At 62.5% G+C, this 66,468-nt stretch overlaps 6 protein-coding genes across 8 annotated transcripts; 4 read left to right on the top strand and 2 right to left on the bottom strand.

Annotated features, from left to right (window-relative positions):
- The first annotated feature begins 11,861 nt into the window (after window positions 1-11,861).
- Window positions 11,862-23,277, top strand: LOC144265857 (uncharacterized). Its single transcript, XM_077818904.1, has 5 exons — window positions 11,862-13,292; window positions 13,934-14,105; window positions 14,562-15,169; window positions 16,515-16,585; window positions 20,348-23,277. Exons 1-5 carry the CDS (start codon window positions 12,279-12,281, stop codon window positions 21,084-21,086), a joined length of 2,604 nt encoding a protein of 867 aa, XP_077675030.1. The 5' UTR covers window positions 11,862-12,278; the 3' UTR covers window positions 21,087-23,277.
- Window positions 23,278-29,139: 5,862 nt separating this feature from the next.
- On the top strand, window positions 29,140-36,401 carry ZNF771 (zinc finger protein 771). Of its 2 annotated transcripts, none has more exons than XM_077820458.1 (3): window positions 29,140-29,276; window positions 30,630-30,741; window positions 35,758-36,401. In XM_077820458.1, the coding sequence occupies exons 2-3, from the start codon at window positions 30,663-30,665 to the stop codon at window positions 36,399-36,401; spliced, it is 723 nt and encodes a 240-aa protein (XP_077676584.1). In that variant the 5' UTR covers window positions 29,140-29,276; window positions 30,630-30,662. The 2 variants fall into 2 exon arrangements, with proteins under 2 accessions (XP_077676584.1, XP_077676583.1); XM_077820457.1 differs by having other exon boundaries at window positions 35,755-36,401.
- An 824-nt stretch (window positions 36,402-37,225) lies between these two features.
- Window positions 37,226-43,550, top strand: SEPTIN1 (septin 1). Its single transcript, XM_077820456.1, is given in 12 exon segments — window positions 37,226-37,657; window positions 38,204-38,294; window positions 38,572-38,658; window positions 39,164-39,287; window positions 40,008-40,142; window positions 40,469-40,586; window positions 41,224-41,302; window positions 41,305-41,324; window positions 41,433-41,532; window positions 42,591-42,756; window positions 42,991-43,081; window positions 43,226-43,550. Coding segments are annotated over 12 exon segments (1,524 nt in total). The 3' UTR covers window positions 43,307-43,550.
- Window positions 43,551-43,693: 143 nt separating this feature from the next.
- On the bottom strand, window positions 43,694-48,631 carry DCTPP1 (dCTP pyrophosphatase 1). Of its 2 annotated transcripts, XM_077819760.1 has the most exons (4): window positions 48,595-48,631; window positions 47,042-47,145; window positions 45,653-45,763; window positions 43,697-44,223 (listed from the first exon to the last, which is right to left on the bottom strand). In XM_077819760.1, exons 1-4 carry the CDS (start codon window positions 48,622-48,624, stop codon window positions 43,959-43,961), a joined length of 510 nt encoding a protein of 169 aa, XP_077675886.1. In that variant the 5' UTR covers window positions 48,625-48,631; the 3' UTR covers window positions 43,697-43,958. The 2 variants fall into 2 exon arrangements, with proteins under 2 accessions (XP_077675885.1, XP_077675886.1); XM_077819759.1 differs by lacking the exon at window positions 48,595-48,631 and having other exon boundaries at window positions 43,694-44,223; window positions 47,042-47,394.
- Window positions 48,632-59,111: 10,480 nt separating this feature from the next.
- Window positions 59,112-61,161, top strand: QPRT (quinolinate phosphoribosyltransferase). The gene is made up of 4 exons (XM_077819796.1): window positions 59,112-59,229; window positions 59,890-60,450; window positions 60,673-60,804; window positions 60,888-61,161. The coding sequence occupies exons 2-4, from the start codon at window positions 59,899-59,901 to the stop codon at window positions 61,098-61,100; spliced, it is 897 nt and encodes a 298-aa protein (XP_077675922.1). The 5' UTR covers window positions 59,112-59,229; window positions 59,890-59,898; the 3' UTR covers window positions 61,101-61,161.
- Window positions 61,162-62,183: 1,022 nt separating this feature from the next.
- MYL11 (myosin light chain 11) lies at window positions 62,184-64,796 on the bottom strand. The gene is made up of 6 exons (XM_077819742.1): window positions 64,746-64,796; window positions 63,853-63,928; window positions 63,572-63,676; window positions 62,915-62,993; window positions 62,621-62,669; window positions 62,184-62,407 (listed from the first exon to the last, which is right to left on the bottom strand). Exons 1-6 carry the CDS (start codon window positions 64,779-64,781, stop codon window positions 62,303-62,305), a joined length of 450 nt encoding a protein of 149 aa, XP_077675868.1. The 5' UTR covers window positions 64,782-64,796; the 3' UTR covers window positions 62,184-62,302.
- Window positions 64,797-66,468: the final 1,672 nt, after the last annotated feature.

Raw genomic sequence — 66,468 nt, 5'->3', positions numbered from 1 at the left:
GCCGGGGGGGGGCTGGGAGCCAGGACTCCTGGGTTCTCTCCCCAGCTCTGGGAGGGGAGTGGGGGCTAGTAGGTTCGAGCAGGGGTCCCTTGGAGCCAGGACTCCTGGGTTCTCTCCCCAGCTCTGGGAGGGGAGTGGGGGCTAGTAGGTTCGAGCAGGGGGCCCTTGGAGCCAGGACTCCTGGGTTCTCTCCCTAGATCTGGGAGGGGAGTGGGATCTAGTGGTTAGAGCAGACGGGGCTGGGAGCCAGGACTCCTGGGTTCTATCCCCCGCTCTGGGAGAGGACTGTGGGTTAGAGCAGGGGGTCTGGGAGCCAGGACTCCTGGGTTCTATTCCCGGCTCTGGGAGGGGAGTGGGAGCTGGTGGGCTAGAGCAGGGGGCGCTGGGAGCCAGGACTCCTGGGTTCTGTCCCCAGCTCTGGGAGGGGAGTGGGAGCTGGTGGGCTAGAGCAGGGGGGGCTGGGAGCCAGGACTCCTGGGTTCTGTCCCCAGCTCTGGGAGGGGAGTGGGAGCTGGTGGGCTAGAGCAGGGGGGGCTGTGCATTCAACGAGTCCTTGAGAAGCTGCGATGCCAACAGCTGGGCCCAAGGCCGGTGAAGCCAACCCCAGCAGGGACATTTTGCCCCCTGGTTCTGGGAGCCGGAAGGGTAACGTCCCCCCACCGGGGTGTCGCATGCCAGGCAGTGCCGTGAGGAGGGAGCAGTGGGGGGCTCTTGCGATCGGGTTGCTGTGGGGATCTAACCAGTTACCCCACATGCACATAGAGGAACTGCTGAGAAATAACCAGGATCAAAGTTGGGATCTAACCGTACTAGTCCCAGGGTGTAAAATACCCACAGCCCGTCCCCGTCTCCTCGGGGTCGGGGTGAACCAGGCGCGCCCCTCGGATGGGTGCCACTCCTTTGTCTTCTCGCCGCTGGGCTCCAGGGGTGCGTCCACACGGGGCCGAGTCCCCGAGCCTGGGGGGGGCCGAGTCGGGGCTCCAGACTTGCCCTGTGGCCGTCGGGGCGCGGGTTGGGACCCGGGCTCCGGAGACCCGGTCTACATGGCGGTTCTGCAGCCCTGCGGGCTGAGCCCGGGGTCCTGGCTCGCCGGGTAGCCGGGCCCGGTAAGTTCTCAGCGCACACGGGCCGGGATTGTCGGTCTGAAGGATGCAGGGAGCCACCGCCCTGCCCTGCTCTGACTCCTGGGTCTGACTCCTGGTGGAATTTTGCTGGGGGTCACCGGCCCCCAGTGTCTCAGGTTCACACCAAGTAGCCACATGATAATTCTTCAGGGAATGGGGCGCGGGGCAGGGAGCTGGGAGCCAAACCCGATCTCCTTGAGCCTGGGAGCACCCCAGGACTGAGATCGTGGGAGGGGAGGGGGCACGCTCCCAGGACTCCTGGGTTCTATCCCCAGCTCTGGGAGGGGAGTGGGGTCTAGTGGTTAGAGCAGGGGGGGAAGGAGGGGGCTGGGAGCCAGGACTTTTGGGTTCTCTCCGCAGCTCTGGGAGCAGGAGGGGAGCTGGAATTTGGTGTGGGGGTGGGGCAAGGAGCCCGGCTGCCTCTGGGAAGAGTGCATGGTGGGAGCGGGTTGTGTGGGGGCTTTCGACGATCCCACCCTCACCCCGCCGGCACCGGGAACCGGTTGGGCAACTCCGTCCTGTCGGGCTGGCACCAGAGAGACAGTGCTTAATGAGAGAGTGTGAACAGAGTGGGCCTTGGGGCAGGCGGGGCTGGGAGCCAGGACGCCTGGGTTCTTTCCCTGCCTCTGGGAGGGGAGCGGTGTCTAGTGGGGTGGGGAGCTAGCAGCCAGGACTCCTGGGTTCTTTCCCAGCTCTGAGGGGCTGGATGGGGGTAGGGGGCTGAGGCCAAAAACTGTGGAACGGGGGGTACTGGGTGGGGCCTGTGCTTATTCTGGGGTGTGCTGCTCGCATTTCCACAACCCTCTAATCTCTCCCATCTTTCTCCAGCAGGGTTCCCCAGTTCCTCCTCCAGGGAGCCCCCCACGATCCCCAGGGGCTGGGAGAGACGTTCCCAAGGTGCATGACAAGATGGCTGCCCACGCCGGAGATGCCAGCCCTGGGATAGGCTGGCCCTACCGGCACTTGGGGGCCTGCCCTGGGCAGCCCCACAGCGGGCCCAGCCCGAAGTGAGGGCCCGGTGCTGGGAGGTCCAGTGGCAGAAGGTTCCGCAGGCCCCGGTCGGAGAGACATCGGCCAGGAGACAGCACCAGGGCCCCGTCTGGCTCGCGCCTGCCCGTCCCCCTGCGGGGCGCTTGACGTGACTCACGCCAACCTTGGGCAGCGAGGCCCAGAGCAGCCCAGAGGCCGGACATGACCAGCATCACGGGAAGGCAAGGGCGGCCAGCTCGCGAGAGCCTGAGCGACTTAGCTCCCGCCAACCCACGGTGCGCCAAGGCTGACAGCAGGCTGGCGATGTCGAGGGGTGTGGGGGGCAAAGGCGGCCATATTGCGAGCGGTCAAGGAAGCCATCTTGGGACAGCAGTTGACGCGACTCACGCCAGTCTTCAGCCATGAGTCCAACTTTCTTCTGCTGGGAGTCGGGGTGAGAGGCCGCCTCACCCAGGGGGTTGCAGGTAGGGGCAGACGGGCGGCAGGAGCATCCCATTGGCTTCCCTGGACGTTGGCTCGCACCCGTAATGCATGTGGCCACGGCGCCATCCAGTGGCTAAAACCAAACCATCACTTTCTGCGTTTTGGCGGGAACAAACCTACTTTGTTAATTTCCTTCTCAAAAGTGTTTGTGGAAAGCCCAAGTTTTGTCATTCTTTATAGAAAAAAAAGTGAGGGAGAAATATCCAGGTTTTGTCCTTTCTTTGTAAAGGCCGCAGGAAACAAATTGAATGTGTTCATTTCGCTCTACATTTTCCCCCTAGTTTTTGTCATTTTGTTCGAAAATTTTTGGGGTGAACCCCCCCCCCCCACACACACACACTTTTTGTCCTTTCTTTCGACCCTTTCATAGCAAACACCGAGTTCTTTGGACCAGCTTGAGCAGCAATTCCCCCTTTGCCATGTGTTCCCCCAATAGATAACATTTCTTTTTCTTTCTTTCTTTCTTTCTTTCTTTCTTTCTTTCTTTCTTTCTTTCTTTCTTTCTTTCTTTCTTTCCAATCAGTTGTGACTCTCATGGGCTAAAAACCCCCAGGCCATTTATGCCAGTATCCCACCTCCTCCCTGTCCCCCTGGATCAGACCCATGGGCCCATCTAGCCCAGTATCTGGTTTCCCACAGTAGCCAGTCCCCTCTGCTTCAGAGGAATATACAAGGGCCCCCCCAGTGGACAGCTCTGGTATAACACGCCAGGAAAGAGTGTGTTCCTGACCACCCCCAGCTCGCGGTTTGAAGCATGAGTGTTAAACCACTGCCAGTTATTTGAATCCTTTCTTGTCTAACTCTGGATAGCTTGATTTTTTTGCCTGTGATGCCTATTAAACTCTAAAAAAAGGAGGATTGTGGAACCTTAGAGACTAACCAATTTATTAGAGCATAAGCTTTTGTGAGCTCCAGCTCACTTCATCGGATGCATTATGCTCAAACGGTTAGTCTCTAAGGTGCCACAAGTCCTCCTGTTCTTTTTACGGATACAGACGAACACGGCTGCTGCTCTGAAACCTATTAAACTCTAGTCGTTGGCGATTTCTGTTGGCAATGAGGTCTGCAGGTTTACAACGATGTGCGGGAACCCGACCAATCAGTTTTGTGGACAATTCTGTGATTTGGGAATTTGTTTTCATTCCAAATGGGTAAAAACAAAAAAACATTTTCCATGAAAATCAATCATTTTAGGTCAATCGAACATGTTTCGTTTGCATAAAATCATTTCGTTTCCATTTTAACCGTTTAAAATTTGCCATGATAATTTAATCACACACAGTAAAATAGGTTTCACAGTAAAATCAAAATGTTTCATATGTTCCATTTGTATCGGTGACTGCTGGTAAATGTCAATTTCACCAAACACAGACAAACTGACAAAAAAATATTTCCATCGATAATCATCGAAATGAGCAGCGAGGAAAAATGGTGGGCATGGACGTATTAGAGTTTGAATGAAAGACATTTACTTTGCAAATTTTGACATATGCTGTTGGCAATTTGTTTGAATGGTTTATAAAGCTTTAACGCTTCCAGTCAAACATCTGCTGTCATTAAAGAATGATCATTTCATCCTTCCCCTATAATTCTCTGCAACTGTGAAAATTTAAATTGATAAAAATGGAGGGGGGGGACAACGGGTACACCCCATAATTTTGTGAAAATTTGAATGGGAAAAATTGAAAATAAACCACACATTGATATTTTCCGACATAAAAAATAAAAACCGAGGTCCGCCAAGCCTGTTTATAAAGATGATTGGTGCCATTACCCCCATTGTGCAGATGGGGAAACTGAGGCAGAGAAAGGGACTTGCCTGAGGTCACACATGGAATCTGATACAACCCCGGCATCCTGAGACCCAGTCCAGAGTCTTTACCCACCAGATCATCATTCGCCTAGCTCAGCGTATTGATACAGACCTGCTCGAGGTATCAGAGGAGTCACCTCAGCTGAATGGAAGGGGCTGGGAACCAAAGAAAGCCTGGTGGGTGGACGGAACAGGAAGCCAGGGGCGATCCGTGGCGGGCGGGACGAGATCACACAGCGCCCGGGGTGCTCGCTGCAGGCGGGAAGGCGTTTGCCTGGCTAGCCAGCCCTGGTGCGTGAATCCCCGGGACACAAGAGGAGCAGGGGTGGCGGGTGGTGGCGGCGTTTGAATCCCGGATTGGTCGGTCGGTCGGTCTGTCAGGACTGTTCCCTCGTTCGTAATATTCCGACATTCCGTCTGTCTGGGTTGCGTCCGTCTGTCCATATTGCGTCTGTCCATCAGTCTGTGTTGTGTCTGTCTGTCTCTATTGTGTCTGTCCCGCTGTCTAGGTTGTATCTGCCCATCTGTCTGTGCTGCGTCTGTCTGTCCATATTGCGTCTGTCCATCAGTCTGTGTTGTGTCTGTCTGTCTGTCTGTCTCTGTTGTGACTGTCCCTCTGTCTAGGTTGTATCTGTCCATCTGTCTGTGTTGTGTCTGTCTGTCTAGGGTAGGGGTGGACAAATTTTTTGGCCTGACGGCCACATCGCACTTCCAAAACTGTATGGAGGGCCGGGTAGGGAAGGCTGGGCCTCCTCAAACAGCCTGGCCCCCGCCCCCTATCCCCCCCTTCCCACTTCCCGCCCCCTGACTGCCCCCCTCAGAACCCCCAACCCATCTAACCCTCCCTGCTCCTTGTCCCCTGACCGCCCCCTCCCGGGACCCTCATCTCCTAACAGCCCCCCCCAGGACCCCCACCCCCTAACTGCCCCCCCAGGATCCCACTCCCTATTCAACCCCCCCTGCTCCCTGTCCCCTGACTGCCCTGACCCCTATCCACACCCCCGCCCCCTGACAGGCCCCCTGGGACTCCCACGCCTTTCCAACCCCCCCTGTTCCCTGTCCCCTGACTGCCCCCTGGGACTCCCTACCCTTATCGGACCCCCCCACTCCCCACCCCCTTACCATGCCGCTCAGAGCACCAGGACTGGCAGCCGTGCCGCCGGCCAGAGCCAGCCACGCCGCCGTGCAGTCCAGAGCTCCAGGGCAGGCCGGCAGCTCCAGTAGCCCCGCTGACCGGCTGAAGCTGCGGGGGCCGGGGGACAGCAGGGGGGGGCCGGGGTCTCGCCTCTCCAGCCAGGAGCTCAAGGGCCGGGCAGGAGGGTCCCACGGGACGGATGTGGCCCGTGGGCCGCAGTTTGCCCACCTCTAGTCTAGGTCAAGGCCAGGCACGTTATGGCCCGCAGGCTTCCCCCGCTCCAGCGCTCCGGCCGGGAGGGCCAGGGATGAGGGTCGGGGGCCGCTCCACACGGCTCCCAGAAGCCGTGGCATGGCCCCACTCCGGCTCCTACGCGCTCCCATGGGCCCCTCTGGCGCTCCAACGGAGGGGGGACGTGGCCGCGGCTTCTGGGAACCACTTGAGGTACGTGCCACCCGGAGCCTGCACCCCTGAGCCTCTCCCCACGCCCCGACTGCCTGCCCCAGCCCTGATCCCCCCACCCCGCCCTCCGAACCCCTCAATCCCAGCCCGGAGCACCCTCCTACACCCCAAACTCCTCATCCCCAGCCCCATCCCAGAGCCTGCACCCCCAGCCAGAGTCTGCACCCATCCCTGCACCACAACCCCCTGCCCCAGCCCTGATCCCCCCACCCCGCCCTCCGAACCCCTCAATGCCAGCCCGGAGCACCCTCCTACACCCCAAACTCCTCATCCCCAGCCCCACCCCAGAGCCCGCACCCCCCGCCAGAGCCTGCACCCGTCCCCGCACCCCAACCCCCTGCCCCAGCCCCGATCCCCCCCCGCCCTCCGAACCCCTCGATCCCAGCCTGGAGCACCCTCCTGCACCCCAAATCCCTCATCCCCAGCCAGAGCCCTCACCCCCCACCACACCCCACTCCCCCGCCCCAGGTCGGAGCTCCCTCCCACACCCTGAGCTCCCCATTTCTGGCCCCACCCCGGAGCCTCCACCCCCAACCGGAGCCCTCACCCCCTCCCACACTCCAACCCCAGTTGAGTGAGCAGTCACGGCCCGCCATACAATTTCTATTCCCCGATGCAGCCCTCGGGCCAAAAAGTTTGCCCATCCCCAGATCTGGGTTGTATCTATCCATCTGTCTGTGTTGTGTTTGTGCGTCTGTCTATTTTGTGTCCCGGTGTCTGTCCGTCTGTCTGTGTTGCGTCTGTCCATCTGTCTAGGATGGGTCTGGGTTGCATCTGTCTATATTGTGGTTCTCGAGGTTGTGTGTTGTCCTCCTTATTCTGTCTGTCCGTCTGCGCGGGCTGCGTCCCGCGGTCCGGCTGGATGGTTTCGGTCTGTCCCACGTGCGTCTGTCCCTCATCCGTCGGTCCAGGCTGGATCTGCCTGGCCAGACTGTCCCCGTCCACGTGTCGCCGTGGGGCACCCGGTGTCTCTTCAGTCCATGGGCGCAGGAGGCCAGGCGGTCACGGCCCCATCCCTCCAGATTTCCTCGTCGGCCCCGTCTGCATCATCCGTCAGCCTGTCCTGACTCCGTCCGTCTGTCCCTAGATCAGCCCAGACGGCGCCGGGCCCGTTCTCTCCCTCTCTCTGGCATGTCGGGCTGCCAGCCCTGTGTCGGTCTGTCCGTCCGGCGTCCCCGTCGGTGTAAACTATGCCTTGCCCGTCTGTCTGCCATGGCCTGGCCGTCCGCCCGTCTCCCGTCTCCCCTGTGTGCCCCGGCCCCAGGCTGGGTCTGTCCGTCTCTTTGTGTCTGTCCGTCCCTCTGTCTGCCCCGGGCCAGGTCTGTCCGTCTCTTTGTGCCCGTCCCTCTGTCTGCCCCGGGCCCGGGCCAGGTCTGTCCGTCTCTTTGTGCTCGTCCCCCTGTCTGCCCCGGGCCGGGTCTGTCCGTCTCTTTGTGCTCGTCCCCCTGTCTGCCCCGGGCCGGGTCTGTCCGTCTCTTTGTGCCCGTCCCTCTGTCTGCCCCGGGCCGGGTCTGTCCGTCCCTCTGTCTGCCCCGGGCCGGGTCTGTCCGTCTCTTTGTGCCCGTCCGTCCCCCTGTCTGCCCCGGGCCGGGTCTGTCCGTCTCTTTGTGCTCGTCCCCCTGTCTGCCCCGGGCCGGGTCTGTCCGTCTCTTTGTGCCCGTCCCCCTGTCTGCCCCGGGCCGGGTCTGTCCGTCTCTTTGTGCCCGTCCCTCTGTCTGCCCCGGGCCGGGTCTGTCCGTCTCTTTGTGCCCGTCCCCCTGTCTGCCCCGGGCCGGGTCTGTCCGTCTCTTTGTGCCCGTCCGTCCCTCTGTCTGCCCCGGGCCGGGTCTGTCCGTCTCTTTGTGCCTGTCCGTCCCTCTGTCTGCCCCGGGCCGGGTCTGTCCGTCTCTTTGTGCCCGTCCGTCCCTCTGTCTGCCCCAGGCCGGGTCTGTCCGTCTCTTTGTGCCCGTCCGTCCCTCTGTCTGCCCCAGGCCGGGTCTGTCCGTCTCTTTGTGCCCGTCCGTCCCTCTGTCTGCCCCGGGCCGGGTCTGTCCGTCTCTTTGTGCCCGTCCGTCCCCCTGTCTGCCCCGGGCCGGGTCTGTCCGTCTCTTTGTGCCCGTCCGTCCCTCTGTCTGCCCCAGGCCGGGTCTGTCCGTCTCTTTGTGCCTGTCCGTCCCTCTGTCTGCCCCAGGCTGGGTCTGTCCGTCTCTTTGTGTCTGTCCGTCCCTCTGTCTGCCCCGGGCCGGGTCTGTCCGTCCCTCTGTCTGCCCCGGGCCGGGTCTGTCCGTCTCTTTGTGCCCGTCCGTCCCCCTGTCTGCCCCGGGCCGGGTCTGTTCGTCTCTTTGTGCCCGTCCCTCTGTCTGCCCCGGGCCGGGTCTGTCCGTCTCTTTGTGCCCGTCCGTCCCCCTGTCTGCCCCGGGCCGGGTCTGTCCGTCTCTTTGTGTCTGTCCGTCCCTCTGTCTGCCCCGGGCCGGGTCTGTCCGTCTCTTTGTGCCCGTCCCTCTGTCTGCCCCGGGCTGGGTCTGTCCGTCTCTTTGTGCCTGTCCGTCCCTCTGTCTGCCCCGGGCCGGGTCTGTCCGTCCCTCTGTCTGCCCCAGGCCGGGTCTGTCCGTCTCTTTGTGCCCGTCCCTCTGTCTGCCCCGGGCCGGGTCTGTCCGTCCCTCTGTATGCCCCGGGCCGGGTCTGTCCGTCTCTTTGTGCCCGTCCCTCTGTCTGCCCCGGGCCGGGTCTGTCCGTCTCTTTGTGCCCGTCCGTCCCTCTGTCTGCCCCGGGCCGGGTCTGTCCGTCTCTTTGTGCCTGTCCGTCCCTCTGTCTGCCCCGGGCCGGGTCTGTCCGTCTCTTTTTGCCCGTCCCTCTGTCTGTCCCGGGCTGGGTCTGTCCGTCTCTTTGTGTCCGTCCCTCTGTCTGCCCCGGGCCGGGTCTGTCCGTCTCTTTGTGCCTGTCCGTCCCTCTGTCTGCCCCGGGCCGGGTCTGTCCGTCTCTTTGTGTCTGTCCGTCCCTCTGTCTGCCCCGGGCCGGGTCTGTCCGTCTCTTTGTGCCTGTCCGTCCCTCTGTCTGCCCCGGGCCGGGTCTGTCCGTCTCTTTGTGTCTGTCCGTCCCTCTGTCTGCCCCGGGCTGGGTCTGTCCATCTCTTTGTGCCCGTCCGTCCCTCTGTCTGCCCCGGGCCGGGTCTGTCCGTCTCTTTGTGTCTGTCCGTCCCTCTGTCTGCCCCGGGCTGGGTCTGTCCATCTCTTTGTGTCTGTCCGTCCCTCTGTCTGCCCCGGGCTGGGTCTGTCCGTCTCTTTCTGCCCGTCCCTCTGTCTGCCCCGGGCCGGGTCTGTCCGTCCCTCTGTCTGTCCCGGGCCGGGTCTGTCCGTCTCTTTGTGCCCGTCCGTCCCTCTGTCTGCCCCGGGCCGGGTCTGTCCGTCTCTTTGTGCCCGTCCGTCCCTCTGTCTGCCCCGGGCCGGGTCTGTCCGTCCCTCTGTCTGCCCCAGGCCGGGTCTGTCCGTCTCTTTGTGCCCGTCCCCCTGTCTGCCCTGGGCCGGGTCTGTCCGTCTCTTTGTGCCCGTCCGTCCCCCTGTCTGCCCTGGGCCGGGTCTGTCCGTCTCTTTGTGCCCGTCCGTCCCCCTGTCTGCCCCGGGCCGGGTCTGTCCGTCTCTTTGTGCCCGTCCGTCCCTCTGTCTGCCCCGGGCCGGGTCTGTCCGTCTCTTTGTGCCCGTCCGTCCCCCTGTCTGCCCCGGGCCGGGTCTGTCCGTCTCTTTGTGCCCGTCCGTCCCTCTGTCTGCCCCGGGCCGGGTCTGTCCGTCTCTTTGTGCCCGTCCGTCCCCCTGTCTGCCCCGGGCCGGGTCTGTCCGTCTCTTTGTGCCCGTCCGTCCCTCTGTCTGCCCCGGGCCGGGTCTGTCCGTCTCTTTGTGCCCGTCCCTCTGTCTGGCTGCCCCCCCCCGCCCCCGGGGCCATACACAGCCCGCCCGCAGGCCCCTTCCTCCCCTCCCCGAGCCCCCCTGCGCCCGGGGGAGCCGGAGAGGGGCCGAGGCCGGGGGGCGGGGAGCCCGCCCAGGTCCCTCCCCCCGCCAAGGGCCCCCCCCCCGCCGTGGGGAGGGGACACCAGCGATCCCAGACGCCTTTCCCTTTCCTCCGCCCTGACTGACAGCCGCCCCAGCCAGTCGCCACGGAGCCAGCCGCGGGGACGGACCCGAGCTCCCCCCCCCGGCCCGGGAAGCCCCCCCGCCACCGCCGCCGGGTCCCTGCGGCTCCATCCCCCCGCGGCGCAGGTACGGCGGCCCCCCCGCCCTCGGGGCTGGGGGGGGGCCCGGACGCCTGGGTTCTCCCTCTAGTTCTGGGAGGGGAGGGGGGTCTGGTGGGTTGGAGCAGGGGGCGCTGGGAGCCCGGACTCCTGGGTTCTCTCTCCGGCTCTAGGAGGGGAGGGGGGTCTAATGGGTTAGAGCAGGGGGGGCTGGGAGCCAGGACTCCTGGGTTCTCTCCCCAGTTCTGGGAGGGGAGGGGGGGTCTAGTGGGTTAGAGCTGGGGGCCTGGGAGCCAGGACTCCTGGGTTCTCTCTCCAGCTCTGGGAGGGGAGTGGGGTCTGGTGGGTTGGAGCAGGGGGCGCTGGTGCCCGGACTCCTGGGTTCTCTCCCCAGTTCTGGGAGGGGAGGGGGGTCTAGTGGGTTAGAGCAGGGGGGTCTGGGAGCCAGGACTCCTGGGTTCTCTCCCCGGCTCTGGGAGGGGAGTGGGGTCTAGTGGGTTAGAGCAGGGGGGGCTGGGAGCCAGGACTCCTGGGTTCTCCAGGAAGGACGTGGGGTCTAATGGGTTAGAGCTGCGGGAGGGCTGGGAGTCAGGCACTGCCTTCTTTGTCTGTACAGCACCGGGCACACTTCGGCTCAGGTCCCAGCACACGCTCCCTAGGCCCTGCCACAGCAGAAAGCAGAGTCCTTCTGCGGCATTGGCCCACCCAGCTTGTCCCAAATCATGATTTGGTCCCCACAGAACTGTAGAACTGGCTAAGAAGCCACAATATTATTTAACCAAATAACAACCATTGGGGCTCTTTCTTGGCCTTTGGGGCTCCTGGTTTTCAACCTTTCCTCTGTTTTTCCAAAAACTAGAAACTTATTTATTTTACTTTTGAATGAAACTGGGAGTCTCTCACAGTCCTAGGAATCTGGGAGCTGGAGATACAAGAAAAATACCAATCATGGCAAAACTTTTCCGGAGCTGGGGATAGAACCCACGAGTCCTGGCTCCCAGTCCCAGCCCCTCCCTGCTCTGACCACAAGACCCCACCCCCTTTTCTCCTGTCTGTCTCATTTCTATTCTCATCTCCATTTGTTCCTCCTTTACGATGCAGGAACGAGCTGGCGTGTTCCTCCTAGAGCCCCAAATCATCTTACCTGGCCCAGTTGGTGTCAGCAGTGGGATCACCGGCACAGCAAGTGACCTCAGCACAGGCCCTGTGGGGACACGACCAGTGGCCTGGAGGTTCCCAACTGACCTACCAGGGAGTCACCATTGGGGATCAAGAGTCGGAGTGGAGAGTCAGCTACCGTCTCCCCGCTGAGCTAAGAAAATGGCCGCCACTCAAGAGGTGCCTCCCCCAGCCCTGGGCCTCCATTTCCTGTATCCGCTGGAGGAGACGATGGCGCCACGGGTGAAAATGGAGGAGCCCGAACCAGTAGGCCCAGAGCCGGGCTGGGAGTGGGAGGCGGCCAGCAAGGCACCGTGGCTGGTGCAGGCTGGGACCATCGGGGAGCTGCTGAGGTGGGCGGCTCCTCAGCAGGCCCGGCCTGAGGAGACACCCCAATGCTGGTGGGGGCAACGGTCGCCCCTGGAAGTCCTCCCACCCTGGGAGAGCCCCACCCTGCCGGACAACGGCGCCCTCTTTGGGCAAGGAAACGATGCCTGCCCGTGGCCCCGAGGGGAGCGCTTGGCACGACTCACGCCAACCCTCGGCGGCGAGGCCTTCAGCAGCCCACGGGCCGGGGATGCCAAGGATTATGGGAAGGTGAAGGCGGCCATCTTGGGAGCGGAGAGGGCAGCCATCTTGGGAGAGCAGTTAACGCGACTCACGCCAACCCTCAGCAACGAGGCCTATCGCAGCCTAGAGGCTGGAGATGTCAAGGATTATGGGAAGGCTGCCATTTTGGGGGTGGACAGGGCGGCCATTTTGGGAGTGGACAAGGCAGCCATCTTGGGAGAGCCATTAACGCGACTCACACCAACCCTCAGCAGCGAGGCCTATCGCAGCCTAGACGCTGGAGATGCTAAGGAATATGGAAAGGCAGCCCTTTTGGGGGTGGACAGGGCGGCCATTTTGGGAATGGACAAAGCAGGCATCTTGGGAGAGCAGTTGATGCGACTCACGCCAACCCTTAGCAGTGAGGCCTATCGCAGCCTAGAGGCCGGAGATGCCAAAGATTACGGGAAGGCTGCCATTTTGGGGGTGGATAGGGCTGCCATTTTAGGAGTGGACAAGGTGGCCATGTTGGGAGAGCAGTTGACACGACTCACGCCAACCCTTAGCGGTGAGGCCTACCGCAGCCTGGGGACAGGAGATGCCAAGGATTATGGGAAAGCTTCCATTTTGGGGGCAGATAGGGCAGCCATCTTGGGAGTGGACAAGGAGGCCATCTTGGGAATGGACAAGGCGGCCATCTTAGGAGAGCAGTTGACGCATCTGACTCCAGCGCTCGGTGGTGAGGTTTACCGGAGCCTGGAGGCCAGGGATGCCAAGGGTTATGAGAAGGCCGTCATCATGGGAGAGCAGTTGACACAATTCATGCCAGCCCTCAGCAGCGAGGCCTACCGTAGCCTAGAGGCTGGAGATGCCAAGGATTATGGGAAAGCTGCCATTCTGGGGGCAGACAAGGCAGCCATCTTGGGGGTGGACAAAGCAGCCATGCTGGAAGAGCAACAGACACAATTCACGCCAACCCTCAGTGGCGAGGCCTACCGCAGCCTGGAGGCCGGAGACACCAAAGATTACGGCAAAGCGGCCATCTTGGGTGTTGGCAAAGCGGCCATCTTGGGAGTGGGCAAGGCTGCAGCAGAGAGGTGGCGCCAGGGCTTCCGAGGCTTCAGCTACCAGGAGGCTGGTGGACCACGGGAGGCCTGGGCCCGGCTCCGGGAGCTCTCCCGCCGCTGGCTGGAGCCCCAGCGCCGCACCAAGGAGCAGATCCTGGAGCTGCTGGTCCTGGAGCAGTTCCTGAGCATCCTGCCGGGGGAGATGCAGAGCTGGGTCTGGGAACGGGGCCCCGAGACCTGCGCCGAGGCCGTGGCCCTGGCCGAGGGCTTCCAGCGGGGCCGGCCGGCGGCCGGGATGTGGGAGCAGCAGGTGCAGGGGCGGGGAGGGCGTCTGACCCGTGGCCTGGTTCTTCTCAGGCTGTGATGTGGCACCGTCTGACCACACTGAGCCATCCGGGGCCGCCGCAGACAGCAGCCTGCCCTCCCCGATATGCCCAGGCAGGCCCCTGGGGCACCAAGCCCCGGGGCATCAGAAACACCCCCCCCACATGGTGCTTGGCCGCGGCACTAGGTCTTACTGCCGGTCCTCTCCATGGTGCGACGGGCCCGGGGCTGCCAGGCAGTGGCGATGGGTGGGGCGGGGCTGGCCCTTGGGGCAGGTGGGGCAATGGGGTGGCGGGTGGGAGGTGCGTTGAAAGGGTCGCAGGAGGGGTGCTGTTGTCACCCCAAGTGAAGTCTGGTCTCTTCCCCGGGGGTTTGTGGGTAGGGAGAGCGGGAGGCGGGCCCGGTGCCTCCCCCGGGGCAATGTGGGCAGTGCAATGGCAGAGCCGGGGTATTGTTCTGTGACTCCCATGAGCCTTTGCAGTGCGACCGGGAAATGAGTGATGGTCCATGCTCCCCATGGCTGTGTAACTCTGTGGAGCGCAGGGGTCACCCCTTGTCACCCCCACTCCTTGCCCCAGTTATCGTTCACACCCTGTTTCCGCCATGACAACTTTCCCTCCTTCCCAGGTCACCGTGCGGGTAAAGGTGGAAAAACCCAGCATGGAGGAGACGCCGTGTGCAGGAGCATCATGGGAAACTCCCGCGCCCCCGCTGCCCCGTCCCCAGGAGGGGGCAACACTGAGCCGGCCCGGCCCCGAGCTACCCTGCATCCCCAAGGAGGAGCCCCAGCCACCCCCGGGTATGAAGGGAATGGGGGTGCTGGGGGTAACACCTCCAGGACAAAGCACCACTGGGAGAGGAGGGGTCCCACAGGGGCTGGGGGGACAGAGGGGCACTGTGAGTATGCAGAGGGCGGTGGGAGACATGGGGGGGCATTGGAGCATTGGGAGGGCTGGCTGAGGGGGACAGAGCCACATGAAGGGGGTTAGTGCCAGGCCCAGGGGACTGTGGGTAGGGAGGGCAGGGGATTGTGGGTAAGGATGTCAGGCATCCCAGGGCAGGGGATTGTGGGTAAGGACGGCAGGCATCCCAGAGCAGGGGATTGTGGGTAAGGACGGCAGGCATCCCAGAGCAGGGTATTGTGGGTAAGGACGGCGGGCATCGCGGGGCAGGGGATTGTGGATATGGCAAGGAGGTACCTTCTCGCTATCTCATGTCCCCTCACTCTTGGTCTTTATTCCTCATCCCTCAGCAGCAGCCGTAATGGAGGAGGTGAATCCACAACAGAAAGGTCCAAAGGAGGCCAAAGTGCCCAGCACCTGCCCCCCAAAATCCGATGGGGACAGGAGCCCTGGGAGTCAGGGTAGGGCGGATGTCCCCCAGCCGCCGAGGGAACTCACCCAGCATGCCCATGACCCTGATGCCGTGTCTGGCTCCCACCCAGTCCAGGGGCCTCACCTCTGCCCACAATGTGGCCGGAGCTTCCGCCAGAGCTCTGCCCTCTTGGCTCACCAGCGGACCCACACTGGCGAGAAACCTCACCAGTGCCCGCAGTGCGGGAAGAGCTTCTCCCGGGGCTCCCAGCTTACCCGTCATCTGCGAATCCACGGGGCGGAGAGATCCCACCGCTGCCACCAATGCAGCCGGAGTTTCTACCACAGCTCCGAGCTGGCCAGGCACCGGGCCTCCCACAGCAAGGACCGGCCCTACGGGTGCAGCCAGTGCGGGAAGAAGTTCCGCTGGCGCTCTGACCTGGTGCGCCATCAAATCACCCACACTGGCGAGCGCCCCTACGGCTGCCCGGAGTGCGGCAAGAACTTTGGGCAGAGTTCCCACTTGGTGAGGCACCGCAGGACCCACACAGCCTGAAGGAGGTTGTTATGGAGGGCCACCTAGAGGGGCCCATCTAGCCCAGCCTCAGGGACCACGTCAGCTGGATGACTCCATACCCAATGACTCCCACATCCAGACCATATCTGGTGGTTTAGCTAGAGCACGTCTCTTAGAGGTCCAGTTTTAGGCTGGAGCAGAACCAAGGACCATTGAGCCTAGCCTCCTCTCACCCATGATGGCCAGAACCAAATAGGACATAGGATTGGCCAGACTGGTCCAACATTCTCTCCTCCATCCAACATTCTCTCCTCTCCAACAATGGCCAGAACCAGAATGGGAGATCGGATTGGCCAACCTGGATCAAAACCTTAATGACCCTGGCACAAAAAGTAGGAATACACTAATGAAATATGCTGATGACACACAAATTGGGGGTGCACATCATCCATACGGTGGAGGACGACCTGGAGAGACAGGAGTAATAGAAACGGGATGAAATTTAATAGGACAAAATGCCAGGTCGTAGCCTTAGGGAATAATACCAAGAAAGGCTGCTCTGAACTGGGGGTGAGGGCTCCCCGGTTGGAAATGACATGGGAGGAGAAAGACATGGGTGCGTTTGTCAGTTGCAGGACAATGAGCCACCAGTGGAAGGCAGCCGGGAAAGAGGCCAAAGCAATCCCAGGATGGGTGGGGTGAGATATTTCCAGCTGAGATCAGGAAATATTGATCCCACCTCATCTGGAATCCTGTGTCCAATTTGGGTTCCCCACGTTGAAGAACGAAGGACCAGGTGCAGAGAAGGACCACTGGGAGGATCAGGGGACTGGAGAGTCAGGAGCTTGGCATGTTTAGCCTCAAACGCAGCCTGCGAAGGACACTTATTGCTCATCTTGGGGGGGGGGTGGAGGAGGGAACCACCAGGGAAGTGAAAATAAACGAAATTGAAACAAAAAGTTTCCCTTCTGACCTTTGCCAAATAAAATGTTTCCGGTTTTCAGGTCCATCTTTTTCCTTTCAAAGGTTCCTTGCAGAAACAGCAAGACGCGCTCCAGATTGAATCGAAACATCTTCCCAAGACAAAACGTTTCCATTTTTTGACCCAGAAACAATGGGTGTGATGGTTGCTTTTCTGTTCTTTAAAAACAAAAACAAAAACAAAGGAGGAAAAAAGGGCTGAAAACGGATACGGTTTGGGTTCCGGGGTGATTGTTGTTGACTTGTCGATTCACCAAAAACTATTCAGTTCAACCTGAAACCAAACCCCCTCCTCCCCCGATTTTTCAGATTGGCCGACAAACGGAAAGAATCCATCCTCTGTCCTGCTCTGCGTGTGAGTTTGGGCTTTCCCAGCTACGCCCGCTCTCCTTAACAGGCTAAATCCAGCAGCTTCAGACGAAGGTGTGAGAACCCCGCAGCTCTGGAAAACTTCCCCTTCCGCATTTGGTCTCCTCCTTGCCTTGCCCATCTAGAGCTTGCCTCAAACCATGAAGGTTTAATAGCCCTTCGCAAAATGCGTAGCGCTTTGCTTTCCTCATGAAGATCCCAGCCTTCTTTGAGCCTGACTGGATGCCTTGGAAGAGCTGGGGATAGTACCCAGGAGTCTGCTTGACGCACGAATGTTCGATGATCCAATTTCTTTTCTCCTTTTCGGGAGGCTCAAGTCGCCCCTGAACCTTCTCTCAGTTAGGCTAAACAGATCGAGCTCCTGGAGTCTCTCCCTGTAAGGCAGGTTTTCTAATCCTTCAGTCATTCTCGCGGCTCTTTTCTGACCCCTCTCCAGCTTCTCAGCCTCCTTTGAGAATAGTGGGCACCAGAACTGGACACAGGATCCCACCGGCGGCCAAATGCCGAGGGACAATAACCTCGCGGCTCCTACTCCGTCCAATCTCCGATTATTTGTCTCCGCGCCTACCGCAACCCATGGGACTGAGCAGCGCGGTCTCTAAGCACGGGGCGCGTCCCTGGGGTTAACTGGTGGTCGGGGGCAGGGGAAGATCTAGCGTGGAAAATTATGGCTGCCTCCACGCTCGGAAAAGAAGTATCTTTAACCAGGGGGCAGCTAATACGTCACCGCTTCCTAGCCGGGGCCTGTGCACCGGTGGTTTCCAGGCCTCGGGTTCCCCTGGACCTGCTCCTGCTCGGAGTCTGCCATGAGTTAGCGCCCACGGTTCGGCTCCCCCGCGGTTAATGTCTAGCAAAGGCCGGTTTTTCCGATGCTGTTTCCGAGCCGGGGCCAGCAGACGGGGAATCCGCAGCGGGGCCGAGTGACGCCGGAGACGTCCACTCATCGCATCGGCCCTCCTCACCCCAGCATCGTACGCGGGGCTCGTCTCTAGTTCATTAGCTACTGCACCCCTCCGCGCCCGCCCCCACGGCCCGCAGCTTGCCGGGTCTCCGTTTGCTCAGCTGGGAAATGGGGAGACGGATCCTGCTTTTGACAGGAGGCTCTTCGGGACAGGGACGGGCTCTCACGCTGCGTCTGGGCCACGCCCAGCGTGACAGGGCCCGGGATCTCGGGGGGGGGGGTCTGTGCTGCACCTGCTGCAACAAGGGCCTTGATTGTGGTCAGGGGCAGAGACCTTTGCAGCCCCCAGTGTGACGGGACCCTCATCTCGGCTTGGGGCGGGGGTCTGTCAGCGCCCGGCCCGACGGGGGCACTGATCTCGGTGGGGGGAGGAGGGGAAAGCCGGCCCGACAGGGCCCTGGTCTTGGTCTGTAGCTGTCAATTTAGTACAGATAATAAATAATAAACACCCAAATAAATCTTTTCTTCTTGTGTTTCCCAGAAATATGTCAGTGTCACGATCCCATGTGTGTCAGTTTCCTATGCCAGGCAGCCAGACCCCTTGCATCCATGGGCCTCAGAGGGCCCCAGCTGGTGTAAATCGGTGGGAGCACCATGGGCATCTGGCTCTAACCCCTAAACCCCACTCCCGCCCCCCAGAGCTGGGGAGAGAACCCAGGAGTCCGGGCTCCCAGCCCCCCCTGCTCTAACCCACTAGCCCCCACTCCCTTCCCAGGGCTGGGGAGAGAACCCAGGAGTCCGGGCTCCCAGCCCCCCCTGCTCTAACCCACTAGCTCTCACTCCCTTCCCAGGGCTGGGGAGAGAACCCAGGAGTCCTGGCTCCCAGCCCACCCTGCTCTAGCCCACTAGCCCCCCTCCCCTCCCAGAGCTGGGGAGAGAACCCAGGAGTCCGGGCTCGCTGGGCGATTTCCCGCCGGACACAAAGGGGTTAAAACCATGGAGCTCAGCAGCGTCCTCCCTTTTGGGAGGGGGGTCTGTGACGTCACAAAGAAGGGCCCTTCCCCTCCCGCAGCGGGGGCGAGCCCGGGAGCGGGGGAGTCTCAACCCCCCGCGTCCGGCTTTGCGGGGCGCTCTTAAAGGGCCAGCGGCGCCCCCGCGCAGCGGTGAGTCCGGGCTGGGAGCTGCGGGCGCGGAGGGGGGCCGGGCAGATGTCAGCTCCCCGCCCCTCATCAATCCGGAGTCACCCCTGACTGCAGTGGGAGCACGGCTAGGTTCTGATCTCAGCTCCCCCAGGGTCAATCCAGAGTCACTCCTGATGACCACGGAGGCAGGGCTGGATTCTGATCTCTGCTCCCTGGGGTCAATCCAGAGTCACTCGCTGACTGCAATGGGAGCAGGGCCGGGTTCTGTTTGAGTTTTCCCTGGGGTCAGTCTGGAGTCGTTCTTCATTACAATGAGGGCAGGAGCTGGATTCTGATCTCAGCTCCCCTGGGGTCAATTCGGAGTCACTCCCTGACTACAGTGGGGTCCTGGCTGGGTTTTGATCTCCGCTCCCTGCACCGTGTCACTCCAGAGTCACCCCTGACTGCAACAGGGACAGGGTCGGGTTCTGCTCTCAGTTCCTCCAGGGTCAATGCGGAGTCACTCCTGATTACCATGGGGGCAGGGCTGGATTCTGATCTCTGCTCCTTCTAAGTACCACCTTAGACCGTCAGACTAATTATTTAATTAACGCTACTTAGTCCCTGCACAGACTTCTCCCCCCCCCGCCCCCTGTCTGAGCCCGGCTGCTCAATAAGGGCCCTTTTATCGTTCCAGGCGAAGGGGAGACGCGTGCTGCCGGTGGACGAGGAGCGCAAGGAGATCGACAGGGACGCCATGCCGCAGAATTGCGGAGCCGGTCTGGCCTTGCCTAGGGGCCTGGGACCGGCTCCTGGGACTCTTGGAGAACCGAGAAGGTCTTTAACCCTTTGATGGCCCCACGTTCAGACACTTCCAGCCTGCGAGGGACCCTGGGGACCATCTGCTTCGGCCTCCCGCCTCACCCAGGCCAGACGTCCACCCCCGGGTGATTCCTCCCCCCAGCCCGTATCTGATGGCTGAGCTAGAGCGGGGTTTTCAGACAGACACCCCCACCCCCGGGACAGGCCTCTGAGAGATGGAGAATCCATCATATCCCTGGCTAGGACCTTCCAATGGTATCCCACCGTCCTTCTCTGCCCCACTGACTCCAAAGGAACAAGGGCCCATTGACCCCAGCAGGGGATCTGGCCCCGTTGACTCCACCGTCTCCCCATCTTTCTCTCCAGGCTTCCCCCTCCCAAAGGCCAACGTGAGGTAGATGGAGCAAGGGGAGGAGCCGTGGGGCCCTGATCTCCCCTCCCCCGAGGCTGTGGGGACCCCAGGTGAGACCCACACAGGTGAGGAATGAGGGAGACCCATAAGAGGAAGGTCAGAACTGGGGCCCTTCCAAACCGTGTCCCCTGACACTCGCTGTTACAACCTTTAGCACCAGAGCTCCTGGCCCTTTCCCACTCCTCCTGGCCAGCATCGGGGCCCCAGTGTTTTAGAGCAGGGGGCTGGGGGCCAGGACTCCTGGGTTCTACCCCTGGCTCTGGGAGGGAAGTGGGGTCTAGTGGTTAGAGCAGGGGGGCTGGGAGCCAGGACTCCTGGGTTGTCTCCCTGGCTCTGAGAGGGGAGTGGGGTCTAGGGGTTAGAGCAGGGGGGCTGGGAGCCAGGACTCCTGGGTTGTCTCCCTGGCTCTGAGAGGGGAGTGGGGTCTAGGGATTAGAGCAGGGGGGCTGGGAGCCAGGACTCCTGGGTTCTATCCCTGGCTCTGGGAGGGAAGTGGGGTCTAGGGGTTAGAGCAGGGGGGCTGGGAGCCAGGACTCCTGGGTTGTCTCCCTGGCTCTGAGAGGGGAGTGGGGTCTAGGGGTTAGAGCAGGGGGACTGGGAGCCAGGACTCCTGGATTCTATCCTCGCTTTAAGTTCCAGTCCCGGGGGATCAATTTGCTTGGTTCTCCTCCCGGATCTCCCTCCCATCTCTCTCCAGCAGTTGCCAAGGTGGCCGCACCCCCGACCCCCCGCTGCAAGCCGGCCGGCCGCTCCTACCAGTGCCCAGAGTGCGGGAAATCCTTCCGGCAGAGCTCGCACCTCCTCCAGCACCAGACCACGCACACGGGCGAGGGGCCCTTCCGCTGCCCCGACTGCGGCCGGGCCTTCAGCCAGAGCTCCGACCTGGCGCGGCACCGGCGCGTCCACACGGGCGAGCGCCCCTACCGCTGCGCCCAGTGCGGCAAGGGCTTCGGCCGCAGCTCCCACCTGCTCAACCACCAGGCCACCCACTCCGGCGAGCGGCCCTTCGGCTGCGCCGACTGCGGCAAGCGCTTCGGCCACAGCTCCAGCCTGCACAAACACCGGCGGGTCCACGCCGCCCAGCGGCCCTTCGGCTGCGCCGACTGCGGCGAGCGCTTCCTGCAGAGCTCCGACCTGCTCAAGCACCGGCGGGTCCACGCCGGCGAACGGCCCTTCGGCTGCGCCGACTGCGGCAAGCGCTTCCTCCAGAGCTCCGACCTGCTCAAGCACCGGCATGTCCACACCGGGGAGAAGCCCTACACCTGCGGGGAGTGCGGGCGCGGCTTCAGCCAGCGCTCCCACGTGGTCAAACACCGCCGGGTCCACAGCCGGGGCCAGCCCTGACGGGGGGAAATGGGGACAGATCTTCTTCTTCCGTTTGTGCAGCAAGTATCTGCATCTGCCCTGGGTTATGCGGCTGCGGTTTGGGGTTGCCCATGAACCTGGCGGGAGATCCAGGCCAGCGGCTATTTCATGAGGTGTTTGCGACGTCTTGTGAACGCCCTTCGGCTTTCCACGCTTCATCGGTAGGGCCCGTGTCTTCCGGCACCGAAAACAGCCTAAGTTCAGATTTGCGAAACTTTGTAGTTTGGAAATGTCGGTGATGCATTATTTTAATACAAAAAAATACACGTATCGGCAAACGGGAGCAATGTGTAATCCTTTTACATCTCGAAAATGCGGTAGCCCTATATTACGATGTTGACAGACACTTGGACATTTTTTTCACAACCAAAATGGTCAGTTTTAGAACATAAGAAATGTGTGATGTGATCGTTGCTATAAATACAAAATTCCTGCCACGCAAGACAGTGCAATTAATATGGATTATTGTTTTATGCAATGACCTGGCGGCTCAGGGGAATTTGGAATAAGTACAGTTCTGCTTAAAGGACACGAAGGTGTTGTTGCAAATATCTGTATATCGCCTATATCAGCATACAAATAGTCATTGACACCTGGTTAGGACACATGACAACTCATTTGGGCATCCGTCCTCACGGTTTCCAATGACATCCAGTAACACTGTGGGGTTAGCTCTTGTCCAAGTTTGGCCAAACTGCATTCAGCATCGTCTGCTCGCCAAAAGATCACGAGCAATCTGGCTAAGTCGTGGCAAACCTTCCTCCGAAAACTGGAGAGAGAAATGTCATTAGCACGAGGAAGTTCATCTTCGGTGTTCAGGTAAACGGCCCACTCCCCCCCAGGTACAGATCACGGCAGTGGGATACAGGAACTCCTCACTGAACGTCGGCCTGGTGAATGTTCTTTCGTCGCTGATCAATTCGGGAACAGGCTCGTTGAAAGTTGCGCACTGCTCCCTTAGAACGTGGTTTGGCAGCCGCCTGCTTTGTCCGCTGCTTGCAGGAAGAGCAGCCTGTTGCAGCGAGCTGGGGGGGGCCTTGGAACCAGGGTGGGCTGGCAGCCCCCCCATCAGCTCCCCTACGTTCCCTGTGAGGCAGCTGCCCAGCGGGCTACCAATCGCTGGGCTGTTCAGCTGTCCCTCCCCCATGGCCCTGCGCTGCTCCTGCCCTCTGCCTTGGAGCTGCTCCCCGAGCCTCCTGCTTGCTGTGCGGGGGTGGGGGGGGGGAGAAGAGGGGCGCTAATGTCAGGGTGTCCCCCTCCCGCTCCCCTGCTCCTTTACCCCATCTCCACAGAGGTGGGGCGGGGGGGACAGGACAGGGCTCAGGACAGAGGGAGCTTGCTGGCAGCAGCTGTTCTCTCAACTTGCTGATCTACTTAAAAAGGCAATGTACTTAGAGTAGGGTCAGTGTACTTAAAGGGGCAATGCATTTCTCAGGGTGTGTGTCTCTGTCTCTGTCTGCCATGCTGTCTCCCCTCCCTCCATTGTGCTGCCTTGTAGAGCGTGAGGCTACATTAACAACACTGTGTTAACCCTCGAGGGCTCAGCCAAGTGCTAGTTCATCATTTAGCAGTAAGGCTTCCCCTGGGAAATATCCCACCCTCTGACTTCACCACCTCAACCAAGCTTCACAATTATCATTGCTGTGTACCAGTATTAAATTGTTTGTTTAAAATTTTATATACATCTATAAATAAAAAATATTGTCTTTTGTCTGGCAAAAAAAGTGTCCCTGGAACCTAACCCCCATTTACATTAATTCTTATGGGGAAATTGGATTCACTTAACACTTAAAAGTCGCATTTTTCAGGAACATAACTACAACGTTAAGCAAGTAATTACTGTATTCTGTTCATAGTCACTGACGTTGTGGGAGAGTACACAACCTTGCTTGGAATCAAGGACTCTCACATCACAAAAAAATCTCTATGGTGGCTGTTTGTATGTAAGTACCTCCTACACTTTCTCTGCACAACTTTGGAAAACTTGACACTTGAGATTGTCCAGGGCATTCTGTCCTTTGTACTGAAGTATTGCCAGCAGATCAGATGCACGGTTGTACACTTCTGTTGGGAACATTGACCAGGATTCAAACCCAAGTAGTGTCTGAACGCATGGAGTTGCTTCTGCTTGGATAAAAATTCAATCTGCCGCAAGCGAGTCACTCGGCAATAAAACACTTAGCTCCTCTAAAATGGTAGTCGTGTACATTGATTTCCCGAGCAGCGACCCTCTTATAGTGCTCCACATGATTGTCTATGGCTTTAAGCCAAGTTGTTAATCTTGTTGCATCCGGTTCCGGAGGTAATCTTGGGCTTTCAACCCCCTGGTCGATAAGGTAGTCTCCGAAATGAGAGCATATGAGTGAGGGGTAGCCATTTTCGTTACAGCACACAGACGGTCCACTTCTGTACAGAGACAGCGTCAGCGCTCGTCTAATACAGCTGTAATGCGTCCCCCACAGGTCACATCAATGCAGTTGCTTAAAATGTCACTTAAACTGTCTTTGAATAACTTCCGCATGTCGGTTGCATTACCCGTCACATAAGCCGCTGCTTTTAAAAAATCACTTTTGTGTAGGACAAGAGTCTTTATAAGAGCTTGCACAACTGTGTAGTAATGAACATGTTCAAACTCCACTGTTTCTATGAGCTTGGCAGCAACTGGGCAATCTTCTGAAACCTGCATCCGCTGTATTAGAATATTTGCAACATGCCAGAGTAGGCTGCCTGGAGAGTCATCCACAATTACAGCTATGTGCTAATCCTTCCATTCAGTGCTCCGTTGTGGCTTGTTTAGTTCAAAGACGCAGGGAATATGGACTCGTCATATTTAGGAATTCTCGCATTTTGGGATTATCTGGTTTGCCTAGTGGGATATCTACACTGCCACCAGCCTCCATCTAGTCTAGTACTGTCATTCCCCTGGATTTCTGATTTTCCTTGTGTACACGTGCCAGTAATTGGGTGCTGTGGCTTTGCAGCTGTCATGTCTCCACTCTCTGTCCTTCATTTTCCTTTTTCGGTGCGGGAACATGACGACCTTTCAGGTGGTCACCTGTGCGGCCCTTTTTAACATGGTCAAGAACTTTGGTGCGAATTGTGTACAATAACTTCCCTCCGCCCACATGGAGCACGTCAGGGCTGAATTCTTTAACTCTCTCCTCCGGCGTAACCGGGCTAGGCATTGGTAGGGAACGGCTCGAATGGCCAAAGTACAAGGTGGAAAATCAGAAGGAATGGGTGATTCTGGAAATCAAAAGTAATTTTGGAAGAACTGTGGCAATATCTGGAGAACATTGGCCCTGTTTATCAGGGTCGAAATCACATTGTGGAAGGTTAAGCGCATGGGTCCGAAAGGGTTTGCGTGACTTCAGGTTGTGCTGAGGGACGTTGTTAAGGTCCTGGTGAATGGGGAAATGTTCGTTTCCCTTGATTTGCTGGACTTCCTGGAGGGTTAGAGCAAATGGGTGAGGGAGCAATGTACGACCGCACGGGCAGCCAGGGTGTTGGGGTCGACTTTGCGGGTTCCAGTATGTGACCCCCGGGGTACAACCTGGAACTGTGGGTGCACCATGCCACCTTAACTCTCCAGCCTGGGCTGTCTCACACAGTGCAGTGCCAGTGACATGCAGCAAAGCCCTCCAGGTGCTGCGATCACTCAGCCGTCACCCGGTAGCGCTCCACACCCAGCTGAGTTGCATGAATTCTCCCTGAGCCACTCACGAATCCCACAGAGAGAGGCATCAGCCAAATCCCCCAGCTCCCAGCCTTACACCCCAGAAATATACCGTCTTGCACTGCTCAAGACTCCTTGGACAGTGCAAGCTCATGAATTGGTTCGCCACTCCAACAAAGGGTAGTGGTCATGCAACAACCCTTGTTAACCTGAGCTGGGAGTCTCTAAACATGTCAACCCAAACTGCCCTGTTTTAGATAAAACATAAACCAGATTTATTCACGACACAAAGACAGATTTTAAGTGATTATAAGTGTTAGAATCGCAGTCTAAATTCAATTTCTGACCTCTGTGCCTATTTTTCACTTTAACAGACTAAGCAAGATTTGAATCAAACAACTTTTCTCACCCCACTGAATGTCCAGGCAGCTCACAGTTCTCAAAACACAGGCTGGATTCCCTTCCCAGCCTGGGACCAATCTCCCCAGCTCGCCGTCGTTGTCTTCCAGTTGATCTTCCAGGTGTTGAAATGGGGGGGGGGGTCAGAAGCCAAGTGGTGACGTCATCGACCCTCATTTATACTTTCTCTCCGGGTGCTAGAAAGCTCCTTGCTGTGATGTGAGGGTCAGGCAGCCCCCACTGGGTACATGTCCTCTCTGAGGAGTCTCTGGGAGGGCCACTTGGGAGAGTGCTTTCTCCTTGATGGGCCGTCAACGCCTGTCTGGCCAGTGTAGCTGCTCCTTTGTCCCTATTGAAAGGCCGGCGGTGGGCATCTCTCATCCTCACCACATATTTCTGTAACAAACACAGAGCAAAACTTCATAACTTCACATACAATGGTAACACGCACAATCCAACAGGATAGTCGTGTTCAACAGATCATCACTTCTCAAATGATACCTCACAAGGCATGTATTGTACAAAACATAGGATTACATCACAGTGGTGAATACAGGGGTTCCAGGGTGGTAGTTTGAGGTACAGAGTTCACAGCATATGGGTGCGGGAACAGCGTGTGACAGCACGGGCAGACTGGGGGTTGGGGTTGACTTGAGGGCTCCAGGGATTCACTTCATTGCAGAGTCGGTCCAGTTGGCACCAACAAATCAAACGTGGCTACTTCTGATCCGTGCCCCGTGCGCAGTACTTGGCTACAGAGGACACAAGAGCCATCACTGATGTCCATAGCACTGATGTTGATGCTCCCCAGCTTGTGCCTGCGTTTCTGGACCAGGTTGACCCTTGGCTGTGTCTTGGCAGCCAACTTCTTCAGATGATTGTGGAAGGTTAGCATGCGAGCCAGCTTCACGCCGGGATAGGTCACGTCGCACAGCGTTGCCGCAGAAGGACGCTTTCAGGGTGCACTTAGCATTCATGTTATCAAGATGGGATGCAGTGACTGTTGGTTTGTGTCAGGGTTGGCTTGAGCCTCCATTTCCAGAGATATTCCTCCCTGGTGTTTAGGTCCCCGTTCAAGGTGGACTCAACGTCATGGAAGGTGGCTGCTTGCATCGCCAGGGCGAGGTCATCTGCATCGGCAGATTTGCGTGACTTCGTTGGCGGCATGTCGCTCGTGTAGACGCTGAAGAGCATCGGCGCGAGTTCTGAGCCTTGGGGCTGTCCGTTGTTGAAGAGCCGGGACGAGATGACTCTGTCGCCCAAATGGACATGTAGCCACCTATTGCTCAGCACCGTCCATAGCAGGCATAGTGTTTTGTGGTAGTGGACGATCCTTGCGAGCGTCAGCATCTGGCCTTTAATCCAGACTAAGTCGTAGGCCGATGACAGGAATACAAAGGCTGCACCCGTCTTAGATTTCTTCTGGAATCCAGCCGCCATGTGCATTGCAAGGGACAAAACTTGGTTGCGTTTAGGCCGGAATCCCGCTTGTTCTTCGGGGATCACTGAGCCGACGGGAGGGCTGATTCTCTGGAGGATGATGCGTTCCAGGTGTTTGTAGGTCATGCACAGGAGTGATATCAGCCTCTAGCTTCCCAAGTCATCAGTTGGCTTCCCCGGTTGGAATATGGCATTGACGATTGCCTCCTACCGGGCTTTTGGGATGGTTTTGGTGTAACGTTTCGCCAGCCATGGGAGTCCCTTGGGACCTACTTGATGAAGAAATTCCAGGGGGATACCATCTCCGCCAGCCAGCTTCCCTTTCTACATTGGGGCTAAACCTTCTTTATTTCATCTGTGCTGATGGCGGTGGGGTCGTGTGGAGAGACTGGTCATTGGCCGGTGTAGCTGATGATGGCGTTTCGTCTTTTGGTGCTCTTCACCAATTTGGAGGCTATGGCGTTGGGCCGGACTTTTGAGGTCTGATATTCTGTCCAATTAGCAATGGTGAGATGTCATAGTAAGACCAAGGCATGGCGACTTGAGTGTGTGAAGCCCAGTCCTTGAACTAGCTGAGTCTAGAGACTAGCAGGGCTTTTGTAACCTGTGGGCTGCCCGACTGGCTGTACTGCTGGGCCAGATCCTGGGTCTCTTTTGTCCAGCAGGGAGTGTTTTCTTCCTGGAAGCCCATGGAGATGCTCTTCTTGGCGGCGGTAAGCCGGCCAACAAACCAGTGATAACATGCCGGTGTCACCACGTTTTTGACACATTCCCTATAGCTGTCCCAGTCGGCTTTGGCCAGATTCCACTGTGGGATTTGTTTGGACAGAATCACAGGGATTTCGATGCCGAGATGGGTGGTGATAGGCCTATGTTGGCTGTTGGGGAAGTCGGGAAGTATTTTGTGACATGCGTGCAGCATTGAGATGATGGAGGGGTCCGGGTTTAGTTGCAATGCCAGCGAGCAGCGTGGAAAGGTGCTCGCTGCTTGGGTTCGAAGACCAGTTGCAGATCTTACGCAGACATCCAGTCCAGGGGACGGTCTGTGTGTGTGCGAATACTTGACAGTCCAAAAAATATGAGTTCACCCCCAAACAGAGCAGGGCTTGATCGAAAGTTTGTGGGTTCTGCACAAGACAGTTCAAAATGTAAACCACCCTGGACAAATTCACGGCCCTGCATTGTCCCGGTGACAGGGAAGCCTTCTTTCTTTCATTGTACGCTGCGGTCGGCAGCTGTCCTGTGGCCCCCAAGGAACAAAAGAAGTAACTTGTCCTCTGGAAAGTGAAATACACCGCCCAAGTAGCAGAGCAGTATCCTCACACCACCGGGCCCTTGTGTACCCGTGGTGAATCCCTCACTGATAAAGTCGGTCGTTGTTTGTGGACCCTTTCTGGGAGTACAGTAATGTATTCCTAGTACTTTGTCAGATGCGCTTTGCGATGTTCTTTCAGAAAGTTTGGATTGTTTTTAATGCATTCATTTTTTATTGGGGCCAAAATGTTTTCAGCTTTTGGCCCAGTTTTTAGTGTGTCCTGATGAGGGTTAAATATGGATTAATTAACGAAGCGGATGCCTTTAAAATAGAGTATGTGACATAGACAAAGGAGCACAGACACAAACTTGCCACCCAGGAAAACCCACTCGCTATTTGTCTCACATTATTGAACATCGGTGCATGTGGAAATCTGGTTAAACTCTCTGGGGTGAAAACCTGGACTGTTGGGGGTCGCTGAGACGCAAAGTCCATGTCTTAAGCAATGACCACTGGAAAGTTGTACTCTTTGGGGATCAGGGACGGTCAACCCCTGGCCTCTCTGCTTTCCGTCACCGCTAGGGCCCAACCCTGACTGCCAGGGGAGAGCACCCCCTCCAGGAAGAGGCTGGGGCAGCCGGGAGCTTCCCCCCACAGCCAGCGCCCGCTGCTGGGAGCCAGGACTTCTGGGTTCTGTTGCTGGTCCGCAGGCCCCAGACTCCAGGTGCTGTCTCAGGATAAGGATAGGTCGGGTTCACCACGCTCCCCAACCAGCTGCATTGGAAATGTGTGAAGAAGGGACTTGACTTTACTCTCATGGTGGCTGGTAAAGGGTTAAACCCCATTGCACCCCTACAGCCCCCCCTGCTTGGGATAGAACCCAGGAGTCCGGGCTCCCAGCCCCCCCTGCTCTAACCCACTAGCCCCCACTCCCCCTCCCAGAGCCGGGGAGAGAACCCAGGAGTCCGGGCTCCCAGACCCCCCTGCTCTAACCCACCAGACCCCACTCCCTTCCCAGAGCCGGCGAGAGAACCCAGGAGTCCGGGCTCCCAGCCCCCTGCTCTAACCCACTAGCCCCAGCTCCCCTCCCAGAGCCGGGGAGAGAACCCAGGAGTCCGGGCTCCCAGCCCCCTCTGCTCTAACCCACTAGCCCCCGCTCCCCTCCCAGAGCCGGGGAGAGAACCCAGGAGTCCGGGCTCGCCGGGCGATTTCCCGCCGGCCACAAAGGGGTTAAAATCATAGAGCTCAGCAGCGTCCTTCCTGGGGGGGTCTGTGACGTCACAAAGAAGGGCCCTTCCCCTCCCGCAGCGGGGGCGAGCCCGGGAGCGGGGGAGTCTCAACACCCCCCGTCCGGCTTTGCGGGGCGCTCTTAAAGGGCCAGCGGCGCCCCCGCGCAGCGGTGAGTCCGGGCTGGGAGCTGCGGGCGCGGGGGGGCCGGGCAGAGCCCCGGTGTGGGATTGGGGGGGGGGGGGTAAGTGATGACAGTCCCGCCTCTCCATCAATCCGGAGTCACTCCTGACTGCAACGGGGGCAGGGCGGGGTTCTGCTCTCAGCTCCCCTGGGGTCAATCCGGAGTCACTCCTGATTGCCATGGGGGCAGGGCGGGGCTGTGATCTCAGCTCCCCTGGGGTCAATCCAGAGTCACTCCTGAGGTCAATCCAGAGTCACCCCTGACAGCAGCTGGGGCAGGGCGGGGTTCTGCTCTCAGCTCCCCTGGGGTCAATCCGGAGTCACTCCTGACTGCAACGGGAGCAGGGCGCGGTTCTGCTCTCAGCTCCCCTGGGGTCAATCCGGAGTCACTCCTGATTGCCATGGGTGCAGGGCGGGGCTGTGATCTCAGCTCCCCTGGGGTCAATCCAGAGTCACTCCTGAGGTCAATCCAGAGTCACCCCTGACAGCAGCGGGGGCAGGGCCAGGGCCAGGTTCTGATCTCAGCTCCCCTGGGGTCAATCCGGAGTCACCCCTGATTGCAATGGGGGCAGGGCTGGTTCTGCTCTCAGCTCCCTTGGGATCAGTCTGGAGTCACCCCTGAGTACAGTGGGGGTAGGGCTGGAGGGGCAGGGCTGGATTCTGATCTCAGCTCCCTCTAGCTACCACATTAGACCATATCAGAGTAATTACTTAATTAAGCGTCTCAGATTCCTGCCCAAGATCGGGTCCGTTGCGCTGGGCGCTGCTCAGACCCCCCTTGTCCGAGATCGGGGGCCCCCATCACGCTGGCCGCTTGTCGTTCCAGGCGAAGGGGAGGCGCGTGCTGCCGGTGGACGAGGGGCGCAAGGAGATCGACAGGGACGCCATGCCGCAGAATTGCGGAGCCGGTCTGGCCTTGCCTAGGGGCCTGGCCGCCCGCCAAGCTGGGACGGGCTCGGGACGGGCTCGGTTGGGTCTTGGAGAACCGAGAAGGTCTTTAACCCTGTGATGACCCCACACTCAGACACTTCCAGCCTGCGAGGGACCCTGGGGACCATCTGGTTTGGCCTCCTGCCTAACCCAGGCCAGACGTCCCCACTGGGTGATTCCTCCATCCAGCCCGTAGCTGATGGCTGAGCTAGAGCGGGGTTTTCAGACAGACCCCCCCACCCCCGGGACAGGCCTCTGAGAGATGGAGAATCCATCATATCCCTGGCTAGGACCTTCCAATGGTATCCCACCGTCCTCCTCTGCCCCACTGACTCCAAAGGAACAAGGGCCCATTGACCCCAGCTGGGGTCTGGCCCCACTGACTCCACCCTCTCCCCATCTTTCTCCACAGGCTTCCCGCCCCCCCAAGACTGACGTGAGGTGGATGGAGCGAGGGGAGGAGCCGTGGGGCCCTGATCTCCCCTCTCCCGAGGCTGGGGGGACCCACGGTGAAACCCACACAGGTGAGGAATGAGGGAGACCCCTAAGGGGAAGGTCAGAACTGGGGCCCTTCCAAACTGTGTCTGGAGTGGAGCTCTGGGAGGGGAGTGGGGTCTGGTGTGTTAGAGGAGGGCAGGCTGGGAGCCAGGACTCCTGGGTTCTACCTTCACTTTCAGTTCTTCTTCGAGTGATGGTCCCTATTGTTATCCATCAAGGGTTGACACGTGCGCCATGCGTCTGGCCCAGTGTCCGCTGGTCCGCACATGTACCCTTCCTTTTCCTCATGGTGTCGTCCGAGGCCATAAGAGGCAAGGCGGACCGACCGCGCCTCCCATTCCTTCTCCACGGCCGCATGGTCCGAGCCGGAGCTGCTAGTGTCCTCGTGTCTCTGACGCCCTTTAAAGAACAGCCGTGGTAGAGTTGTCTAGAGTTCATTTTATTCTAGTTTCTGCTGTTCTCCGTCTCGTTGAGTGTTGAGCAGAAGTTCCTGGGAGATGAGAGACTTTGGGGACCCCATTTACCAGCTCCCGCCCCCAACCCAGCACCCACGCCTGCATATGGGATTATGCCAAAGACGGCGGGGTTCAAGGTCTGCGCCGGCAGCCCGGGTTCGTTCTCGCATCAACGCTGCCTCTCCTGCTTGGGGGAAGCCCATATTGCATCCAGGTGCAATGGCTGCCTCTCCTCCCAGCCGTACCCGGGAAGGTCGGGCTCTTGGCCTCAGCAAGCATCTCCTGGAGGTTGCCATGAAGCCGCCCTCGGACCCAGGCCGGGCAGCCCCGGAGAAACCCAGGAGCTTGCCTCCGACTGTGGAGATCGGGTCCGGTTCAATTGGTACCACTACTATGCAGCCCGTGCGGGGCCTAGCCAGGAGGCGAGGAAGCAGGCCCAGAAGCGTGGCAATAAGTCTTCCTCCAGGCCTAAGACGATGCGCCTTCCGTGAGTTCCCGCCACGGAGAAACGGCGCGTTCCCGGGCTCACAAGCGGGACAAGAAATCGTGTAGGCCGGGGGGATCCGCTGGTACCAAGCTGCTCACGCCGGGGAGGTTAGAGACGGCGCCAGAGCCACGTGAACTGTTCGCCCTTGGGGAGCCGAATTCTCCTCGTCTCCCTCTGCCGTCTCACGGGCTCCAGCCCAGGGTTTACCTCAGTCCAGTCGTGGGCTCGCTCCCCGTTCCCCTACGGCGTAGACGGCTCCGCCGGTACCGCCGTTGGAACCGGGATCCGCCTTTTCAGCCTTGGAGGATTCGGATGGCTTTGGGCACCCTCGAGTAAGCGCTTGGACCCGGTTTTGGAGGGTGAGCCGCTCAGTTCGGTTCGGCCGGCGCAGGAACCCTTCCAGACACGACTGTGTCCTCAGCTCCAGGTGGCTTTCGCTGGTTCCAGGACCTCCTACGCAGGGTGGCGGGGGACTTCCGTATTCCACTGGAGGAAGAACAGGGCAAACACCTGGCCCACCCTCTTTGGTGGGGGAGTTGCCTAGCACTCTCTGTACCAGCTTGGAGCGCAGTAACAACGGACAAGCGGGGCCCGGCTGTCGTTCGACGTGGCTCTACGATGGAGTTCGCAGCGCTACCTCATCCACGTTCCCCCCGCCCTGATCCCTGCTCAGCGACCACGCTCACGACAGCATCCTCGCTGTAGAGGGTCGGCTCCCTACCGCAAAGGGGGGGCGATAAAGCAGGTTCCTCCGGACTCTCAGGGCCTGGGGTTCTGTTCCACGTATTTCCTGGTACCCCAGAAGAAGGTGGAAAACAATCCTGGATCTGTGTCTCCTCAATTACTTCATCCACAAGCTGGTTTTGGATGGTCACGGTGGCAGCCATCATCGTGTCTCTGGATGGTTCATGGCTCTCAGTGTGCGAGGTTCCTGTTTTCACGTAGAAATCCACCCAACCCACAGAAAGTTCTTGAGATTCGCGGTGGGCCCTCGGCTCTTCCAGTACACAGTCTTACCCTTTGGACTCACCCCTGCTCCATGGGTCTTCCCCAAAGTTTCCTCTGTCATAGCCGCCCACCGCCGGCGTCACGGGGTCTTTAGATTCCCCTCCCTCGATGACTGGCTGCTTGCAGCGCAATCCGGGGACGCCGCCATTCCTCCCCTGGAGGCGAGCGTCAGTGTCGAAAAATCGGTTCCCACGTGGCCCCTGGATGTCACAGGGGCCTCCGTCGATGCGGTCTCAGCAGGGGCCGACCCACCAAGGGACAGATTCCAGACCCTGCGGGAACTCGTCCCCTGAGTAAGCAATGGTCCTTCTGTTCCGGTCAGGACCTGCCTATCGCTCCTTGGCCACACGCATGTCAGTCACCACCTCCGCTCGCCTCCGCCTTCACTGTCTGCAGCTGTGGCTCCGGAGAGCCAGTTCACCCATGCGACCATGGGCTTTCTGTCATCTACCCACCCACCGACCCCGAGGTGCTCTCCTCGCTCCAGGGGTGGACGGTCCCCAGGCTGGTCATGCCTTTCCTCCCATCCTCTCCGGACACGATCGTCACGGGCGCATTGTTCGCTGGCTGGGGCACCCTCAGGGGCGAGCATGTGACGCAGGGGACCTGGACCTCTCAGGGACCCAGGCTGCACATCAACACCCCGGGGCTTCGGGCGGGGCGGAGGCCGCGTTGCGCGGGAATGTTCGTCGGCAGCGCAAGACGTACCTCCGAGCAGCAGGCAGGCGTCCACCAGGCTCTTGTCCGGCCAAGTGGATGCATTTCACCCCCTGGGCCCGACACCCTCCCCACGACGACATGAACATGCCCCTTCTCTTGGGCTCCTGTGCTTGATGATGTCGGGACTCGCTCTCCGTCCCATCCCGGTCCACCTAGCGGCTCTCAGCGCCTTCCACACACACACCCCCCCATGCGCAGACATGCCGTCCGTCCGTCTGCAGCCATTGACGGCCAGGTCTGCTCCGAACCTGCCCGCCCATCGCACCCCCGCGGGACCTCAACCTCATTCGCGCGACGTGAATGAAATCGCCCTTCCTCATAGCTATTGCTTCCATGAGACGGGTCAGTGAACGGATCGGGAGGTTGGGCCCCCAAAGTCTCCTGGCGCCTGCACCCCAAGTTTCTCCCAAAGGTCGTCCCCCGGTTTCAGCTCAACCAGCCCATCCGCTTCTTTCCGAAGCCTCCCACCTCGGCGGAGGAGCGGCGCCTTCCCTTCCTTGACGTCCGCCGGGCCTTGGCCTTCCACCTGCACAGAACAGGACCTTTCCCGACATCCCCTAGACTGCCCGCCCCGTGATCCTTTCGGTTCTAGTGCTGAACAGTTTCCACATGGAGGGTTTCTAAGTGGATTTGGGGGGTGTTCGGCTCTATCTGTTGTCAGGACGGTCTCTACCCCGTGGGGTGAGGGCCCCTTTCCTCAAGAGCGTGAGTGCCAACTACAGCCGCCCTGCGAGACATGATGCTTTCGGACGTATGTCAGTGTGACGGGTTCCCTGGGGTGCAGCCTGGAACCGGGGTACTGCTGAGCCCTCTGTCCCACCAACCTGGGCTCCCTCTCACACTGGCATGCTGTGACAAGCTGCAAACCCCTCCAGGTCCTGCACTCACCCAGCCATCCACAGGCAGGGACACACCCAGCTGAGTTACGTAAATGATCTCCCAGCCACTCATGAATTAACAGTAAAGAGGCTCCGGCCAATTTCCCACAGTTCCCCAGCCTAGGACCCCAGGGCTGTATGGTCCTGCCCTGGTCAGAAGCCTGACCAGTGTAAGTTTATAACTTAGTCCGCCCCTCCTTAAATGCAGAGAGGACGTGCACCAATTCTTGTTCCTGAGCAGATTTCCCAAGCACTTCAACCAAAACCCACTCTTTTAGGTAAAATATAAAACCGGTTTATTAACTACAGAAAGACAGGCTTTAAGTGATTATAAGTAATAAGCATAAAGATCAAAGTTGGTTTCCTAAGAAATAAAAGTAAAATCGCAATCTAAGTTCTATAAACTAGACAGGATTTGAATCAAGCCGTGTCTCACCCTGATGGTCTAGTTCCTTACTACACAGGCTGGGATTCTCCTGTCCAGCCTGGGCCCACCTCCCCAGTTCAGTCTTTGTTCTCCAGATGTGTTTCCAGGTGTTCAGTTGGGGGTGGGGGGGGGGGAGAGTGAGGCCAAGAGATGATGTCACTTCCCCTCTTTTATAGCTTTTTCCAGCCTGCTGGAAAGAGCCTTTGCTATGACACGAGTCAAGCAGCCTCCATTGTCTGCGTGCTCTCTCTGAGAAGTCTCCATTGTATACAGATCCTGGGATAATCCTTGGGAGTATGGATTCCTTTAATGGGCCATCAGCATGTCTGGCTGCTCCGCTGTTGCACCTGAAAGGCTGGTTGTGGGTGTTCCCAACCTCACAATATATTTCAGTCACACACACATATAGAAAAACTTCATAACTTCCCATCCAGTGACAGTACACACAATCCAACAGGGTATTAACGTTCAACAGATCAAGACTTTTAAAGTGATACCTCACAAGGCACGCACTCTACAAACCATATCGTAGTCCTATCGCCCTGGTCAATAGGGGGGTGCCAGGGTGTTGCTTTGGGGTACAGAGTGTCACAGTCGGGGGGGCCATGCGGAGTTCGGCACATGCCTTTGCTGCGCGTTGCGCCTTGGTACGAGGCTCTGCAACGGATGCCTCGTTCGGCACGGCAGGCCTCCATCCTCTTCCTCACACCCTCCTCCGAATTCGGCATTGCTTGGTCATCGCCCTGAGTGGAACGCAATAGAAACCATCACTCGGAGAAGGAGAAGAGGTTACTTCCCTGTAACTGGAGGTTCTTGGAGATGTGTTGTCCCCTATTTGGATTCCAACTCCGCCCTCCTTCCCCTCCGCTGTGGAGCGGTTAGATTCGTGGCAGAGAAGGAATTGGAGACGCGGTCGCAACAGACTCGACTTTCGAATTCTCTGGCTCTGGGCACACGAATACAGATCGGGACCACCCGTCTCAAAGAACCTCCAGTTACAGGTACACGACCTCCTCTTCCAGTCCCGTTCACCCACCCCCCGATCTCCTTTCTCTCTTCCCCAGCAGCTACCGGGGCAGCCGCGTTCCCGGCCCCCTGCCACAAGCCGGCCGGCCGCTCCTACCAGTGCCCAGAGTGTGGGAAATCCTTCCGGCAGAGCTCGCACCTCCTCCAGCACCAGACCACGCACACGGGCGAGCGCCCCTACCGCTGCCCCGACTGCGGCCGGGCCTTCAGCCAGAGCTCCGACCTGGTGCGGCACCAGCGCGTCCACACGGGCGAGCGCCCCTACCGCTGCCCCGACTGCGGCCGGGCCTTCAGCCAGAGCTCCAACCTGCTCCAGCACCGGCGCTCCAGCTCCGGCGCCCGCCCCTTCCGCTGCGCCCAGTGCGGCAAGGACTTCGGCCGCAGCTCCCACCTGCTCAAGCACCAGGCCACCCACTCCGGCGAGCGGCCCTTCGGCTGCGCCGACTGCGGCAAGCGCTTCGGCCACAGCTCCAGCCTGCTCCAGCACCGGCGGGTCCACGCCGGCCAGCGGCCCTTCGGCTGCGCCGACTGCGGCAAGAGCTTCCTGCAGAGCTCCGACCTGCTCAAGCACCGGCGGGTCCACACCGGGGAGAAGCCCTACACCTGCGGGGAGTGCGGGCGCGGGTTCAGCCAGCGCTCCCACGTGGTCAAACACCGCCGGGTCCACAGCCGGGGCAAGCCCTGAGAGGGTGGGGGGCGAGATGGGGGGTGATCTGGGGAGAGATGGGAACAGATGAGCAGGAGGGAGGTTAGATCGGGAGAAGACGGCCTATGGGGACAGCTCCCACTGGGGACAGCTCCGGCCACCGGACTCCTGAGAGACTCTGCCACGGGGCAGCCCAGGACACAGGAACACCCATCCCCCTCCACGGCACAGACACCCCGACTGACGAGGCGACCAGGGGGCTCTCGGTGCCAGCCGGACAGAGGAAACACCTGGCTGAGGGGGAAGCTTGGGGCTCAGCAGCATCTTGGCCACAGACGGAGAGTTACACACGCTGCTTAGGGTGGGGCGGGATGGTGGGAAGGCGATGAGGATGTCAAGTGGGGTGTCTGCCGTGGGGAGGGGTAGAGGCAAGCTCCCAAATTCTCCCCATCCCCTCCCTAAGACCCAGCTCCCATCTGCCCACTGTACCCCCAAATCCCCTCCCAGCCCCCCCCAGATCCTCTCCCCGCCCCCTCAGCTACACCCTGTCCCCTCATCCATTCTCTGCACCCAAATCCCTCCCGGCCCCATAGCCACGCCCCCCCAAATCACCTCCAATCCCCTCAGTCATTCCCCCTGCCCCCTCTAGCCATTCCCCTGTCCCCTAAAACTGGATGGGCCCATGGGTCTGAGCCGCGGGATGGTCTGAGGGAGGAGGCAGGATACCAGGCTAGATGGGCCCATGGGTCTGACCCAGGGCTGCGGATCAAATCCTTCTCTCTCCAGCTGGCCCCGGGGTTCCCTAGCTCGGTTCCCCCAAAGCCCAGGCCCCCCTGTGACAGTTCAGAGCATGGTTCCCGGTGATGTCAGCGCCCCGCTGCGAACTCGGGGTGACTTTTCTTCGTCGCCGGCGCGAGGAGACGGCTGAGTGGGGAGCTCGGGGTGGGTCGCGCACGGGCTCTGGGCAGGAGGCCAATAAATACAGGCTGAGAGAAACGGGCGCCCTGTGTATCTGTCTGTCTCTCCGCCCCATGGCCCCCCACAGGGCTCCGCCAGGAGTGTGGAGGGAGAGCGCCCCCTGCTGGGCGCCCCCACCGCCCCGCTCCCTGCAGCACAGCGCCCCCTACTGCCCCGCAGGGGCCAGCCCAGCCTGCCGGGCGAGCGCAGGGGTGGGGTGGCCAATGGGAGGGCAGCCACGGGCGTGTCACTGTTTCCTTTCGCTTCTCGGTGCGAGAGGAAGTGGGCAGAGCAGACGCAGCCAGGTGCACCGAGAGCTCAAAGCAGACGCCGCCATGGTGAGCACCCCGCGGCCTATCCCCGGCACCCCTGCCCCACTCCCCACAGCGGCCCCTGCTGGGCGAGGCCGGGCTGGGGTAGCCGGGAGCTTCCCCCCATAGCCAGCGCCCCTGCCCTGCACCCCCACAGCGCCCCCTGCTGGGAGAGGCTGGGACTAGAGTCGTCGGGAGCTTCCCCCACAGCCAGGGCCCTTCCTGCTCCCCACAGCGCCCTGCCCCCAGCGCCCCATGCTGGGCGAGGCGTGGGAAGCCCAGACTCCTGGGCTCTGTCCCCAGCTCAGGGAGGGGAATGGGGGCTAGTGGGTCAGAGCAGGTGGGGGGCTGGGAGCCCGGACTCCTGGGTTCTCTCCCCGGCTCTGGGAGGGGAGAGGGGTCTGGTGGCTTAGAGCAGCAGGGGCTGGGAGCCCGGACTCCTGGGTTCTCTCCCCAGCTATGGAAGGGGAGAGGGGTCAGCTGGGTTAGCGTGGGGGGTGGGGGCTGGGAGCCAGGACTCCTGGGTTCTGTTGCTGGTCTGAGGGCCCCAGACCCAGGCTCTCTCTGTCTCAGGATAAGGAATACGTCGGGTTCGCCACCCTCCCCAACCAGCTGCATCGGAAATCTGTGAAGAAGGGATTCGACTTTACTCTGATGGTGGCAGGTAAAGGGTTAAACCCCATGCACCCCTACAGCCCCCCTCCGCTCTAACCCACCAGACCCCACTTCCCTCTCAGAGCCTGGGAGAGAACCCAGGAGTCCTGGCTCCCAGCCCCCCCTGCTCTGACCCACCAGACCCCACTCCCCTCTCAGAGGTGGGGAGAGAACCCAGGAGTCCTGGCTCCCAGCCCCCCCTGCTCTGACCCACCAGACCCCACTCCCTTCCCAGCGCTGGGGAGAGAACCCAGGAGTCCTGGCTCACCCCCTGCCCCTCCCTGCAGGGGAGTCTGGGCTGGGGAAGTCTACGCTGATCGACAGCCTGTTCCTGACGGATCTGTACAAGGATCGGACCCTGCTGGACGCCCAGGGTGAGTGGGGCTGGGGCAGGACCCAGGGCTGTATGAGGGTGGGTGAGGGGTGTGTGGGTGCGGCAGGGGAGGGGCGGAACCCCAGGGTGGATTGGGGGGTGAGTGAGGGGTCTGGAAGGTGGCTGGCGTGAGGCGGGATCCAGGGCTGTATCAGGGTGGGGGTCGGGGGTGCAGTTAGGGTGGGGCGGGACCCGGGGGTGTTTGGGTGCTGGGGAGTTGGGTGGGGTGATCTGGGGGTGTAGCAGCGTGAGTGAGGGGTCTGGGGTGTGGCCAGGGTGGGGCGGGACCCGCGGGTGTATGGGGGGTGGGGAGTAGGGTGGGGTGAATTGGGGGGTGAGTCTGGGGGCGCGGCAGGGGTAGGGCAGGACTCGGGGTGTATTGGGGTGTGGCCGGGGTGGGGAGGGACCCGGAGGGTGTATCAGGGTGTGGCAGAGGTAGGTGGGACCCGAGGCTGTACCGGGGTGAGGGGGCCATGCCCCCCCGGCGCTGACCCTGTCCCCCCCAGCGCGCATCCCGCAGACCCTGGCGATCGAGCGGCGAGCTGTGGAGTTGGAGGAGGGCGGCGTCCGGGTGAAACTCACCGTCGTGGACACCCCGGGCTTTGGGGACGCCGTGGACAACGCTGACTGGTGAGGGGGGCCCGGGGGACACCCCTGCCCAGGCCAGTCCATAGTGGACTATATTGACTGGGTGGGGGATGGGGGGAGGGCGGAGCAGTGCATTGTGGGATATGCTCATGAAGCCCCCTCCTTTCCTCTCCCGCAGGCCAGTCCCAGCTGGGAGCCCATAGAGGACTATATGGACTGGCAGGAATGAGGAACTTGGGGCGGGGGCTGGGACAGCAGTGCATTGTGGGAACCCCTCACCAACTTCCCCCTGCCCCTTCCCCTGGGCTGGTCTTAGCTGGGGGCCCATGTTGGACTATACTGACCAGTAGGGACCTGATGGGGGGGGGAGATTCAGGGGGGGCGGAATTGGGAGAGTGGGGGCAGAGTCTGTCAGGGCATTGCATTGTGGGACACAGGCTCTAACCCCTCCCCAGGACTGGTCCCTGCTGTGGGCTGTTACTGGACTATATGGACCAGCAGGGATCCTGGGGGAAGTTAGGGGAGGGAGGGGGTATTTGAGGAGTGGGGGGAGGGGCTGTCAGAGCAGTGCATTGTGGGACACAGACTCTAACCCCTCACAACGGGTGGTCCCAACTGGGGGTCCATACTGGACTATATGGACCAGCAGGGATTGGGGGGAGATAGGGGAGATTTGGGTGTGGAGGGGGCTGGTGGAGCAGTGCATTGTGGGAGACGCTCACTAACGCCTCCCTCCTCTCCACTCCCCCGGGCCGGTCCCAGCTGGGGGTCCATAGTGGACTATATTGACCAGCAGTTCGAGCAGTTCTTCCGGGACGAGAGCGGGCTGAACCGGAAGAACATCACGGACGGGCGGGTGCACTGCTGTCTCTACTTCCTCTCGCCCTTCGGCCATGGGTACAGGGGGGCGCTGGGCCTGGGGGGCTGCGGGAGGGGGGTGTCATGAGGGGCTGGGGGGGAACTGGCAGTTGTGGGGGCTGGCATAAGGTGTGGGAGCTTTGGGGTGCATTGGGGCACTGAGAGGGGTCACACGGGGTGCTGGGCATGGGGGGTGCGCCAGGGGACAGTGGATTATTTGGGGGGTCACTCGGGGATGTGGGGGTGCGGGGGGGTATAGGGGCCCTTGGTGGGCTGAGGGACGGCGGGGGGCGCTGGGGGTCATTGGAGGGATGCGGGGGGCACAGGGGCTATTTGAGGGTGCCTCACTCCCTGCCCCCCCCCAGGCTGCGCCCCCTGGACGTGGCGTTCCTGCACGCCGTGCAACACAAGGTCAACATCGTGCCAGTGATCGGCCGAGCCGATGTGCTGACCCCCCGGGAGGTGGGCATCATGAAGGAGAAGGTGAGAGTCGCGGGGGGGGGGGGGAGTTCTACAGGGGGGCAGGGTCCCCCAGCCCATGTGCCCCCATATCCCCCTGCCCCCCAAACAGTGCCCCATCCCAACCCTCCTCCTGCACCCATATTTCCATGCTAGCTCCCCAATTCCCCAGGATCGCCACATTCCCCTGCACCCCAAATTCCTCCCCAGTCCTCACAGCCCGCCCCGGAGCCCCAAAATTTCACTCCTTGCACCCCAAATGTCTCCCAATCCCAACCCACATTCCCTGTACCCCCATATCCCTCCTCAACTGAAAGCCCCTCCCCCTACATCCCAAATTCCTCCCACTGCCAAGCCACATCCCCCTGGGCCCCAAATTTGCTGCTCTACCCCCCATCCCTCCCTGATCCTCCCCGCATCCCTCTGCCCCCCAAATTTCCCTCCTTGTACCCCAATGTTTTCCTAATCCCAGCCCACATCATCCTGTACCCCAAATTCCCCCAATCCCCAACCACCTCTTCCTGTACCCCGATTTCCCTGGTACCCCCCCATCCCCGCTGAACCCCCCCCGGCCTCCTGCTTCTCCTATGGGGCGGGAGATGGGTCTCTGTTGTGCATGAGGGTGTTGGGGTGATGCTTCCTCCCCCCCCGGCACCCCCAGATCCGGCAGCAGCTGGAGGAAAACGCCATCAGCATCTACCAGTTCCCCGACTGCGACTCCGACGAGGACGAAGACTTCAAGGCCAGGACGCGGAGCTGAAGGTGAGAAGTGCTCAGCGCGGGGGCTGGGGGAAGGGAGTTCTGGGGGGGGCTACAGGAAAGGGGGGGGCCCTGGACATTCCCTAACCCCCCCCTCCTCCCCCCTCCCAGGGCAGCATCCCGTTCGCCGTGGTCGGCTCTAATGACATCGTCCGGGAGACCAAGGGAAAGGCCTTCCGGGGGCGCACGTACCCCTGGGGGGCTGTGGAAGGTAGGGGGCGCCGTGGGGCAGGGAGCGGGATGGGGCTGGGGAGCTCAGTGGGGTGGCTGTGGGGCAGAGGGGGGCACCATGGGGCGTTGTGGGGCAGGGAGTGTCGTGGGGGGCTAGGGAGTGCTGGGGGTCAATTGGGGCACCAGAGGGCGGGGGGATAAGTAGGGGGTGCTGGGGTCATTGGCTGGCATGAGGGATCAGTGGGGGGCACTGGGTAGCAGAGGGGATCAGTGGGGGATGCCAGGGGTCGGTAGGGGATACTGGGAGGCAGGGGGGGCAGATGGGGCACAGGGGATTGGGGAAGCTGGGGGTTAGTGGGGGGCACCGGGGGACACTGGGGGAGGCCAGGGGTCAGTGGGATGCGCTAGGGGTCAGAAGGGGCACTGGGGGAGGCTGGGCACAAAGGGGTCAGTGGGGGCACGGGGGGAGGGGCAGAGGGGTCAGTGGCGAGGCCAGGGATCAGTGGGGGGCACCAGGTGGCAGAGGGGGCACTGGGGGAGGCTGGGGGCAGAGCGGGGTGCTGGGGGGCACCCGGTGGCAGAAGGATCAGTGGGGGGCACGAGGTGGCAGAGGGGGCACTGGGGGAGGCCGGGGGCAGAGGGGGGGTGCTGGGGGGCACCAGCTGGCAGAGGGGTCAGTGGCGAGGCCAGGGATCAGTGGGGGGCAACTGGTGGCAGAGGGGGCACTGGGGGAGGCTGGGGGCAGAGGGGGGTGCTGGGGGGTACCCGGTGGCAAAGGGGGCACTGGGGGAGGCCGGGGGCAGAGGGGGTGCTGGGGGGCACCAGCTGGCAGAGGGGTCAGTGGGGGACGCTGGGTGAGGCCAGGGATCAGTGGTGGGCACCAGGTGCCAGAGGGGGCACTGGGGAAGGCCGGGGGCAGAGGGGTCAATGGGGGGCACCAGGGGGCAGAGGGGTCAGTGGGGGACGCTGGGCGAGGCCAGGGAGCGGGGGGGGGCACCGTGGGGCAGAGGGGGCACTGGGGGAGGCCGGGGGCAGAGGGGTCAATGGGGGGCACCGGGGGGGGGGACACAGGGGCCCCCTGACTCTGTCGCCCCCCAGTGGAGAACCCGGCGCACTGCGACTTCCTGCGGCTGCGGACCATGCTGGTGCGGACCCACATGCAGGACCTGAAGGAGGTGACCCAGGAGATCCACTACGAGAACTACCGGGCCCACTGCATCCAGAGCCTGACCCGCGTGGGCGCCCGCGACCGCGGCAGCCGCATGTGAGCCCAGCGCCGGGGGGCAGCCGGGAGCAGCGCCGGGGGGCAGCCGGGAGCAGCGCCGGGGGGCAGCCGGGAGCAGGGCCGGGGGGCAGCGGGGTGAGCTGGGGGCAGCTGGGAGCAAGGAGGGGGGGGGCAGCGAGGATAGGGGGCAGCCGGGGGTTGAAATGAATCTGGGCGCGATGGGGACACCCGGCCCCGCCTCCCCCTCCCCCTGACCCATCTCCCCCCCCCCAGGAAACTGTCCCGGCAAAGCGCCACCGAGCTCCCCTTGCTGCCCCTGGCGGAGACGGACACGGAGAAACTGATCCGGGAGAAGGATGAAGAGGTGAGTGGGCCACGAGGGGGGTGTTGACGGGGGGGGGGGGCACTGTGCCCCCGGTTATACCCAGCCCCCAGCGCCGGGCAAGGCGCCCCCCTGTTCCCAGGCCCCGCGTCTCACCTCCCCCCCCCTTGTCTCGCTCCCCCCCAGCTGCGCCGGATGCAGGAAATGCTGCAGAAGATGCATGCCCAGATCAAGCAGAGCCAGGGGGAGCAGTCGGACACCCTGTGAGGATTTCGGGGTCCCCCCCCCGGGGGCAGTACCCCCTCTGGAGCCAGCGTCTTCTGGATTTCGCAGCAGCAGAAGGGACAGGGGTGATTCTCTGAGGCAGCCTAAGCAGCACTCGCAGCCCCCCCAAAACCCTGCTCACCAGAGGCCCCCCCCCCAAGAACCCTAAATTCCCTGTTCCTCACAGTCACCCCGTCTTCTCCCCCTTCCCAGCTTTGCCCCTAATAAACTCACCCCTGTGTTTGCACCACTGCTCCCTGAGTCTCTTTTGGGGGGCATGATCCCCCCCCCTTCTTTCTGGCCCACAGGTGGGGGCAGAGGGGAGCCCCGCCCATGGACACGACGGAGAAACTGACCTCCCCCAAAAGGGAAGGTTTTTATTACTTAAAAACAACAAGAAAAAGAGACAAACTCAGAACTGAACTCTGGGGGGGCGTCCTGGGGTGACAGGCAGGGCGGCTTCTGGGATGGGGGGGTCGTTGATCAACTGCGGGCAGGGGGGTTGCTGTAGAAAGGGGGAGCTGGGGTGGAATGAACAGGGGGGAAATCTGGGACTGGGGGGGGATTGAAGTGGTGGGGTTGGGGGGGACACCCCCCGTCTCTCCGCCAGGGGATTGGCGTTGCCCCCCAGCCGGGGTCTGAGTCCGCCCGGCCGTCAGTCCTGGGGGCCGCAGGCGGCCGGGGGCCGGTCCTGGTAGTGGGTGTACTTGCGGGCCGAGCCGTGGGCGCGGTGGGCCGGGTAGCGGGCCCGGTTCCGGTCCAGCTTGCGCAGGGCGGCACGGGGCAGGTCCACCCGGCACTGCTGGGCCAGCGAGACCAGGTAGAGCAGCACGTCGCTCAGCTCCTCCGCCAGGGCCGCCCGCTCGCCCGGCGCCCAGCCCGGCAGCCCCGCCCTCGCCGCCGGCTCCGCCCGCCACTGGCTGGGGAGAGACGCACAGCGGGGTCACCGCCAGCCGGGGCGCCGGGACAGACGGACACAGGGAGCAGGGGGGCAGCCGGGACAGGCAGACGGACGGACGCGGGGGGGGGGGGGGCGCGCCGGGACAGGCGGACGGACACGGAGCGGGGGGGCGCCGGGACAGGCGGATGGACAGACACGGAGCGGGGGGGGCGCCGGGACAGGCGGATGGACGGACACAGAGCGGGGGGGGCGCCGGGACAGGCGGATGGACGGACACAGAGCGGGGGGGGCGCCGGGACAGGCGGATGGACGGACACGGAGCGGGGGGGCGCCGGGACAGGCGGATGGACGGACACGGAGCGGGGGGGGCGCCGGGACAGGCGGATGGACGGACACGGAGCGGGGGGGGGGCGCCGGGACAGGCGGACGGACGGACAGACAGACACAGGGAGCGGGGGGGGGCGCTGGGACAGGCAGACACAGGGAGCAGGGGGGGCGCCGGGACAGGCAGACGGACGGACACAGGGAGCGGGGGGGCGCCGGGACAGGCAGGCAGACAGACAGACAGACGGAGCAGGGGGGCACCGGGACAGGCAGGCAGGCAGACAGACAGACAAACACACGGAGCGGGGGGGCGCCGGGACAGGCAGACAGACAAACAGACACACGGAGCGGGGGGCGCCGGGACAGGCAGACAGACAGACAGACACACGGAGCGGGGGGGCGCCGGGACAGGCAGGCAGGCAGACAGACAGACAGACACACGGAGCGGGGGGGCGCCGGGACAGGCAGGCAGGCAGACAGACACACGGAGCAGGGGGGTGCTGGGACAGGCAGGCAGACAGACAGAGCGGGGGGGGTGCCGGACAGGCAGGCAGGCAGACAGACGGAGCGGGGGGGCCCCGGGACAGGCAGGCAGGCAGACAGACAGACGGAGCGGGGGGGCGCCGGGACAGGCAGGCAGGCAGACAGACAGACGGAGCGGGGGGGCCCCGGGACAGGCAGGCAGGCAGGCAGGCAGGCAGACAGACAGACAGACAGACAGACGGAGCGGGGGGGCCCCGGGACAGGCAGGCAGGCAGGCAGGCAGACAGACAGACAGATGGAGCGGGGGGGGCCCCGGGACAGGCAGGCAGGCAGACAGACAGACGGAGCGGGGGGGCGCCGGGACAGGCAGACACACAGGTGGAGCAGGGGGGCACTGGGACACCCCGCCCCCACCACTTGTGCCCAGAGTTGAATCCGCCATGTCAGCTGCAGCCAGTAGGTGGCGACGTTGTTCAAACCCCCCCACCCGAGTGTCACAAGTTCTCGGGGCTCAGCCTGCCCCAGCCCCTGGGCTGTGTGTGCGTGGGGGGGGGGGGGGCAGCTGGGTCAGGTCCGTCCCTCCATCCCCTTCCCAAGTCTCTCCCGGGGGTTGCAAACCATCATCCCCCCCCCATACTCACAAGAGCTCGGCCACTTCCCCCACTTCGCCCACCAGCGCCAGGAGCAGGTTTCGGGGCTGGTGGAACTGGCCCCACCCCCGCTCGGCCACGAACTCGGCCTGGAGCCGCCGGCTGGGCAAAGAGAAACGGGGCGGGGGGGGAGGCGGAGGGTTAGAAAAGTGTGCAGGTCAGGAGTGGGGGGTGGCAGGGCTGGGGGGGCAGGGGGCTGCGGGTCGGGAGTGGGGGGCAGGGCTGGGGGGGGCAGGGGGCTGCGGGTCGGGAGTGAGGGGCACCGGCAGGGCTGGGGGGGGCAGGGCTGGAGTAGCAGGGCTGCGGGTCAGGAGTGGGGGGGGCAGAGCTGGGGGGGCAGGAGCGAGGGGCACTGGCAGGGCTGGGGGGACAGGGGGCTGTGGGTCGGGAGTGGGGGGTGGCAGGGCTGGGGTAGCAGGGGGCTGCGGGTCAGGAGTGGGGGGTGGCAGGGGCTGGGGGGGCGGCAAGGCTGGGGGGGCAGGAGCGAGGGGCACTGGCAGGGCTGGGGGGGCAGGGGGCTGTGGGTCGGGAGTGGGGGGCGGCAGGGCTGGGGGGGGCAGGGGGCTGTGGGTCGGGAGTCGGGGGCAGCAGGGCTGGGGGGGCAGGGGGCTGTGGGTCGGGAGTGGGGGGGGCAGGGCTGGGGGGGGCAGGGGGCTGCGGGTCGGGAGTGGGGGGCACCGGCAGGGCTGGGGTAGCAGGGGGCTGCAGGTCAGGAGTGGGGGGGGCAGGGCTGGGGGGGCAGGAGCGAGGGGCACTGGCAGGGCTGGGGGGGCAGGGGGCTGTGGGTCGGGAGTGGGGGGCGGCAGGGCTGGGGGGGCAGGGGGCTGTGGGTCGGGAGTGGGGGGCGGCAGGACTGGGGTAGCAGGGGGCTGCGGGTCGGGAGTGGGGGGGCAGGGCTGGGGGGGCAGGAGCGAGGGGCACTGGCAGGGCTGGGGGGGCAGGGGGCTGTGGGTCGGGAGTGGGGGGTGGCAGGGCTGGGGTAGCAGGGGGCTGCGGGTCGGGAGTGGGGGGTGGCAGGGCTGGGGGGGGCAGGGGGCTGCGGGTCGGGAGTGGGGGGTGGCAGGGCTGGGGTAGCAGGGGGCTGCGGGTCAGGAGTGGGGGGGGCAGGGCTGGGGGGGCAGGAGCGAGGGGCACTGGCAGGGCTGGGGGGGCAGGGGGCTGTGGGTCGGGAGTGGGGGGCGGCAGGGCTGGGGGGGCAGGGGGCTGCGGGTCGGGAGTGGGGGGTGGCAGGGCTGGGGTAGCAGGGGGCTGCGGGTCAGGAGTGGGGGGGGCAGGGCTGGGGGGGCAGGAGCGAGGGGCACTGGCAGGGCTGGGGGGGCAGGGGGCTGTGGGTCGGGGAGTGGGGGGGCGGCAGGGCTGGGGGGGGCAGGGGTAACTCACATGTCCTCCAGGGAGGGGTCAGCGCTGAATGTAAACTCCCCTGGGGTCCCCCCCTCTGCTCCCTGGTCTCCAGCTTCTGAGATTTTGACAGCAGCCTGCGCCCCCTGCAGGAGCCGGAGGGAATCACATGGTGACCCCAGAACCCCAACTTCACCGGGCCCTGCCACCAAACACCCCCCACGGCAGCATCTGGGACCCCCGGACACACAGTGGAGGGTCAGCATTTGGGGTCAGTGCACCAGTGACCCGGGGCAGAGCTGGGGGGCGGGGGGAGCCCAGGGCTGGGCTGGCGGGGGGCTGCAGGTCGGGAGTGAGGGGCACCGGCAGAGCTGGGGGGGAGCCCCAGAGGTTTCTGGCGGCCTGCCCCCGCCCCCCACAGCCCAGCTGGCCCCACAACTGGAGAAACGCCCCCAAACTGCACCCCCCCACCACGCCTGGCTGATGGGAGACCCCCCCCCCGTCCAACCAAAGCAATTCGCTCTCAAAGCGGCCCCCCCCCCAGGACAGGACAACAACCCCCTTCTGCTACCGTGCTGAGCGCGCCCCCCATGTAAGTGTGGGGAAAGCCCAGGAGCTGGGCGAACACCCGGCTCAGCCCGGAGAGGCGCTTCCCGCGTCGTCCCGCCCCCCCGGACGCAATTCCCGCCCCTCCCCCATGCACCCCCCCGACTGCAATTCCCGCCCCTCCCCCCATGCACCCCCCGGACGCAATTCCCGTCCCTCCCCCATGCACCCCCCCCGACTGCAATTCCCGCCCCTCCCCCCATGCACCCCCCGGACGCAATTCCCGCCCCTCCCCCCATGCACCCCCCGGACGCAATTCCCGCCCCACCATGCAGCCCCTCCAGACTGCAAATCCCCCCCATGCACCCCCCCGCCTGAAATTCCGCCCCATGCACCCCCCCGGACGCAATTCCCGTCCCTCCCCCATGCACCCCCCCCGACTGCAATTCCCGCCCCTCCCCCCATGCACCCCCCGGACGCAATTCCCGCCCCTCCCCCCATGCACCCCCCGGACGCAATTCCCGCCCCACCATGCAGCCCCTCCAGACTGCAAATCCCCCCCATGCACCCCCCCGCCTGAAATTCCCCCCCATGCACCCCCCCGGACGCAATTCCCGTCCCTCCCCCATGCACCCCCCCCGACTGCAATTCCCGCCCCTCCCCTCATGCACCCCCCCGGCTGCAATTCCCGCCCCCCCTCCATACAGCCCCCCCGACTGCAATTCCCGCCTCCCATGCAGCCCCCCGGACGCAATTCCCGTCCCTCCCCCATGCACCCCCCCCCCGACTGCAATTCCCGCCCCTCCCCTCATGCACCCCCCCGGCTGCAATTCCCGCCCCCCCTCCATACAGCCCCCCCGACTGCAATTCCCGCCCCCCCATGCACCCCCCCGGACGCAATTCCCGTCCCTCCCCCATGCACCCCCCCCCCGACTGCAATTCCCGCCCCCCCCTCCATACAGCCCCCCCGGCTGCAATTCCCGCCCCCCCTCCATGCAGCCCCCCCAGACTGCAAAGCCCCCCCCCGGCTGCAATTCCCGCCCCCCCACCTGGCCGCCCTCGCGGCAGGAACCGTCCATGCCTCCCTCGAACCCTGGTACCACGCCTCCACCGCGCCCCTCCAGCCAATCAGAGCAGGAGCCGGCCCCGCCGGCCAATGGGCTCGCCCGATAGCGCGGCGCAGCCAATCAGGACGCCCGAGGCAACGGGAAGGGGAGTACGCGGGGAGCGAGGTTGTAGGGAGCATGCGCAGTGACGCGACTGAAGCGGCTGCCCGGCTTTTCCCCGGGAGCGGGCGGCACGTGGGGGCTGAGTGGGGCAGGAGCCGTGTGCGCGGGGGGGGGCTAGGAGCTGTCGCACGGGCTGCAACCCTGCGTAGGATGGGAGCCCCCTCCAGCCGGGGGGGGGCAGCCCCATTGCCAGCCCCTCCCCCAGCCCTGCCCCCCGCACCCCCATTCCCAGTGTGTGCCCCCATTTGCCCCCCCGCGCCCCCACACCCAGTGCCAGCGGCTCCCCCAGCCCTGCCCCCTCCGCACCCCCGTTACCTGCACCTCCCCCAGCCCTGCCCCCCCCGGACCCCCGATACCTGCACCTCCCCCACCCCTGCCCCCTCCGCTCCCCCGTTACCTGCACCTCCCCCAGCCCTGCCCCCTCCGCACCCCCGTTACCTGCACCTCCCCCAGCCCTGCCCCCCCCGGACCCCCGATACCTGCACCTCCCCCACCCCTGCCCCCTCCGCTCCCCCGTTACCTGCACCTCCCCCAGCCCTGCCCCCTCCGCACCCCCGTTACCTGCACCTCCCCCAGCCCTGCCCCCCCCGGACCCCCGATACCTGCACCTCCCCCACCCCTGCCCCCTCCGCTCCCCCGTTACCTGCACCTCCCCCAGCCCTGCCCCCTCCGCTCCCCCGTTACCTGCACCTCTCCCCAGCAGTGCCTCCCTCGGACCCCCGATACCTGCACCTCCCCCAGCCCTGCCCCCTCTGCAGCCCCGTTACCTGCACCTCCCCCAGCCCTGCCCCCTCCGCTCCCCGTTACCTGCACCTCCCCCAGCCCTGCCCCCTCCGCTCCCCCGTTACCTGCACCTCTCCCCAGCAGTGCCTCCCTCGGACCCCCGATACCTGCACCTCCCCCAGCCCTGCCCCCTCTGCACCCCCCGTTACCTGCACCTCCCCCAGCCCTGCCCCCTCCGCTCCCCCATTCCCAGTCCCTCCCCCAGCCCTGCCCCTCCGCTCCCCCATTCCCAGTCCCTCCTCCCAGCCCTGCCCCCTCTGCACCCCCGATACCTGCACCTCCCCCAGCCCTGCCCCCCCCGACCCCCGATACCTGCACCTCCCCCAGCCCTGCCCCCTCTGCACCTCCGTTACCTGCACCTCCCCCAGCCCTGCCCCCCCCGACCCCCGATACCTGCACCTCCCCCAGCCCTGCGCCCCCCCGGACCCCCGATACCTGCACCTCCCCCAGCCCTTCCCCCTCTGCACCCCCATTACCTGCACCTCCCCCAGCCCTGCCCCCTCTGCACCCCGATACCTGCACCTCCCCCCAGCCCTGCCCCCCCCCGGACCCCCGATACCTGCACCTCCCCCCAGCCCTGCCCCCCCCGGACCCCCGATACCTGCACCTCCCCCCAGCCCTGCCCCCTGCACCCCCATTCCCAGTCCCTCCCCCAGCCCTGCCCCCTCCGCTCCCCCATTCCCAGTCCCTCCCCCCAGCCCTGTCCCCTCTGCACCCCCGATACCTGCACCTCCCCCAGCCCTGCCCCCTCTGCACCTCCGTTACCTGCACCTCCCCCAGCCCTGCCCCCCCCCGACCTCCGTTACCTGCACCTCCCCCAGCCCTGCCCCCCCCGGACCCCCGATACCTGCACCTCCCCCCAGCCCTGCCCCCCCCGGACCCCCGATACCTGCACCTCCCCCCAGCCCTGCCCCCTGCACCCCCATTCTCAGTCCTTCCCGCAGCCCTGCCCCCTCCGCTCCCCCATTCCCAGTCCCTCCCCCAGCCCTGCCCCCTCCGCTCCCCCATTCCCAGTCCCTCCCCCCAGCCCTGCCCCCTGCCCCCCCGTTATCTGCACCTCTCCCCAGCCCTGCCCCCTGCACCCCCAGTGCCGGCGCCTCCCCCTCAAGTCGTGCCCCCCCCCGGCTGTGCGAGCTGCGCCCCCCCGGGCTGTGCCCCCCCTCAGTGTGCTGGAGAGCCCCTGGCCAGTGCCTGCACAGAGCCGGGGGTGGGACGCGGGGTCTCCCCCCCCCATTCCTGCCAGGGGGGCTGAGTCTGGCCCCAGGGCCCTGCTGGGCAAGGCCCTGTCCCACCCCAGCAGGCGTTGCCGGAGCGGGGGAGCCCCGTCCCGCCCCGCCCCAGCCTTGTGCCCCCTGCCCCAGCCCGCCCCAGCCTGCCCTGCTGCGGCTCCGCACGAGTGGGGTGGGGGGCCCAGGGCAGCTGGAGGTGGGGAGGGGAGCGATGGGGGGAGGGAAGCCTGGGGGGGCAGTGGAGGGCTAGGGGATGATGCAGTGGCCAGCGGGGGCCAGGAGCAATGGGGGGAGGGGAATCTGGGGAGACAGTGGGGGCTTAAAGTGATGGGGGGGGCAGCGGAGACCAGGAGCAAGCGGGGGGGGAGCAGAGTCCAGGGAGGCAGTGGGGGGTGATGAGGGGGCCAGGGCACCATGTCCCCTAAGGCCGATCCGGGCGCCCGGGGTGTTGCTGGAGGGTGCCCTGGCCCTCCCCAGGAAGCTGAGCGTGGCTGTGATGGCGAGGGGAGGGCCCTGCCATGGTGCCCCCGCCATCACCAGTTACCCCTGGCCTGCGGCACCGCTGAGGAGCTGGTGATCGCGCGGCCCCCCACTGGGGAGCACCCCAGGACGTTTCCAGCTCTCACCCAGCTGCACGGAGCGGGGGGCTGTCCGGGACCCCAGAGACGCCCAGGCCCAGGGGGCTGGCAGGTCCCAGCCCCGCTTTTGTGTGGGTGGGTGCGTTTGTGTCCTTGCATAGCCAGGCTTTGTTGCGTGCCATCCCTCCGGCAGCTCACACCCAGGGCTGAGCCAGTCAGGTCTCGGGAGCGGGGCAATGCGAGAAACAAGAGTCCTCTTAGCCCAGCCAGGCCCCGGGGGCGGCTCTTCGTCCCCCGCAGGAGCAAGGGCCTGTCAGCTGTGAGGGCTGCGTCTGGGGCCGACGCCGGGGATGTGGGGACGGAGCTGCCGCGTCGGCCGCCGGAGAAGCCGGGTGCGGCCAGGGCACGTTCTGCCCCCGGGAGGCAGCGCCGAAGGCGGGCGAGCTCGGCTGACGTCGCTGGGCACGAGGGGGCCCGTGTGTTTCCGCAGCAGGGGGGGGGGGGGGACCAGGCCCGAGACGCTGCCGGGGCGCGGGGCGCGGGGCGCGGGGCGGTCTGGGGCGCGAGCCGCCGGTTCCGCCTCGGGGTTCGCTCCGGGTGGCGGGTCTGGGTAAAGCACCAGGGTTGATTTTCTGCCCGTGCGCTTGCTTGGAAAAGGGATTCAGAGCTCTGCCGAGTCCGCTTCCCACGACTCTCAATGGTTTGCGGGCACTCGGTGTCTCTTTCCTAATACGCTGGAGGACCCGATGTCCCGTTTGTAAAGGGACGGTCCTGTTTTGGGGGGTCTTTTTCTTATATAGGCACCGATTACCCCCCACCCCCCGTCCCGATCTTTTACACTTGCTGTCTGGTCACCCTAGATGACCTGCTCTGCCGTGGAGAGGAATAATAAAGAAATACTCAGATCTCCGCTCAGCGTTTTACATCCGCTAGCCCAGAAACTCCGCTTGTGGGACGCTTTCTAAGCTGTCCTGAAAACACAGACACGGGGGGCTGGGTCCTCTCCGCTCCGGTTGCTTTTTCTCAAGTGCTGGGAGGATGTTGCCTCAGCAGCTTGTCCCAGCTAAAGCGTCGCCCCTGAGTTCGGGAGTAATAAACGCCACGGACCTAAGGCTGCGGCACTGTGCACCTCGACGTACCCCCCCGGACCCCCCGCCCCCGCCCCCGCCGCTGTGAGATGCTGATGAGACGTTTGGTACAACGCCTGCCTTGCCAGGGGTCTCTTTACGACTCTTGATCCGTTAATGCCCTGTTGGATTGTGCGAGCTGTCCCTGGACGGGAAGTCGTGAACACGGAGCTACAAACGCCAGCGTTGGGGACTCACCGGCCAACCACACGCACCTGCCTTGGAGCGGGAAGCCCGCAGTCAGGCAGCAGCAGAAACCCCCTCCCGGCCCCCGCCGCACAAAGCCCCCAGCACAGGACAGGACTGTGTTCAACATAATAAATAAAGGGAGAGCGGCCTTTTTCTTCTGCCTGGTGAAGTTTCCAAGCTGTAGAAGTCCATGGTCAGCTGTAAACTTTTGAAGGGAGAAACCCGAATGTTTTGTTCAGCGTTGGGAACATTTCAGAGGTAGGAACAACCCTCGGCCCTGGGGGTTTGTAACCCTGAGGCAACGCCCACACCCAGCCTTTCAGTTGCAACAAAAAGGTTGGCCAGATGGGCGTGGGTGGCCCATCAAAAAGTTCTCCGCTCTCCCTGAGGCCCCTTGGAGAAAGGACAGGGTGAAAGGCTGGTGGGTTGGGAGGGGTCAGGGGTCCCATAGTCCAGGTTGCACCCAGGGGACCCCCTCACAAAGATAACACACGCCTTGTGAACCCATACAAGAGTGCTCTGCTAACCTGGTGCTTAACACCTCAAGTGTCTCCCCTGTCCATTCTCCAGTGAGATAACTCCCCTGCCACGAGCACTAACACCTCAAGTGTCTCCCCTGTCCATTCTCCAGTGAGATAACTCCCCTGCCACGAGCACTTACGCTGTGCACCCTGCAATAAGACGTCTGGTGGACCCAAAGGTGTAGGGTCCCCCTGGCTGAGGACCTTCACAAAAGCTCCGAAGTCCCTTTGTGCTTTATAAATGTTTGTCATGCCTGTGCTCATCGTGACCCTGAAACGCGTGTGTTCGTTATATGGGTTGCTTTATTTCAGATTCTTCAGCATTTCAGAAAACGGATTTTTCCAACAAGGCTGTACAAGGCCAAAACCTCCCTGTAATAAATAGCAGTATGCCGGGTAGGGAGCGGGTATCTCTCTATGCTCTGTTATTTTCAAACTCCCCTGCTTGTGAAATTCACATTCCTGCCTGGAGTGACTCTGACTTCACTTGGTTAAACCCTTATAGGCCATCTCATGATTTCAAATGCAATTCGATTTCCATGGGTCAAAGGCAGCCAGACTTTGTAAGCCACAAATACTTCAAACTTAGGCACGTAGCTCACGTTGACTTCTGTCCCTCTTGGGATTGGCCTATGAATGCGGCCTCGTTGAGTTGGGCTTACCCTGCTTATACGTCCGCAATTTCCATGTCACACCTACTGTCATGGGCACTTATCCAAAGCTGGTAAACCTGGATTTTAACAAACCCTTCCTGGTGCTCACTGACCCCTCCGACGCGGGGCTGGGTGCGGTGCTGATGCAAACTGATACTAAGTGGGAGAGACGCCCCATTGCGTGCCTGAGCAAGAAGCTGCTGCCCCGGGAGCAGCGCTTCGTCACACCGACTAAATAAAGTCCGATTGTTGTATGGCTAGATACTGCATGTTTGCCATTAGGTAAATGTTAACAGTGTGACATGTTTTCTTCTGTGAACAATACTCACGGAAACCCTTTGAGGAAAAAAACGCCCGGGTGTTGGCATTAAAGAGGAGAAACACATATCCTGAAGGAATGAATAAAGCCGGCAGACTTCATCTGCGTCGATTTGCTGCCAACTTTTCTTTGGAAGGCGAGCGAGACTTCTTTTCATGTCATCCAGGCGCAGAATACAACGGACTTTTCAGCCTGTAACTTACGGTCCCGATGCCCCAGCGCTGGGTTTGTTGGGAGCGTTCACCTGACCGTCACCGGGACCACGGTCAGGATCCGGGTTTTCTTCACGGTGCCCAGACCATCTGCGCTACCCGCCTCGGTGCCCTAACAAACGCGTGGCTCAGTTACACGGCAAAGGAGTATAACTTATGAATACGACCAGACAAACCCTGTCATTCCGCTTTATTTCTCAAGCCCGTGATCCAGCGTATCCGCAAACAACAACCCGCAGGCTTTCACCGAGCAATGATTTCTCGTTTGAAAAACCATTTCAACAGCTAATTAGAACCAGATATTGAAGTCTCCCCCCCCCCCCCGCACTTTGTACTCAAGCCATGACGAACCACACAGTGCTCAGATATAACAAGGAGTCCGGTGGCACCTTAAAGACTAACCTTGTTTTTGTGGATACAGATTAACACGGCTACCCCCCGATAGCGTTCAGATATCTTTGATAGGCATATGCCGTATAATTAAGGCTAAGATTTTGTCACGCATATTTGTAGTAAAAGTCACGGACAGGTCACGGGCAATAAAGAAAAATTCTTGGAAGCCCGCAACCTATCCCTGACGTCTACTAAAAGTATGCACGACAAAATTGGGAGCTATGGGGTCTCCACACCACTCCTGGGGGCCCGGCTGGGAGCTGCGGGGCATCCCCCCCCCCGCCTGTGGCTCCCAGCTGCGGGGCGCCCTGGCCACCCGCAGCGGCTCCGAGCTCCCGGGGGCTAAAGTCACAGGGGTCTTTGGAAGTCACAGATTCCGTGACCAAATCATAGCCCTATGAACCGGTGACTTTGAAAATATCTGATCATTGCTTATCCCCGCCTCAGTGTCCCCCTCTTCTCCGATCAGCAGACGGACGCTTTTCCGGACTGGCAAAGGAGGAAAGGCTGTCATCGTGTGCACCAGGAAGCAAGCCCGACAACTCTTCCAACAGCGTCGTGGGAGTCCCCGGGGCCAACACCAAGGAATCTTTAAAACGAGAAGCGCGATGACCGCACGATACTATTGGCCTGGGATGACGAAGGACATCGTCCAGTGGGTCTGTAACGAAACCAAACCCGGCCACACGTCGCTGGCCATGGCAGTGCCGAGTTGAACCGTGCCGTGCAAAGCACGCGGTTCCCACACGTGGCGTGAAAATGTAAACGCCTTTCCCGTGCGATCGTATTTTCGTACGAGAACGTTCGCGCTGTCGTGTGGTTCTGTCCAAACTAGGCGGAGCGATGGGTGAAGTGCCGGAAGGGGAGAAAGGACGTGACTCTGCCCAGCCCCGTGGAAAGCAAAATGGACACCCCTGTGGAAAGCAAAAAGGTGCATTTTGGACTCGGAGGGATCTCCTGTGTATCTTCTGAAATGTCTTTTACAGCCACATTGGTCAGAATTTGCTGCCTCTGGAGGATGGCACACGGGGTCCCCTTGCCTGGTGCTGGGACGTGGCCCCTCTGGGGTGGGGGGGGGCTGGGCACACGGGGTCCCCTTGCCTGGTGCTGGGACGCGGCCCCTCAGGGGTGGGGGGGCTGGGCACACGGGGTCCCCTCGCCTGGTGCTGGGACGTGGCCCCTCTGGGGTGGGCGGGCTGGCACACGGGGTCCCCTTGCCTGGTGCTGGGACGTGGCCCCTCTGGGGCAGCGGGGGGCTGGGCACACGGGGACCCCTCGCCTGGCGCTGGGACGCGGCCCCTCTGGGGTGGGCGGGCTGGGCACACGGGGACCCCTCGCCTGGCGCTGGGACGCGGCCCCTCTGGGGTGGGCGGGCTGGGCACACGGGGACCCCTCGCCTGGCGCTGGGACGTGGCCCCTCTGGGGTGGGGGGGCTGGGCACACGGGGTCCCCTCGCCTGGTGCTGGGACGTGGCCCCTCTGGGGTGGGGGGGCTGGGCACACGGGGACCCCTCGCCTGGTGCTGGGACGCGGCCCCTCAGGGGTGGGGGGGCTGGGCACACGGGGACCCCTCGCCTGGTGCTGGGACGTGGCCCCTCTGAGGTGGGGGGGCTGGGCTCATGGGGACCCCTCGCCTGGTGCTGGGACGTGGCCCCTCTGAGGTGGGCGGGCTGGGCACACGGGGTCCCCTCGCCTGGTGCTGGGACGTGGCCCCTCTGGGGTGGGGGGCCTGGGCACACGGGGACCCCTCGCCTGGTGCTGGGACGTGGCCCCTCTGGGGTGGGGGGGCTGGGCACACGGGGACCCCTCGCCTGGTGCTGGGACGTGGCCCCTCAGGGGTGGGGGGGGCTGGGCACACGGGGACCCCTCGCCTGGTGCTGGGACGTGGCCCCTCTGAGGTGGAGGGGCTGGGCTCATGGGGACCCCTCGCCTGGTGCTGGGACGTGGCCCCTCTGAGGTGGGGGGGCTGGGCACACGGGGTCCCCTCGCCTGGTGCTGGGACGTGGCCCCTCTGGGGTGGGCGGGCTGGCACACGGGGTCCCCTTGCCTGGTGCTGGGACGTGGCCCCTCTGGGGCAGCGGGGGGCTGGGCACACGGGGACCCCTCGCCTGGCGCTGGGACGCGGCCCCTCTGGGGTGGGCGGGCTGGGCACACGGGGACCCCTCGCCTGGTGCTGGGACGCGGCCCCTCTGGGGTGGGCGGGCTGGGCACACGGGGACCCCTCGCCTGGCGCTGGGACGTGGCCCCTCTGGGGTGGGGGGGCTGGGCACACGGGGTCCCCTCGCCTGGTGCTGGGACGTGGCCCCTCTGGGGTGGGGGGGCTGGGCACACGGGGACCCCTCGCCTGGTGCTGGGACGCGGCCCCTCAGGGGTGGGGGGGCTGGGCACACGGGGACCCCTCGCCTGGTGCTGGGACGTGGCCCCTCTGAGGTGGGGGGGCTGGGCTCATGGGGACCCCTCGCCTGGTGCTGGGACGTGGCCCCTCTGAGGTGGGCGGGCTGGGCACACGGGGTCCCCTCGCCTGGTGCTGGGACGTGGCCCCTCTGGGGTGGGGGGCCTGGGCACACGGGGACCCCTCGCCTGGTGCTGGGACGTGGCCCCTCTGGGGTGGGGGGGCTGGGCACACGGGGACCCCTCGCCTGGTGCTGGGACGTGGCCCCTCAGGGGTGGGGGGGGCTGGGCACACGGGGACCCCTCGCCTGGTGCTGGGACGTGGCCCCTCTGAGGTGGAGGGGCTGGGCTCATGGGGACCCCTCGCCTGGTGCTGGGACGTGGCCCCTCTGAGGTGGGGGGGCTGGGCACACGGGGTCCCCTCGCCTGGTGCTGGGACGTGGCCCCTCTGGGGTGGGGGGGCTGGGCACACGGGGACCCCTCGCCTGGTGCTGGGATGTGGCCCCTCTGAGGTGGGGGGGCTGGGCACACGGGGACCCCCTCGCCTGGCGCTGGGACGTGGCCCCTCAGGGGTGGGGGGGCTGGGCACACGGGGACCCCTCGCCTGGTGCTGGGACGTGGCCCCTCTGAGGTGGGGGGGCTGGGCTCATGGGGACCCCTCGCCTGGTGCTGGGACGTGGCCCCTCTGAGGTGGGGGGGCTGGGCACACGGGGTCCCCTCGCCTGGTGCTGGGACGTGGCCCCTCAGGGGTGGGGGGGCTGGGCACACGGGGACCCCTCGCCTGGTGCTGGGACGTGGCCCCTCTGAGGTGGGGGGGCTGGGCACACGGGTCCCCTCGCCTGGTGCTGGGACGTGGCCCCTCTGGGGTGGGCGGGCTGGGCACACGGGGACCCCTCGCCTGGTGCTGGGATGTGGCCCCTCTGAGGTGGGGGGGCTGGGCACACGGGGACCCCTCGCCTGGCGCTGGGACGTGGCCCCTCAGGGGTGGGGGGGCTGGGCACACGGGGACCCCTCGCCTGGTGCTGGGACGTGGCCCCTCTGAGGTGGGGGGGCTGGGCTCATGGGGACCCCTCGCCTGGTGCTGGGACGTGGCCCCTCTGAGGTGGGGGGGCTGGGCACACGGGGTCCCCTCGCCTGGTGCTGGGACGTGGCCCCTCTGGGGTGGGGGGGCTGGGCACACGGGGTCTCCTCGCCTGGTGCTGGGACGTGGCCCCTCTGAGGTGGGGGGGCTGGGCACACGGGGACCCCTCGGCTGGCGCTGGGACATGGCCCCTCTGAGGTGGGGGGGCTGGGCACATGGGGACCCCTCGCCTGGTGCTGGGACGTGGCCCCTCAGGGGTGGGGGGGCTGGGCACACGGGGACCCCTCGCCTGGCGCTGGGACGTGGCCCCTCTGGGGTGGGGGGGCTGGGCACACGGGGACCCCTCGCCTGGTGCTGGGACGTGGCCCCTCTGGGGTGGGGGGCCTGGGCACACGGGGACCCCTCGCCTGGTGCTGGGACGTGGCCCCTCTGAGGTGGGGGGGGCTGGGCACACGGGGACCCCTCGCCTGGTGCTGGGACGTGACCCCTCTGGGGCAGCGGGGGGCTGGGCTCACAGGGACCCCTCGCCTGGTGCTGGGACGCGGCCCCTCTGGGGTGGGGGGCCTGGGCACACGGGGACCCCTCGCCTGGTGCTGGGACGTGGCCTCTCTGGGGTGGGGGGCCTGGGCACACGGGGACCCCTCGCCTGGTGCTGGGACGTGGCCCCTCTGAGGTGGGGGGGCTGGGCACACGGGGACCCCTCGCCTGGTGCTGGGACGTGACCCCTCTGGGGCAGCGGGGGGCTGGGCTCACAGGGACCCCCCGCCAGGTGCTGGAACGCAGCCCCCGGGGGAAGCAGTTTATACTCTGTGTGAAGTGCCTCCTAGGTGTTTTCTCAGCCCCCCGTCCCCCCTGGCCAGCCCCACCTCCTGGCCAGCCCCTCCCACACCCCAGCTCCTTCCAGGCCGGGAAGCGTGTCCTGTTCCAGATCTCCGTCCAGCTGCCCCTTGTTCCCGGACTCCACCGAGTGGCGGTGGCAGGTAAGATCCCTCCTGCTCAGGGGGTCCCCGGCCCCCCAGGCCCAGGCCCGGGAGCTCGGGGTCTGTGGCCCTGGAGTGGGAGTTGCTCTGCCCTGTGTGTTTGCTCTGGGTCAGACTGGGATGGCCTGGACTTTGCCTTGTGCTGGGGGAGGGGGTTTGGTGCAGACAGGCCCGGGGCGGAGCGGGAGACGCAGACAGGACCCTGGGGTGGGGGGAAGTGGGAGGAGCTGGGAGTGAACCCCTTTTCTCTCTTCCCTTGTCAAATGGGGGGGAGGGGACGCAGGGGAAAAGGGGGAGCATGGGGTGCTGTGGGGAGGGGCGCTGGCTGTGGGGGGAGCTCTTGGCTATTCCAGCCCCAGCCTCTTCCAACAGGGGGCGCTGTGGGGAGCAGGGTGGGAGTGCTGGTTTTGTGGGGAGCTCCCGGCTACTCCAGCCCCGGCCTCTCCCAGCAGGGGGCGCTGTGGGGAAGGGGCGGGGCGCTGGCTGTGGGGGGAGCTCCCGGCTGCTCCAGCCCGGCCTCTCCCAGCAGGGTTGCTCTGGCTCTGGGCACAGTTCCCCTCTTCCTCCACTCGGTGGCGCCATAAAGATGCCCCGACTTGTAGGAGCAGTGTACGCTCTGGTATGTCTTCTCCACAATGCCTCTATGGTTTCCCGTTGCAGACCGACGCCATGACCTCCCGCCTGGATCTCTCTCACCTCCTCCCGCCCCCCCGCTTGCGCCAGCTGGTCCGGGACTGGCTCCAAGAGGATGCCCCGGCCTTCGACCCCGCGGGCTGCGCAGTGGGGGAGCGCCCGGAGCGCGCTGTGCTCCTCTGCAAGTCTCCCGGGGTGTTGGCTGGCTGCCCCTTCTTTGACGCCGTCTTTACCGAGCTGGGCTGCACCGTGGAGTGGTTCCAGCCCGAGGGGGCCTGGCTGGAGCCCGTGGCCCGCGTGGCCGAAGTCCGCGGCAAAGCCCGCCACCTGTTGCTCGGGGAGAGGACTGCTCTGAATTGCCTGGGACGGTGCAGCGGGGTGGCCACGGCCACGGGACGGGCCTGCCGGCTGGCGCGGGAGGCCGGCTGGCGCGGGCAAGTGGCCGGGACGAGGAAGACCACGCCGGGTTTCAGGCTGGCTGAGAAGTACGCCCTGCTGGTGGGGGGAGCTTCGGGCCACCGCTACGGTTTGGGCAGTCTTGTCATGCTGAAGGATAACCACGTCTGGGCTGCGGGAGGAATTGCCCAGGTAAGGGGGTGGGCCTGGAAGTACTGGAGGGGGGGTGGTATCTCCTACCTGGATGCCTGGGTCGCATTACCCCTCCCAGTCTCTGGGAGCATGGGGGGGGGACCCCTAGGGCAGCCATCTCAGATGCCTGGACTCCACCCCTATCTCTGGGAGTACTAGGTGGTGTCTCCTACCCGGACACCTGGGTCCCATTCCCTGCCCAAACTCTCTCTCCACCTCTAGGCTGTCCAGGAAGCCCAGCGGGTGGCTGGCTTTCATCTGAAGCTGGAGGTGGAGTGTCGTTCGCTGGGAGAGGCCCTGGAGGCCGCAGAGGCCGGATCTGACATAGTCATGCTGGATAACTTCTCCCCGGAGGTACCAGGGAGTTTGGGGGCTACCAGGTGGGGCGGGGGGTCTCCCAGCCCCCTCCCTTATAACCCTGCCCCTTGTTCCTCTAGGACTTGCATCCCGCCGCCAGCGCGCTGAAAGCCGCCCACCCCCGGGTGATGGTGGAAGCCAGCGGTGGGATCTCGGAGGAGAATATCTCCCAGTTCTTCGGCCCGTGTATAGACGTCCTTTCTCTAGGATGCCTCACCCAGTCGGCCCGAGCCGTGGATTTTTCCCTCAAAATCTGTCGGGAGACGCCGGTCCAGAGAGATTTTGCCTTCTAAAACCATAAGCCCCAATTTTCAGGGCAGAGTGTGAAATTTTAGCACAGTGAAATCATGGGTCAGGGAATGTCACAGATTAACAGATAAAATTATCTAGTTTCGTCCATGTATCGTATGCTGTCTGATTTTCTCACCTTGAATCTTTTCCTAAGAACCATCAGACACTACATTTCCTGAACTGGGAGTGAAATTTTAAGCTCTGTAAACTCATGTGGTGGGGAGTTCCTCTGGCTACTAGTTAAAATCATCTTCCTACTGAAATGTGCTACCTTAATTTGCCCAATATAATTTCTGTCCTAAAATGTGTCGCATGCTAAATTTTCTAAGCCATGTGTGAAATTTTAACTCAACGAAATGGTGTGTCAGGGAGTTCTAGAGGTTAATTGATACATTTATTTCATATGTTCCCTCTAAGATGTGCTGTCTTGATTCATGCACTTTAATTTTGCCCTAAGAGCCATCACATACTAAATTTTCTAAAGCCACATGGGCAGTTTTTGCTCCCTAAAATCATGTGGCAGAGTGTTCCACAGCTTAACGTCTAAAATCATCTCATATCTTTCCCCTGAAATGTGCTGTCTCGATTTTACATTTTTGAATTGCTCCTAAGAACCATCAGATCCCAAATTTCCTGAGCCGCGTGTGAAATTATATCTCCATGAAATCATGTGGCGGGGTGTTCCATAGGTTAACAGATAAGAAGTATCTAATTTTTTCATTCCAAAACCTGCTGTGACATCCTGACCTGACTGAAGTTATCGGAAAACAACCACAGACTTCAGTGGGGCCAGGATTTCAACCACTGCCGCTTCATTAGCCCATCTTGATCCCTATCTAAACAGCCACTGTGCCCCACTCCAGAAGCAGTCACAACACAACAGACTAGGACACCGAGAGAGTTAAAAACAGGTTTCCTCATCTTTATTGAAACATTTTTTTCTCAATTCTTGACACGGGTCCTGATCAGTTTCTTAAGACTCTGGCTGCAGGGTGGGGAAGGGCAAGGTTGTGGGGTCCCAGCTCCCCACCCCAAAATCACAATAAATAAGACTGGCGTCTGCAGTTTGGGGGTCCAAAACTGAAGCTGATTTGGCGTCATGTGGGTGATATGCCCCCAACCTGGGGGGTGTGGGTGGATGGGACCCCACAGCGCCAGCCCCCTGCGTCAGGGCGGCAGGGCAATTTGGGTAGGCCTGATGGATTTACTCCCCTTCTTTGTCTTCACCGTGTGTAATGACGTAGCAGATGTTCTTGTAGTCCACGTTGCCGGCCACATCTGGAGGAAAAGCTGCCCACATGTTCTTGATCTGGGGGGGGGACGACAGGTGCAAGAGGGGAGTTAAAATTGGGGTGACCCCCACCCCCAAAGCTAGGGTTTGTGCCCCTCGATCCCAGACACCTCCCCCCACTGCTGCTGCGGGAGGGATCAGGTTGGATGGGATGATCTGGGGGGGGGATGGGTTAGATTGGGGGGATGGGGTTTGTATTGGGGTTCAGGGGGTCACCCCCAAATTTCTCACCTCTTCTGGGGTGAATCTGTCGCACTGGGTGGTCAGAAGTTCTTCCAGGCTGAGAGGGGGGAAGAGAGAGAGTGGCGATCAGACACCCCAAATTCTGGGGAGACACCCCCGCTTTCTCAACCCTGACGTACCCCCCTACTACCACCACCCCACACCCTGGGGAGAGCGCCCTCTGCTGGGGAGACCCCCCTCCCTGCGCGCTCTCAGGGCTGGGATCACCCCTAGCGCCCCCTGCCCTGGGGAGACCCCCCACACCCACCCCTAGTGCCCCCTGCTGGGGACAGGGATACTCACAACTGCTTCTTGATGGTGCCTTTGGCGTCGCTGTCCAGGACCTTGAATGCCCCCATGATCACGTCCTCGGGGTCAGCACCTGGGGGGCGGAGAGGGTGAGAATTGGGGGGCTGGGGCATACCAATGGGGGGGGGATGGGATGTACCAATAGGGGAGAGGCTAAGGGGGGATGGGATGGGGCAGTAATGGGACATACCAATGGGGATGGGATGGGAGGTACCAATGTATAGCAGGTTGGGGGAGCATGATGGGAAGTACCAATGGGCAGTGGGTGGAATGGGACGTACCAATGGGGTTGTGATTGGGGGGATGGATGTACCAATGGGTAACAGGGAGCAGGATGGGGATGTGATGGGGGGGGATGGGGATGTGTCAGAGGGTGGGAGGTGGAAGTTGGGGGGAGAAAAGATGGGGACATACGCAGGGGGAGGAAATGGGGATGTACCAAAGTTGGGGGAGGAGGAAATGGGGATGTACCAAGGGGGAGCAGGATGGGGGGAGACAGGGATGTACCAAAGGGGTAGATGGGAATATACCCAGGGACAGTGGGGTGGGGAGGTACCAAAAGGGAGCAGGATGAGGGGAGATGGGAATGTACCAGGGAGTGTGATGGGGGGGAGAGGGGGATGTACCAAGCGGGATGGGGGGGTCACTCACCCTTGAGCTTCTCCCCAAACATGGTGAGGAAGACGGTGAAGTTGATGGGGCCGCTGGCTTCCTTAATCATGGCGTCCAGCTCCTCGTTCTTCACGTTCAGGCGCCCTGCCAAGGGGGGGAAAGGGTTATGAAGTGTGTGGGGGGGAGAACGGGGGGGGGAATCCCATTCCCCCCCTCCTGGAACAGGTCCCTCCCTTCCCAGATAGACCCCACCCCCCTTGGAATGGCCCCTCCCACCCCAGAGAAGCCCCTCCCACCCTGGTCTGGCCCCGCCTCTTTACCCATGGCAGCGAATGTGTCTCTCAGGTCTTCCTTGTCGATGATGCCATCTCTGTTCTGGTCAATGACGGTGAAGGCCTAAGTGGGAGAGCAGCAAAGGATCATGGGAATGGAGAGATGCCAAGGGCCATATGGCTCTCTGCAGCCCGGCCTCCCCCCACTGCCCCCCCGCCTTGCAGCTGTCCCCCGAGACACCTGTCACCCAGCCCCCGTTCCTGACTCCTTGGGGACAGAAGGAACGCCAGGAATCCTCGTCTGGCGGCGTGCCCCCGGCCCCGTGCCCCCGGGAGCTGCCGATGCAGCCCCCCTCCCGTGGGGGACAGGTGCTGCATGCCGGAGGAGCTGACGAGCTCTCCAGAGACGGGAGGGAAGCTACTGACCCCCCCCCCCCCGCACTGCTTTTGCTCCATCCCTCCCTCTATCCCCCTCCCCCGGCAGCCAAGCCCCCCCCCAGCATAGATGGAGATGCCCCATTGGCACCCCTCCTCCCCCAAATTCCACGTCTCCAGGGATTTCCTTGTAAGGCGCCTCCAACCCAACTGCAGATGTCGCGTCTCCACCCACCGGCCCCCAAAATAGACGCCCGGCCCTTGGGATCCGGGGAAGGAAACGGCCCCGTCCGTGCTGGGAGGGATGGGAGCTGGGGAGACGGCCGCACCCAGGGAGAAGGACGCAGTGGGGTGGCGTCTCTCTCTGTCGGATCGGGCGAGGTGAGGTCATTTCGGGGGGACGAGGAGGACTTGGGGAGACGGCACCCCGGACCCCACCCTGGAGCATCAAGGTTTGGTGGGATGATCCCGCCCCCTGGAGACAGGGGGAATAGACTGGAGGGGCCAATCTTCCCCTCACCCTCACCCCTCCCTGCCCTTCATCCACCCTACCTCCTCCGCCTCACCTCTTTGAACTCCTGGATTTGGGTTTGGTCAAACATAGAGAAGACACTGGAGCTGCCTTCGGCTGCCTTCCTCTTCGCCTTCTTGGGTGCCTGTTTTTTTGGGGGGCGGGGGAGTGGAAGGGGAAGAAAAGCAGACAGGCTGTGGCATGCAAAGGTTAATTCCATGGGCCACCATACCCCCACCCCAGATCTGAGCCCCGAACATAGGCCTGGTGCCCCATAACACCCTCCTCCTCCCTGTCTGTGATCTGCGGGGGCAGAGCCCAAGAGATGGGATGGGGGGGGGACTGGGGGAGTTCTTGGGGTGAACTTAGAGAAGTGGAGGTTATTGGGGGTGTATGGGAGCTAGCGAGGGAATTGGGGTGCAGTGTGCAATATTGGGGGGCTACAAGGAACTTGGGTGCAGGGGAGATATGGGTGGAATTGTGCATAGGGGGACGTTGAGAGATGTATGGGAGTGATTGGGGGGTGCATGAGAATTACTGGGATGTGTATGGGCATTAGTGGGGAAATTGGGGTGCACAGCAGTTATTGGGGAGTATATTGGAGTTAGTGGGGGAAATAGGGTGCATACGAGTTATTGGGGTGCATGGGAGTTAGTGGGGGAAATGGGGGTGCAAGGGGAAACACCTGTTAAGCAATGCAAGTGAGGGGCCTCAGCTGTGTTGAGGGGCAGTTATGAGATGGGGTGTCTATTGGTGAGGGGGTAACAGTCCCCCAATGGATAATAGGGATATCCCAGATTTTCCCCTTGGGGGAGCTGGCCCTACGTCAAAAGTGGGGTGTTTTTGCCCAGGCTAGAGGGAGATGTTTTGGCTCCCCAAGATTTTAGCCCAAGGGACACAGATTCTGCTGCGTCCCCTAGCACCCTCCCAATACATGAGGGATTAATTTTTGGCTCTGTGCCCCCCGCCCCATGCCCAATGGGGCCATCATGGCTCAGTTGGGTGTCGGGACCCAGATGACCCCACAGTCTCAGCGACGGGAGGGCGGTGGAAGGGGACAGAGATCCGGTGGGGAGGGGGCCCAAGTGCTGTCTGTCTGTGCATCAGACTCCATCTCTCCCCCCTCCACGCCCAGAGCACCCTGATGGCGTGGGGAAATCGCAGGGGAAGGGACCCACTGGGGAGAAGGGACCTGGAGAGAAGTGACCCCCAAAACCTGCAGGAGAATAGGACATGCCTGAGCCATCTTAGGGGGATGCCTGGAGATGGACGGGTGCAGGTGGGAGGGGGTGTGTGGGGATGGATAGGTAGATGGTTTGGGGGGGATAGATAGATGACTGGGGTGGCTAGATAGGGGGTGCATGGGTCTAAAGAGAGAGAGGAGGAGGGGGGAATGTATCTAGAAAGATAGAGGGGTGTATGTGGGGATGGATAGATAGAGTGTACAGGGATAGATGGATGGATGAGAGGGGTGTATGGGGATGGATAGATAGAGGGGGTGAATGAGGATAGATAGAGGGGGTGTATAGACAGATAGATAGATAGATAGAGGGGGTGGATGGGGGTAGGTAGATCGATCCATAGATAGATCGATAGAAGTGTGTATGGGGGATTGATAGGTAAATAGAGGGGGTATATGGGGATAGGTAGGTAGGTAGGGGGTGTGCGTGGGGATAGATATATCGATTGATCCCCTGGTCATTTCTCTCCACACTATAGCTTTCCACAGGCGGGTCCGAGTGTCCCCAAGCTGCGGCGTGTATGGCCGGGGGGCCTCT

Source organism: Eretmochelys imbricata, chromosome 6, assembly GCF_965152235.1.
Source record: "Eretmochelys imbricata isolate rEreImb1 chromosome 6, rEreImb1.hap1, whole genome shotgun sequence".
Taxonomy (NCBI): Eukaryota; Metazoa; Chordata; order Testudines; family Cheloniidae; genus Eretmochelys; species Eretmochelys imbricata.
The sequence above is the reverse complement of the archived record's forward strand: the minus strand, read 5'-3'. Positions and strand labels throughout refer to the sequence as shown.

Coding starts and splice junctions, on each gene's coding strand:
- DCTPP1 (XM_077819759.1), bottom strand. CDS start 47,265: ATGCTGACCCTCCACTGTGTGTCCGGGGGTCCCAGATGCTGCCGTGGG. Junction 45,764..47,041: donor GACCCCTCCCTGGAGGACAT/GTGAGTTACCCC, acceptor CTCTTTGCCCAG/CCGGCGGCTCCAGGCCGAGT. Junction 44,224..45,652: donor GGGGAAGTGGCCGAGCTCTT/GTGAGTATGGGG, acceptor GTCTCTCCCCAG/CCAGTGGCGGGCGGAGCCGG.
- MYL11 (XM_077819742.1), bottom strand. CDS start 64,781: ATGTTTGACCAAACCCAAATCCAGGAGTTCAAAGAG. Junction 63,929..64,745: donor AAATCCAGGAGTTCAAAGAG/GTGAGGCGGAGG, acceptor TCTCCCACTTAG/GCCTTCACCGTCATTGACCA. Junction 62,670..62,914: donor GGCACCATCAAGAAGCAGTT/GTGAGTATCCCT, acceptor CCCCCCTCTCAG/CCTGGAAGAACTTCTGACCA.
- QPRT (XM_077819796.1), top strand. CDS start 59,899: ATGACCTCCCGCCTGGATCTCTCTCACCTCCTCCCGCCCCCCCGCTTG. Junction 60,451..60,672: donor CTGCGGGAGGAATTGCCCAG/GTAAGGGGGTGG, acceptor CTCCACCTCTAG/GCTGTCCAGGAAGCCCAGCG. Junction 60,805..60,887: donor TGGATAACTTCTCCCCGGAG/GTACCAGGGAGT, acceptor TTGTTCCTCTAG/GACTTGCATCCCGCCGCCAG.
- LOC144265857 (XM_077818904.1), top strand. CDS start 12,279: ATGGACAAAGCAGGCATCTTGGGAGAGCAGTTGATGCGACTCACGCCA. Junction 14,106..14,561: donor GGAGCCCCAGCCACCCCCGG/GTATGAAGGGAA, acceptor ATCCCTCAGCAG/CAGCCGTAATGGAGGAGGTG. Junction 16,586..20,347: donor AACTTCCCCTTCCGCATTTG/GTCTCCTCCTTG, acceptor ACTGGGAGCCAG/GACTCCTGGATTCTATCCTC.
- ZNF771 (XM_077820457.1), top strand. CDS start 30,663: ATGGAGCGAGGGGAGGAGCCGTGGGGCCCTGATCTCCCCTCTCCCGAG. Junction 30,742..35,754: donor CCACGGTGAAACCCACACAG/GTGAGGAATGAG, acceptor TCTCTTCCCCAG/CAGCTACCGGGGCAGCCGCG.